We start from the raw sequence: 72089 nt of genomic DNA on the forward strand, positions 1-72089 counted from the left end.
GCGGTGGAGAAACCACGAAGAACCCATGATGAACAGCGAAGAACTCGCGAGCCCTAATGTGGATCTAAGGGGCAGAGAAACAGAGACTTACGGATGCAGATATACTGCGGAGGGTCGCCGCCGTTTCTCTGAACAAGCTCAGGTTGATGCAGCGGCCGGGGTCGAGGAAGACAAAGTGCGCTGCGGCGGCGGTGGAGCTCGAGTAGCAGTAGGGTCGCGAGAGGAAGAAGACGATGGAAAAGGGGAAGAATGAAGAAAGGCGAGTCGTGCCTATTTATAAGGAGAAGACCGATAAGCGGGCGCGAAAGATGAGGAGACCGAAAATTATGGGCATCCAACTTGTTAGGACGCCTCGATTCTCGGGGTGGTTATTAAAGATAAGGATCCATTGAGATATATTGGATAAAATATGAATTAATGACAAATGACGTCATGGCGGGTCATTACAAATCCTGGAGATGACGTCGTGGCGGGTTACAAATTTCCGTTCGACAGAGAGCAGAAGTTTTTCCTAAGGTGTTGAAGATTGACATGAACCAGTTCAAATCAATCTAGGGCCTAATGTTGGGGATATAGTTATTAGTATGACCCGCCCAGGAGGGGCCGGGTTATACTTATGATGATTCATGAAGCTCGTGACGACTCCTGGGGATGGCGGGTTAGCTAAAGGCCCAAGGCCCAAAGGGTGATTTATGGCCTGTAGAGATAACCGCCATATGTATGTAACTTGTGTTATAAGTCAAGAATAACTAGTCACCGAGCCGGACACTGCTTATAAGCCGGCCTGGACTCTGTAGGTCACAGGGCGTCAACCCGTGTACATAAGGGGATGACCCAGCGGCGGCTTCGGGCAAGAAACAATAGATCGAGAGCCAAGCTAGCGTATTTCGCTCCTTGGTCATCGAAACCTAGCAATACCACATCAACTGGACTAGGCTTTACCTTCACCGCAAGGGGCCGAACCAGTATAAAAACCTCTCGTGTCCTTTGTCCCGATTAACCCCTTTAAGCTTCCTAGTTGCGATGGCTCCACGACTAAGTCCTTTCACTAGGACATCTGCCGTGATAATTCCACGGCAGATCTAGAAAGAATTGGTCCAAGAAACTTGATGATGCATTATGGGCTTATAGAACTGCATATAAAAATCCTATGGGTATGTCTCCGTATAAAATGGTTTATGGCAAAGCATGTCACTTACCTCTTGAATTAGAACATAAGGCATATTGGGCTATTAAAGAGCTCAACTATGATTTCAAACTTGTTGGTGAGAAGAGGTTATTTGACATTAGCTCACTTGATGAATGGAGAACCCAGGCTTATGAAAATGCCAAGTTGTTTAAAGAAAAAGTTAAAAGATGGCATGATAAAAGGATACAAAAGTGTGAGTTCAATGTAGGTGATTATGTATTGCTATACAACTCTCGCTTAAGATTTTTTGAAGGCAAACTTCTCTCTAAATGGGAAGGTCCTTACGTTATCGAGGAGGTCTATCGTTCCAGTGCCATAAAAATCAACAACTTCGAAGGCACAAATCCGAAGGTGGTGAACGGTCAAAGAATTAAACATTATATATCACGTAATCCCATAAATGTTGAAACTAATGTTATTGAAACCATAACCCCGGAGGAATACATAAGGGACACTTTCCGGAACGTTTCAGACTCCGAAAAGGAATAGGTACGTGGTACGGTAAGTAAACCGACTCCAAAACAGTTCTAATGGCAATATTTCTTCATTCTGGAATATTTAAGAAAATAGGAAAATAAGAAGCAGACCGGAAAGGACACGAGGCTTCCACGAGGGTGGGCGGCGCGCCCCCTGCCTCATGGGCACCTCGTGCGCCTTCCGGACTCCGTTTTCTTGCACGATACTCTTTTTAGTCGGTAAAAAATCATTATATAATCTCCCGAAGGTTTTGACAATCGTATCACGCAAATATCTCTTGTCTTTGTTTCGAGTTGTTTCTGTTGCAGATTAGAACAATATGTCTTCTCAAGAGTCAGTCGGGGAGAGTCGATTGTCTCATCCGACACTAGGTCCAGAGGCAAACAGCGATGCCTATCACTTTGGGCCCTCAACAGAGGAAGAGATGGAAGCTGACTTGAAAAGGATAGATGCCATGGAGGAGGACCAAGAAGTTACTTCTCGTTTCCAGGCAGGATTCACGATGGGGGAACTACAGAGCTCAGCCATTCCAAACTCGGTCATCCCTTCCAATGTTAGATTTCTTTCTTATGAAAATATGAAAAAGAGTGTTACTTGTTCTCCCGCATCTATGCAACATCCTTGGGTGAAAGGAGCTTTAGCCATCACTGGCATGCTCCGTAAGGAAATAATGAACCTCAAGCAGCAAGTCAATAAGCTCGAGGAAGAGAATCGTATCCTGAGGGGCATCATCGCCAAGAATATCACATCACCATCCCCGAAGAAGGAGACATAATCACACGGGTATGGGCACTCCCCTTGGCAACTGCCAAGCTTGGGGGAGTGCCCCGGTATCGTATCACCATCACTTCTATCTTTACCGTTTTTCTTAGTTCGATCCTTTTGATAATATCTTGATCTAGTAGAATAAAGTTTTAGAATGATCTAGTTGTGAGTTTTGCTATCCTTCTATGTAATTGAGTCCGTGAGCTATATATAATAAAGATTAGTGTTGAGTCGAGGGCTTGATTATTTTGCTATGATCTTGAGGGAATTAAATAAAATAAAAGAGAAGAAATAAAGAGATCATATGGATCTTATGGAGAGTAATGACTTCACATATAAGAGTATGATGAATAAAAGTAGTTGAGAGTTGACAAACATAGTTTTGGTCATCGTTGCAATTAATAAGAAGTAATAAAGAAAGAGAGGTTCACATATAAATATACTATCTTGGACATCTTTTATGATTGTGAGCACTCATTAAAGTATGATATGCTAAAGAGTTGACGTTGGACAAGGAAGACAACATAATGGGTTATGTTTTCTTTCATCTGAGATAAATTATATTGTCATGGATCATCCAACATGTTGAGCTTGCCTTTCCGTCTCTTGATAGCCAATTTCTTTGCATCAAGTAGAGATACTACTTGTGCTTCCAAATATCCCAAAACCCGTTTTTGCCATGAGAGTCCACCATATCTACCTATGGATTGAGTAAGATCCTTCAAGTAAGTTGTCATCGGTGCAAGCAATAAAAATTGCTCTCTAAATATGTATGACATATTAGTGCGGAGAAAACAAGCTTTATACGATCTTGTGATATGGAAGAAATAAAAGCGACGGACTGCATAATAAAGGTCCATATCACAAGTGGCAATATAAAGTGACGTTCTTTTGCATTAAGATTTTGTGCATCCAACCATAAAAGCGCATGACAACCTCTGCTTCCCTCTGCGAAAGGCCTATCTTTTGCTTTTATCTTCTACCTTATATAAGAGTCATGGTGATCTTCACCCTTCCTTTTTACATTTTATCCTTTGGCAAGCACAATGTGTTGAAATATTTATATATATATATATATATATATATATATATATATATATATATATATATATATATATATATATATATATATATATACACACATAAACACTATTCTGATCACGGGATTAGAATAATATTCTGATCACAACCTGACCTGCCCCGCTAGTAGTACGTTGAACTTCCCTGTGAACTAGGTTGAACTTCCGCCAACATTTCCCAAATGGGGCTTCTGATATACCGTTGGAAAGCTATGGACCCCAATATCATGACCCAACTTAAATTTTTGGCAAAATATAAGCGGTTTAAGAGCAGTTTTGAAAACCGTTTTTGCTTCGCACAAAAAACGTGAATCGTATTTTCGATCGCATTTCTAAACCGTTTGTCGGAATGAGGCATATAATATGGCATTGGAAATCTGCTGCAAAACCGCTCCTTCCACATGTTGAAAGTTTTCTCTAATTCCCTATGGTTAAAGAGTAATTTGAAAAAACATAAAATTTCGAAAACCGAACAGCTGAGTTCATTTTTTCGATGTCATTTCTAAACGGCTAATCCAATGGAGGCATATGATATGGCGCTGGAAAGCTTATGAAAATGCGCTACTTTTTCATCTTGAAAGTTTTTTTATAATTTTGGATGGTTTAAGAGTAATTTAGAAAATGGTCCAAGTCCTACCGAGTTCGTATTTTCGAGCTAATTTTTTAACCGTGCGTCCGACTGGAGCAAATGATATTGTGTTGGAAAGCTTGAACAAATGCGAAACTTTTTGGCATGTATGGTTTCTCCCAATTCTTTACGGTTTTAAGTCAGTTTCAAAAATGGCAAAAAACGTATTTTCGCCGTAATTTCTACAAACTTTATCGGAATTGGGAAAATAATATACCGTCGAAAAGCTATGGAAAATGCGAAACTTTTTCCTGTTGATGGTTTTCTCTGATTCTTAGTCGTTTTCAAGTAATTTCGAAAACGGCGGGATCATTCGTTCTGCCTCTAGCGCGAAACAGATTCTTCGAAAATGCACCGCGTGAAGAACCTGAACTTCTCAGCATCTCTACCTGAACTTCACTCTGTTTTCGACGTGCTTTTTTTTGCTCGCAGATCTCCATCCACTACACGTAGTTCTCCATCCACTCCCCGGAATTCAACGAGTGATATACCGATGGAAAGCTGCTGTAAACACGCAACTTTCCCATGTTGATTATTTTCTCATACTCGCGATGGTTTTAAAAGTTTTTCATCTAAAATTCATTCAGTGTAGTAGTTGAACTTTCTGCTGTTTTCACGTTGAACTTCTATGACGTATTTTTCCTTTGTAATTTTCTCATCCATTTTCGCCAGTGCTGCACAAATGATATTCCTTTTGTACAAACCTCTCTCACAATAATTTTTTAACTTTCTTCGACCGGCGACTTGAAATTATAACAACAAAACTTTTAGCCTTTGTTTTTTATTCTTTTTAATACAAAATGCACACCGTGTAATACGTGAACTTCTGGCAGTTATCAATCTGAACTTCTCTAGGTTACGTGAATATATCTGAGTTTTTTTTATGTTTTTAATCTGATTTTCTTAATCCTTTTTTATGAAATTTTGAAGCGCTCTATTACTAAAAGTTGAACTTCTTGTTATTTAATTTCTGAAGTTCTTGTTTCCATTCTTTAATAACGAGAAAAATCTGAGTTTTCTATAATCATCAAACTTCTCCATCTTTTTAATATGGACTTCCTGGTTTTTTCTTAATCTTTTTTATGAAATTTTGAAGCGCTCTATTTTTTCTAAAAGTTGAACTTCTTTTTATTTAATTTTTGAACTTCTTGTTTTCCATTCTTTAATAATGAGGGAAATCTGAGTTTTCTATAATCATCGAACTTCTCCATCTTTCTAATTTGGACTTCCTGGTTTATTTATTTAGTAATGGAGAAAATCCTACTTTTTGATAGACATCGAGCCCCTTCATTAAATTTGAACTTCTAGGTTTATTTTAATAGAACTTCTTCATTATTTCGAATAGAACTTATTGGTCTTATTCGGTTTTGTAATAAATGTCGAACCACTCAGTTTTAAATCTTGTAGTATAGCTCGAACAACTTTTTTTGAAATTGAACTTCATTCTTTTTTTACCTACAAACAAGAAGAATTCGAGTTTTTTTGTATATAATGAAGTACTCAATTTTTTTTAATTTGAGCTTCTTATTTAATAAAACTAATTGCTCCATTTTTAAAATTTGAATTTCTTGTTTTTACTAAGAAACTTGATAAGTCCATTTATTTATCTAATGTTTGTCATGCTCTTGTTTAACAAATTGAACTTCTTGGCTTTTACTTTTCAGGCATGGGATAAATCTTTTTTTAGAACTATTCAATATTTTGAACTTCCCCATTTAATTCTTTAGAATGAGAAAAATCTAAGTTGTTTATTACCTTAGAAGTTCTCTATTTTTTACATTTGAGCTTCATAGTTTTCATATACATCGAACTACTGCATATTTTCAATTTTGAACTTCTTGATTCTATTCTTTAGTAAGAACGAAAATCTGAGGGGGTTTAAACATTGAACTACTCCATTTTTTAATTTGGACTTATTTGTTTTTATTTGTATTAGTAACGGAAAATTCCTAGTTCGAGAATAAAAATCCTAGTTTTTTAATAAGTATTGAGCCATTTCGTTTTTTATATTTGAATTCCTAGGGCTTTTTCAGCAGAGAAAATCCTTTTTTAATAAATTTGTGTTGAGATGTTTTTTGTTTTTTCAATTTGACTTTCTTGGGATTGTAATAAATGTTGAACTTCTCTGTTATTTTAATTTGAACCTCTTGTTTTTTTCTAGAAACAACGGAAATCCACTTTTTCTATAAATTTTTGAACTCCTCTATTTTATTAGTTTGAACTTCTTGGCTTTTTATTTATCAATGGAGAAAAATTCTAGTGTTGTAATAAACATCGAGCTGCCATGTTATTTAAATTTGAACTTCGAGGCATTTTTAAGAAACAAAGAAAATCCATTATCTTTTTTGAACGATAATCCGTACATACAAAAGTCCCAACAAGATAAGTTGCTACAACAAATGAAAACCAACTCATAGTTTTTTGTTCGTAGACAAAATACATTCTCACATGAACATATAATCGATTCATGGTTCCCATTTTTCAGCGCCATTCTTTCTTGTACACTTTCAGAACATTTTGTTGGGGGAATACAATAATTAGCACCATACAACATCCCCTTGAACCCCTACCATATATATCTATGAACGTCACCCATGTTTCATGTTTTTGTGCTCTATGTTCTTCGTCGCACAACACCAAAAAAGCTTTTCACCGCGACATTTTGCTGCAAAATTCATTCAACAGTCATCATCAAATTCTAGAGAAATTACAGAATGTAAAGAAACAACGGGGAGTAAAATGTTCATACACACAGAAACACATCAACACATTTGAGTACAAAAAAGGTCCCCGTCCCGGCCCTATTCTTGGGCGGCAACCTTCTTCCAGCGCCACCGTGATGCACCTCCTCCCTGGCCCCGAGCTCCACCCCCATCTCCACCACTCCGGCAGATCTCTCTGACCTCCAGTCGACCTCGCGGCGGTGGGAGATGATCTTCTTCCACGGGCAGCGGTGGCGGTTGGACATGGTTGGATGCAGCAGCGGGGAAGAATCACGGATGAGAGTCTCCAATGCCACAATAGGAATAAACTTTTTGAACTGCTCGATTTTTTCAATTTGACCTTCTTGATTTTGTAATAAACATTGAACTTTCCCATTTTTTTAAATTTGAACCTCTAGGTTTTTTTGTAGAACAGGGAAATTCCATTTTTCTCTTTCGATAAATTTTATGTGTAAGCTTTGTGTTTTTACTACTTGGGGATGACCATAAAAACACGTGAACATGTACTTTTTCGTACAACCTTTTATTTTTCAGCACATCTTTTTAAGAAATACACCTTTTTACTCTACATGAACTTCAAGTTTTTTAATACATGAACTTCATTAGTATAAAAGTAACATTCTCCATTGGGTCATAAATACGAACACTTGTGGTGCACACAGCATGCTACATAATATGAAATTCTCTTTTCAATTTGAGTGTGAACAACACGCATTTGCACACCAAGCAAGCACATGCATGTATTTTCTGAACAAATTATGTGATGGAAACACCACCAGTTCACACACACACATACAGAGATTCGCTTGAATCAACAAGTACAATTTCAACAATTTTGACAGTTCGAACCATCGGTTGTAGAAGAAGGCACTGACCGCTCCTTTTTTGTCGATGTAGGATGCCAGACGAAGGGTGTGGCGCGAGGATCCAAGCGCTGACGGAGAAAGGATGTTGCTGGTGCAGTGGATGACCGCAGGAACATCTATGGAGGAGCACGGGCAACTGCAGGAAGGCAGAGCCGCCGCTGGCTCTGCGAAAGAAGGTCGGAGCGACATATTCGAGGGAGGGGTGTAGGATGTGGGACCTGAGCCTCAACGGCGCTGGGGGGATGAGCCACGGGCGGTGGACAGCACCGTCGCCCACCGGAAAACCCCGGATCCAGTGGTAGAAGGGATTAGGACCCATGCCTGGATCTGGGAGTAGGGGATGCACCACCGCGGCGCAGGACAAGGTCAGCTGACAGTGGTTGCTAGTGCCGCAGCGGTTGAAGCAGGGGGAAGTAGCCTCCATGGTTGAAGCAGAGGAGAGGCGTCCACCATAGTTGGATCCTGGTGGGGGACGGGGAGGCATGAGATCCTGGTCAGGGGCAGCGCGCGTCACCGGCGCCAGGTAGTTGCGGGAGGGCGGCGGCCTCTAGGTAGGTAGGTGGGAAACGTGGGGGTCGGGTTGGCTGGCGATGGGAGGTGTGACGGGGTCCCGGGGGCGGCGGCCGGCCTGGAGGGGGCGAGGAAGGTCGGGATCGGGTGGGGATTGGGTGGGGATCGTGCGGGAGTGGTCGAGGTGGGTGGACCGGTTCGGTAGTTCGGCAGGATCCTGTGAGCCCTATATAGGGCGCGCCGTGATCCAAATAACTATTCTAATCCTGGGATTAGAATAGTGTTGTCCTATATATATAGCTAATTGGATGTGAGTCTTCATGAACTATTATTGTTGACATTACCCTTGAGGTAAAACGTTTGGAGGCAAAATTATAAGCCCCTATCTTTCTCTGTGTCCAATTAAAACTTCATACCCATGAATATTGCGTGGGTGTCAGCAATTGTGAAAGACTAAAAGATGGTTGAGTATGTGGACTTGTTGAAAAGCTCTTATATTGACTCTTTCCTATGTTATGATAAATTGCAATTGCCTCAATGACTGAGATTAGAGTTTGTTGGTTCTCAATGAAGTTTATGACCCATACTTGAAACTGTGATTGAATTGTTACTTTAGCATAAGAGATCATATGACAATATATATAAATGATTGATGTGTTAAGAATAATCATGATGCCCTCATGTCCGTATTTTATTTTTATCGACACCTCTATCTCTAAACATGTGGACATATTTTTCGATTTCGGCTTTCGCTTCAGGACAAGCGAGGTCTAAGCTTGGGGGAGTTGATACGTCCATTTTGCATCATGCTTTTATATCGATATTGATTGCATTATGGGCTGTTATTACACATTATGTCACAATACTTATGCCTATTCTCTCTTATTTTACAAGGTTTACATGAAGAGGGAGAATGCCGACAGCTGGGATTCTGGGCTGGAAATGGAGCAAATATTAGAGACCTATTTTGCACAGCTCCAAAAGTCCTGAAACTTCACGGAAGCTATTTCCACAATATATAAAAAATACTGAGCGCAAGAAGTTCCAGAGGGGGGCCACACCCTGGCCACGAGGGTGGGGGGCAGGCTCCCTGCCTCGTGGGCCCCCTGGTGGCCCCCCGATGCCCATCTTCTGCTATATGGAGTCTTTCATTGAGGAAAAAACCATAAGCAAGCTTTCGGGACGAGACTCCGCCGCCACGAGGCGGAACCTTGGCGGAACCAATCTAGGGCTCCGGCGGAGCTGTTCTGCCAGGGAAACTTCCCTCCGGGAGTGGGAAATCATCACCATCGTCATCACCAACGATCCTCTCATCGGGAGGGGGTCAATCTCCATCAACATCTTCACCAGCACCATCTCATCTCAAACCCTAGTTCATCTCTTGTATCCAATCTTTGTATCCAAACCTCAGATTGGTACCTGTGGGTTGCTAGTAGTGTTGATTACTCCTTGTACTTGATGCTAGTTGGTTTACTTGGTGGAAGATCATATGTTCAGATCCATTATGCATATTAATACCCCTTTGATTATGAACATGAATATGCTTTGTGAGTAGTTACGTTTGTTCCTGGGGACATGGGAGAAGTCTTGCTATTAGTAGTCATGTGAATTTGGTATTCGTTTGATATTTTCATGAGATGTATGTTGTCATCCCTCTAGTGGTGTCATGTGAACGTCGACTACATGACACTTCACCATTGTTTGGGCCTATAGGGAGGCATTGGGAAGTAATAAGTAGATGATGGGTTGCTAGAGTGACAGAAGCTTAAACCTTAGTTTATGCGTTGCTTCGTAAGGGGCTGATTTGGATCCATATGTTTCATGCTATGGTTAGGTTTACCTTAATACTTCTTTTGTAGTTGCGGATGCTTGCAATAGGAGTTAATCATAAGTGGGATGCTTGTCCAAGTAAGGACAGTACCCAAGCACCGGTCCACCCACATATCAAATTATCAAAGTACCGAACGCGAATCATATGATCGTGATGAAAACTAGCTTGACGATAATTCCCATGTGTCCTCGGGAGCGCTTTACTTCATGTAAGAGTTTGTCCAGGCTTGTCCTTTGCTACCAAAAGGATAGGGCCATCTTGATGCACCTTATTTACTTTTATTACTTGCTACTCGGTACAAATTACCTTATCACAAAACTATCTGTTACCGATAATTTCAGTGCTTGCAGAGAATACCTTACTGAAAACTGCTTATCATTTCCTTCTGCTCCTCGTTGGGTTCGACATTCTTACTTATCGAAAGGACTATGATAGATCCCCTACACTTGTGGGTCATCAGACATCCACCTACGACATACCGTGTCGTTACCCTCTCTAGGTCGTCGTCTCAATGGAGTAAACTTGTCTAAACTCACCAACTTGTAGAAGCAACAGCTATGAAGTTATCGATATAGACCAAAAGACGCTAGTGGTAGTAGTATGCATAACAAATTGTTGTCCTGGAAAAGAAAACATAGAAGCGAGCCTCTAGAACACCCCAATTCTGGATAGACGGAGTTGTGGGAACACAAATCTACCATGCTCTTTGTTGAGGCCGAGGTTAGCCAACCTTGATCGGTAAGAACTGGAGTCAGAGAATTAAGGCACACAACCATGTTGCCTTCTGTGCGGGACAACGCGACTGAGACAAACCTGCTGGAAAATAAACCAACCCCAAAGAATCAGATATACAAATACATCATCTTTCACATAACGGAAGTAGTGGGGATGAACTATTTAGTTATATAGGATGACATGAATAAGCCGCCATCTTAACCATAGCCATGTTCAATACCATTGCTTTGCTCGTGGGCAATGATACTTTCAACTCCACCCATCCCGAATTACTTGTCTTCGATTTGTCTATCTAGACACATTTTTGAAGGAAATATGCCCTAGAGGCAATAATAAAGTTATCATTTATTTCCTTATATCATGATAAATGTTTGTTATTCATGCTATAATTGTATTAACCAGAAACTTAGTACATGTGTGCATACCTAGACAAACAGAGTGTCACTAGTATGCCTCTACTTGACTAGCTCATTGAATCAAAGATGGTTAAGTTTCCTAGCCATAGACATGAGTTGTCATTTGATTAACGGGATCACATCATTAGAGAATTATGTGATTGACTTGACCCATTCCGTTAGCTTAGCACGATGATTGTTTAGTTTGTTGCTACTGCTTTCTTCATGACTTATACATGTTCCTCTGACTATGAGATTATGCAACTCCTGAATACCGTAGGAACACTTTGTGTGTTACCAAACGTCACAACGTAATTGGGTGATTATAAATGTGCTCTACAGGTGTCTCCGATGGTACTTGTTGAGTTGGCATAGATCGAGATTAGGATTTGTCACTCCGGTTGTCGGAGAGGTATCTCTGGGCCCTCTCGGTAATGCACATCACTATAAGCCTTGCAAGCAATGCAATTAATGAGTTAGTTGCAGGATAGTGCATTACAAAACGAGTAAAGAGACTTGCCGGTAACGAGATTGAACTAGGTATTGAGATACCAACGATCGAATCTCGGGAAAGTAACATACCGATGACAAAGGGAACAACATATGTTGTTATGCGGTTTGACCGATAAAGATCTTCGTAGAATATGTAGGAGCCAATATGAACATCTAGGTTCCGCTATTGGTTATTGACCGGAGACGTGTCTCAGTCGTGTCTACATAGTTCTCGAACCCGTAGGGTCCGCACGCTTAACATTCGGTGACGATCAGTATTACGAGTTTATGTGATTTGATGTACCGAAGGTAGTTCAGAGTCCCGGATGAGATCAGGGACATGACGAGGAGTCTCAAAATGGTCGAGACGTAAAGATCTATATATTGGACGACTATATTTGGACATCGGAAAGATTTCGAGTGATTCGGGTATTTTTCGGAGTACCGGGAAGTTACGGGAATACGGGGAAGAAGTATTGGGCCTCATGGGCCAAGTGGTGGAAGAGAGTGTTGCAGAACGTAGTAATTTCAAAATTTTCCTACGAACACGCAAGATCATGGTGATGCATAGCAACGAGAGGAGAGTGTGATCTACGTAACCTTGTAGACCGACAGCGGAAGCGTTATGTCAATGCAGTTGATGTAGTCGTACGTCTTCACGGCCCGACCGATCAAGCACCGAAACTACGGCGCCTCCGAGTTCTAGCACACGTTCAGCTCGATGACGATCCCCGGACTCCAATCCAGCAAAGTGTCGGGGAAGAGTTCCGTCAGCACGACGGCGTGGTGACGATCTTGATGTTCAACTGTCGCAGGGCTTCGCCTAAGCACCACTATAATATTATCGAGGTATATGGTGGAAGGGGGCACCGCACACGGCTAAGAATATGATCATGTGGATCAACTTGTGTGTCTATGGGGTGCCCACTGCCCCCGTATATAAAGGAGTGGAGGAGGGGAGGGCCGGCCCTCTCTATGTCGCGCCCTAGGGGAGTCCTACTCCCACCGGGAGTAGGATTCCCCCTTTCCTAGTCCAACTAGGAGTCCTTCCATGTAGTAGTAGGAGACAAGGAAGGGGAAGAGGGAAGAGAAGGAAGGAGGGGGCGCAGCCCCTTCCCCTAGTCCAATTCGGACTAGGCCTTGGGGGGGGGGGGGGCGCGGCCTGCCTCTCCCTCTCCCCTAAAGCCCAATAAGGCCCATATACTTCTTCTCCCGTATTCCCGTAACTCCCCGGTACTCCGAAAAATACCCGAACCACTCGGAACCTTTCCGATGTCCGAATATAGTCGTCCAATATATCGATCTTTATGTCTCGACCATTTCGAGACTCCTCGTCATGTCCCTGATCTCATCCGGGACTCCGAACTCCTTCGGTACATCAAAACTCATAAACTCATAATATAACTGTCATCAAAACCTTAAGCGTGCGGACCCTACGGGTTCGAGAACAATGTAGACATGACCGAGACACGTCTCCGGTCAATAACCAATAGCGGAACCTGGATGCTCATATTGGCTCCTACATATTCTACGAAGATCTTTATCGGTCAGACCGCATAACAACATACGTTGTTCCCTTTGTCATCGGTATGTTACTTGCCCGAGATTCGATCGTCGGTATCTCAATACCTAGTTCAATCTCGTTACCGGCAAGTCTCTTTACTCATTTCGTAATACATCATCTCGCAACTAACTCATTAGTTGCAATGCTTGCAAGGCTTATGTGATGTGCATTACCGAGAGGGCCCAGAGATACCTCTCCGACAATCGGAGTGACAAATCCTAATCTCAAAATACGCCAACCCAACATGTACCTTTGGAGACACCTGTAGAGCTCCTTTATAATCACCCAGTTACGTTGTGACGTTTGGTAGCACACAAAATGTTCCTCCGGCAAATGGGAGTTGCATAATCTCATAGTCATAGGAACATGTATATGTCATGAAGAAAGCAATAGCAACATACTAAACGATCGGGTGCTAAGCTAATGGAATGGGTCATGTCAATCGCATCATTCTTCTAATGATTTGATCCCGTTAATCAAATAACAACTCTTTTGTTCATGGTTAGGAAACATAACCATCTTCGATTAATGAGCTAGTCAAGTAGAGGCATACTAGTGACACGCTGTTTGTCTATGTATTCACACATGTATTATGTTTCCGGTTAGTACAATTCTAGCATGAATAATAAGCATTTATCATGATATAAGGAAATAAATAATAACTTTATTATTGCCTCTAGGGCATATTTCCTTCAGTCTCCCACTTGCACTAGAGTCAATAATCTAGTTCACATCGCCATGTGATTCAACACTAATAGTTCACATCACCATGTAATTTAACACCCATAGTTCACATTGTCATGTGACCTATACCGAAAGGGTTTACTAGAGTCAGTAATCTAGTTCACATCGTTTATGTGATTAACACCCAAAGAGTACTAAGGTGTGATCATGTTTTGCTTGTGAGATAATTTTAGTCAACGAGTCTGTCACATAGAGATCCGTAAGTATTTTGCGAATTCTATGTCTACAATGCTCTACATGGAGCTACTCTAGCTAATTGCTCCCACTTTCAATATGTATCTAGATCGAGACTTAGAGTCATCCAGATTTGTGTCAAAACTTGCATCGATGTAACTTTTTACGAAGAACCTTTTTGTGACCTCCATAATTGAGAAATATTCCACTAAGGATAATTTTGACCGCTGTCCTGTGATCTACTCTTAGATCACTATTGTACTCCCTTGCTTAACACAGTGTCGGGTATACAATAGATCTGGTACACAACATGGCATACTTTATAGAACCTATGGCTGAGGCATAGGGAATGACTTTCATTCTCTTTCTATCTTCTGCCGTGGTCGGGCTTTGAGTCTTACTCAATTTCACACCTTGTAACACAGCCAAGAACTCTTTCTTTGACCGTTCCAATTTTTGAACTACTTCAAAATATTGTCAAGGTATGTACTCATTGAAAAAAAAACTTATCAAGCGTCTTGATCTATCTCTATAGATCTTGATGCTTAATATGTAAGCAGCTTCACCGAGGTCTTTCTTTGAAAAACTTCTTTCAAAACACTCCTTTATGCTTTGTAGAATAGTTCTACATTATTTCCGATCAACAATATGTCATTCACATATACTTATCAGAAATGTTGTAGTGCTCCCACTCACTTTCTTGTAAATACAGGCTTCACCGCAAGTCTGTATAAAACTATATGCTTTGATCATCTCATCAAAGCGCATATTCCAACTCCGAGGTGCTTGCACCATTCCATAGATGGATCGCTGGAGCTTGCACATTTTGTTAGCACCTTTAGGATTGACAAAACCTTCTGGTTGTATCATATACAACTCTTCTTTAATAAATCCATTAAGGAATGCACTTTTGTTTATTCATTTGCCAGATTTCATAAAATGTGGCAATTGCTAACATGATTCGGACAAACTTAAGCATAGATACGAGTGAGAAACTCTCATCGTAGTCAACACCTTGAACTTGTCGAAAACCTTTTGCGACAATTCTAGCTTTGTAGATAGTAACTCTACTATCAACGTCCGTCTTCCTCTTGAAGATCCATTTAATCTCAATGGCTCGCCGATCATTGGGAAAGTCAATCAAAGTCCATACTTTGTTCTCATACATGGATCTCATCTCAGATTTCATGGCCTCAAGCCCTTTCGCGGAGTCTGGGCTCATCATCGCTTCCTCATAGTTCGTAGGCTCGTCATGGTCAAGTAACATGACCTCCAGAACTGGATTACCGTACCACTCGGGTGCGGGTCTCACTCTGTTTTTTCCTATGAGGTTCGGTAGTAACTTGATCTGAAGTTACATGATCATCATCATTAGCTTCCTCACTAATCGGTCTAGTAGTCACAAGAACAGATTTCTGTGATGAACTACTTTCCAATAAGGGAGCAGGTACAACTACCTCATCAAGTTCTACTTTCCTCCCACTCACTTCTTTCGAGAGAAATTCCTTCTCTAGAAAGGATCCATTCAAAGCAACGAATATCTTGCCTTCGGATTTGTGATAGAAGTATCCTATGAAGACGCACTTCTCCGATTTGGGTTTGAGCTTATCAGGTTGAAACTTTTTCACATAAGCATTGCAACCTCAAACTTTAAGAAATGATAGCTTAGGTTTCTTGCCAAACCATAGTTCATACGGTGTCGTTTCAACGGATTTAGATGGTGCCCTATTTAACGCGAATGTAGTTGTCTCTAATGCATAACCCCAAAACGATAGTGGTAGATCGGTAAGAGACATCATAGATCGCACCATATCTAATAAAGTACGGTTATGACGTTCGGACACACCATTACATTGTGGTGTTCCAGGTGGCGTGAGTAGTGAAACTATTTCACATTGTTTTTAACTGAAGGCCAAACTCGTAACTCAAATACTCCTCTCTACGATCAGATCGTAGAAACTTTATTTTCTTGTTACGATGATTTTTCACTTCACTCTAAAATTCTTTGAACTTTTCAAATGTTCCAGACTTATGTTTCATCAAGTAGATATACTCATATCTGCTCAAATCATCTGTGAAGATCAGAAAATAATGATACTTGTCGCGAGCCTCAATATTCATCGAACCACATACATCAGTATGTATGATTTCCAACAAATCTGTTGCTCGCTCCATTGTTCCGAAGAACAGAGTCTTAGTCATCTTGCCCATGAGGCATGGTTCGCAAGCATCAACTGATTCATAATCAAGTGATTCCAAAAGCCCATCAGCATGGAGTTTCTTCATGCGCTTTACACCAATATGACCTAAATGGTAGTGCCACAAATAAGTTGCACTATCATTATTAAATTTGCATCTTTTGGTTTCAATATTATGATTATGTGTATCACTACGATCGAGATCCAACGAACTATTTTCATTGGGTGTGTAACCATATAAGGTTTTATTCATGTAAACAGAACAACAATTTATTCTCTTACTTAAATGAATAACCATATTACAATAAACATGATCAAATCATATTCATGCTCAACGCAAACACCAAATAACACTTATTTAGGTTCAACACTAATCCCGAAATTATAGGGAGTGTGCGATGATGATCATATCAATCTTGGAACCACTTCCAACACACATCATCAGTTCACCCTTAACTAGTCTCTGTTTATTCTGCAACTCCCGTTTCGAGTTACTAATCTTAGCAACTGAACTAGTATCAAATACTGAGGGGTTGCTATAAACACTAGTAAAGTACACATCAACAACATGTATATCAAATATACTTATGTTCACTTTGCCATCCTTCTTATCCGCCAATCACTTGGGGTAGTTCCGCTTCCAGTGACTAGTCCCTTTGAAGTAGAAGCACTTAGTCTTAGGCTTAGGACCAGACTTGGGCTTCTTCACTTGAGCAGCAACTTGCTTGTTGTTCTTCTTGAAGTTCCCCTTCTTCCCTCTGCCCTTTTCTTGAAACTAGTGGTCTTGTCTACCGTCAACACTTGATGTTTTTCTCGATTTCTACCTTCGTCAATTTCAGCATGACGAAAAGCTTGGGAATCGTTTCCATTATCCCTTGCATATTATAGTTCATCACGAAGTTCTACTAACTTGGTGATGGTGACTAGAGAATTCTGTCAATCACTTCTTATCTGGAAGACTAACTCCCACTTGATTCAAGCGAATGTAGTACCCAGACAATCTGAGCACATGCTCACTAGTTGAGCGATTCTCCTCCATCTTTTAGCTATAGAACTTTTGGAGACTTTATATCTCTCAACTCGGGTATTTGCTTGAAATATTAACTTCAACTCCTGGAACATCTCATATGGTCCATGATGTTCAAAACGTCTTTGAAGTCCCGATTCTAAGCCGTTTAAGCATGGTGCACTAAACTATCAAGTAGTCATCATATTGAGCTAGCCAAACATTCATAACGTCTGCATCTGCTCCTGCAATAGGTCTGTCACCTAGCGGTGCATCAAGGACATATTCTTCTGTGCAGCAATGAGGATAAACCTTAGATCATGGATCCAATCCGCATCATTGCTACTAACATCTTTCAACACAATTTTCTCTAGGAACACATAAAAATAAAACAGGGGAGCTAAACGTGAGCTATTGATCTACAACATAGATATGCTAATACTACCAGGACTAAGTTCATGATAAATTAAAGTTCAATTAATCATATTACTTAAGAACTCCCACTTAGACAGACATCCCTCTAATCCTCTAAGTGATCACGTGATCCAAATCAACTAAATCATGTCCGATCATCACGTGAGATGAAGTAGTTTTATTGGTGAACATCACTATGTTGATCATATCTACTATATGATTCACGCTTGACCTTTCGGTCTCCGTGTTCCGAGGCCATATCTGTATATGCTTGGCTCGTCAAGTATAACCTGAGTATTCTGCGTGTGCAACTGTTTTGCACCCGTTGTATTTGAAAATAGAGCCTATCACACCCGATCATCACGTGGTGTCTCAGCACGAAGAACTTTCGCAATGGTGCATACTCAGGGAGAACATTTCTTGATAATTAGTGAGAGATCATCTTAAAATGCTACCGTCAATCAAAGCAAGATAAGATGCATAAAAATAAACATCACATGCAATCAATATAAGTGATATGATATGGCCATCATCATCTTGTGCTTGTGATCTCCATCTTCGAAGCACCGTCGTGATCACCATCGTCACCGGCACGACACCTTGATCACCATCGTAGCATCATTGTCGTATCGCCAATCTTATGCTTCCACGACTATCGCTACCGCTTAGTGATAAAGTAAAGCATTACAGCGCCATTGCATTGCATACAATAAAGCGACAACCATATGGCTCCTGCCAGTTGCCGATAACTTGGTTACAAAACATGATCATCTCATACAATAAAATTTAGCATCATGTCTTGACCATATCACATCACAACATGCCCTGCAAAAACAAGTTAGACGTCCTCTACTTTGTCGTTGCAAGTTTTACGTGGCTGCTACGGGCTTAAGTAAGAACCAATCTTACCTACGCATCAAAACCACAACGATAGTTTGTCAAGTTGGTGCTGTTTTAACCTTCACAAGGACCGGGCGTGGCCACACTCGGTTCAACTAAAGTTGGAGAAACTGTCACCCGATAGCCACCTTTGTGCAAAGCACGTCGGGAGAACCGGTCTCGCGTAAGCGTACGCGTAATGCCGGTCCGGGCCGCTTCGTCCAACAATACCGCCGAACCAAAGAATGACATGCTGGTAAGCAGTATGACTTATATCGCCCACAACTCACTTGTGTTCTACTCGTGCATATAACATCAACACATAAAACCTAGGCTCGGATGCCACTGTTGCTGAACGTAGTAATTTCCAAATTTTCCTACGAACACGCAAAATCATGGTGATGCATAGCAACGAGAGGAGAGTGTGATCTACGTACCCTTGTAGACCGACAGCGGAAGCGTTATGACAACGCGGTTGATGTAGTCGTACGTCTTCACGGCCCGACCGATCAAGCACCGAAACTACGGCACCTCCGAGTTCTAGCACACGTTCAGCTCGATGACGATCCCCGGACTCCGATCCAGCAAAGTGTCAGGGAAGAGTTCCGTCAGCACGACGGCGTGGTGTCGATCTTGATGTTCAACTGTCGTAGGGCTTCGCCTAAGCACCACTATAATATTATCGAGGTATATGGTGGAAGGGGGCACCGCACACGGCTAATAATATGATCACGTGGATCAACTTGTGTGTCTATGGGGTGCCCCCTGCCCTCGTATATAAAGGAGTGGAGGAGGGGAGGGCCGGCCCTCTCTATGGCGCGCCCTAGGGGAGTCCTACTCCCACCGGGAGTAGGATTCCCCCTTTCCTAGTCCAACTAGGAGTCCTTCCATGTAGTAGGAGTAGGAGACAAGGAAGGGGAAGAGGGAAGAGAAGGAAGGAGGGGGCGCAGCCCCTTCCCCTAGTCCAATTCGGACTAGGCCTTGGGGGGGGGGGCGCGGTCTGCCTCTCCGTCTCCCCTAAAGCCCAATAAGGCCCATATACTTCTTCTCCCGTATTCCCGTAACTCCCCGGTACTCCAAAAAATACCCGAACCACTCGGAACCTTTCCGATGTCCGAATATAGTCGTCCAATATATCGATCTTTACGTCTCGACCATTTCGAGACTCCTCGTCATGACCCCGATCTCATCCAGGACTCCGAACTCCTTCGATACATCAAAACTCATAAACTCATAATATAACTGTCATCGAAACCTTAAGCGTGCGGACCCTACGGGTTCGAGAACAATGTAGACATGACCGAGACACGTCTCTGGTCAATAACCAATAGCGGAACCTGGATGCTCAAATTGGCTCCTACATATTCTACGAAGATCTTTATCGGTCAGACCGCATAACAACATACATTGTTCCCTTTGTCATCGGTATGTTACTTGCCCGAGATTCGATCGTCGGTATCTCAATACCTAGTTCAATCTCGTTACCGACAAGTCTCTTTACTCGTTTCGTAATACATCATCTCGCAACTAACTCATTAGTTGCAATGCTTGCAAGGCTTATGTGATGTGCATTACCGAGAGGGCCCAGAGATACCTCTCCGACAATCGGAGTGACAAATCCTAATCTTGAAATACGCCAACCCAACATGTACCTTTGGAGACACCTGTAGAGCTCCTTTATAATCACCCATTTACGTTGTGATGTTTGGTAGCACACAAAGTGTTCCTCCGGCAAACGGGAGTTGCATAATCTCATAGTCATAGGAACATGTATAAGTCATGAAGAAAGCAATAGCACCATACTAAACGATCAGGTGCTAAGCTAATGGAATGGGTCATGTCAATCACATCATTCTTCTAATGATGTGATCCCGTTAATCAAATAACAACTCTTTTGTTCATGGTTAGGAAACATAACCATCTTCGATTAACGAGCTAGTCAAGTAGAGGCATACTAGTGACACTCTGTTTGTCTATGTATTCACACATGTATTATGTTTCCGGTTAATACAATTCTAGCATGAATAATAAACATTTATCACGATACAAGGAAATAAATAATAACTTTATTATTGCCTCTAGGGCATATTTCCTTCAGAGAGGAGGCAGGGCGCACGGCCCCCCTAGCCCAAACCGAATTGGACTAGGGGGCGTCCCCCCTTTCCCCCTTTCCTCCTTTCCTCCCTCTCCTTCCTTCTCCCTCACCTCCTTCCTTTCCTCCTCCTAGTAGGAGTAGGAAAGGGGAGTCCTACTCCTACTAGGAGGAGGACTCCTCCTCATGGCATGCCCTACAGGGGCCGGCCGGCCTCCCCCCTTGCTCCTGTATATACGGGAGCAGGGGGCACCCTTGGACACACAAGTTGATTGTTCCAAGCCATGTGTGGTGCCCCCCTCCATGATAATCCACCTCGATCATATCATAGCGGTGCTTAGGTGAAGCCCTGCGTCGGTAGCAACATCATCACCGTCATCACGCCGTCGTGCTGACAGAACTCTCCCATGAAGCTCTGCTGGATCAAAGTTCGTGGGACGTCATCGAGCTAAACGTGTGCTGAACTCGGAGGTGCCGTGCGTTCGGTACTTGGATCGGTTGGATCGTGAAGATGTTCGACTACATCAACCGCGTTCTCATAACGCTTCCGCTTATGGTCTACGAGGGTACGTGGACAATACTCTTCCCTCTCGTTGCTATGCATCACCATGATCTTGCATATGCGTAGGATTTTTTTAAATTACTACGTTCCCCAACAGTGGCATCCGAGCCAGGTTTATGTGTAGATGTTATATGCACGAGTAGAACACAAAGGAGTTGCGGGTGTAGGTATATACATATTGCTTGCCGTCACTAGTTGATTCTTGATTCAGCGGCGTTGTTGGATGAAGCGGCTCAAACCGACATTACGCGTACGCTTACACGAGACTGGTTCTACCTATGTGCTTCGCACAGAGGTGGCTAGTGGGTGTCTGTTTCTCCAACTTTAGTTGAATCGGATTCAATGAACAGGGTTCTTTGTGAAGATCAAAAAGCAATCACTATACCGCGTTGTGGTTTTTGATGCGTAGGTAAGAACGGTTCTTGCTCAGCCCGTAGCAGCCACGTAAAACTTGCAACAACAAAGTAGAGGACGTCTAACTTGTTTTTGCAGGACATGTTGTGATGTGATATGGTAAAGACGTGATGAGATATAAATTGTTGTATGAGATGATCATGTTTTGTTAAAGTTATCGGCAACTGGCTGAAGCCTTATGGTTGTCTCTTTATTGCATAAGATGCAAGCGTCATACAATTGCTTTACTTTATCGCTATGCGATAGCAATAGTTGCAAAAGCAATAGTTGGCGAGATGACCATATGACGACACGTTGATAGAGATCAAGATGATGGAGATCATGGTGTCATGCCGGTGACGATAGAGATCATGACGGTACTTTGGAGATGGAGATCAAAGGCGCAAGATGATCACGGCCATATCATGTCACATATTTTGATTGCATGTGATGTTTATCCTTTATGCATCTTATTCTACTTTGATTGGCGGTAGCATTATAAGATGATCTCTCACTAAATTTCAAGGTACAAGTGTTCTCCCTGAGTATGCACCGTTGCCAAAGTTCGTCGTGTCGAGACACCACGTGATGATCGGGTGTGATAAGCTCTACGTTCATATACAACGGGTGTAAGCCAGTTTTGCACACGCAGAAATACTTGGGTTAAACTTGACGAGCCTAGCATATGCAGATATGGCCTCGGAACACTGAGACCGTAAGGTCGAGCGTGAATCATATAGTAGATATGATCAACATAGTGATGTTCACCATTGAAAACTACTCCATCTCACGTGATGATCGGACATGGTTTAGTTGATATGGATCACGTGATCACTTAGATGATTAGAGGGATGTCTATCTAAGTGGGAGTTCTTAAGTAATTTGATTAATTGAACTTTAATTTATCATGAACTTAGTCCTGATAGTATTTGCATAACTATGTTGTAGATCAATAGCTCGCGATGTAGCTCCCCGTTTATTTTTTGATATGTTCGTAGAGAAAAAATAAGTTGAAAGATGTTAGTAGCAATGATGCCGATTGGATCCCTGATCTGAGGATTATCCTCATTGCTGCACAGAAGAATTATGTCCTTGATGCACCGCTAGGTGACAGACCTATTGCAGGAGCATATGCAAACGTTATGAACGTTTGGTGAGATCGATATGACGACTACTTGATAGTTTAGTGCACCATGCTTTACGGCTTAGAATCGGGGCTTCATAGACGTTTTGAACGTCGCGGAGCATATGAGATGTTCCAAGAGTTGAAATTAGTATTTCAGACTCATGCCCATGTCAAAAGGTATGAGACCTTTGACAAGCACTTTGCCTACAAGACGGAGGAGAATAGCTCAGCTAGTGAGCATGTGCTCAGAATGTCTGAGTACTACAATCACTTGAATCAAGTGGGAGTTAATCTTCCAGATAAGATAGTGATTGACAGAGTTCTCTAGTCACTATCACCAAGTTACTGGAACTTCGTGATGAACTATAATATGCAAGAGATAACAGAAATGATTCCCAAGCTCTTCGTGATGCTGAAATCGATGAAGGTAGAAATCAAGAAAAGCATCAAGTGTTGATGGTTGATAAGACCACTAGTTTCAAGAAAAGGGCAAAGGGAAGAAGGGGAACTTCAAGAAGAACGGCAAGCAAGTTGCTGCTCAAGTGAAGAAGCCCAAGTCTAGACCTAAGTCTGAGACTAAGTGCTTCTACTGCAAAGGAACTGGTCACTGGAAGCAGAACTGCCCCAAGTATTTGGTGGATAAGAAGGATGGCAAAGTGAACAAAGGTATATTTGATATACATGTTATTGATGTGTACTTTACTAGTGTTTATAGCAACCCCTCAGTATTTGATACTAGTTCAGTTGCTAAGATTAGTAACTCGGAACGGGAGTTGCAGAATGAACATAGACTGGTTAAGGGTGAAGTGACGATGTGCGTTGGAAGTGGTTCCAAGATTGATATGATCATCATCGCACACTCCCTATACTTTCGATATTAGTGTTGAACCTAAACAAATGTTATTTGGTGTTTGCGTTAAGCATGAATATGATTTGATCATGTTTATTGCAATACGGTTATTCATTTAAAGTCAGAGAATAATTTTTGTTCTGTTTACATGAATAAAACCTTCAATGGTCATACACCCAAGGTGAATGGTTTATTGAATCTCGATCGTAGTGGTACACGTATTCATAATATTAAAGCCAAAAGATGCAAAGTTAATAATGATAGTGCAACTTATTTGTGGCACTGCTGTTTAGGTCATATTGGTGTAAAGCGCATGAAGAAAATCCATGCTGATGGGCTTTTGGAATCACTTGATTATGAATCAAGTTGATGCTTGCGAACCATGCCTCATGGGCAAGATGACTAAAACTCCGTTCTCCGGAACAATGGAGCGAGCAACAGACTTGTTGGAAATAATACATACTGATGTATGCTGTCCAATGAGTGTTGAGGCTCGCGGCAGGTATCGTTATTTTCTGACCTTCACAGATGATTTGAGTAAGATATGGGTATATCTTCTTGATGAAACATAAATCTGAAACATTTGAAAAGTTCAAATAATTTCAGAGTGAAGTGAAAAATCATCGTAATAAGAAAATAAAGTTTCTACGATCTGATCGTGGAGAAGAATATTTGAGTTACGAGTTTGGTCTTCATTTGAAACAATGCAGAATAGTTTTGCAACTCACGCCACCTGGAACACCACAGCATAATGGTGTGTCCGAACATCGTAACTGTACTTTATTAGATATGGTGCAATCTATGATGTCTCTTACTGATTTACCACTATTATTTTGGGTTTATGCATTACAGACAGCTGCATTCACATTAAATAGGGCACTGTCTAAATCCGTTGAGACGACGCCATATGAACTGTGGTTTGGCAAGAAACCAAAGTTGTCGTTTCTTAAAGTTTGGGGTTGCGATGCTTATGTGAAAAAGTTTCATCCTGATAAGCTCAAACCCAAATCGGAGAAATGTGTCTTCATAGGATACCCAAAGGAGATAGTTGGGTACACCTTCTATCACAGATCCGAAGGCAAGACATTCGTTGCTAAGAATGAATCCTTTCTAGAGAAGGAGTTTCTCTCTAAATAAGTGAGTGGGAGGAAAGTAGAACTTGATGAGGTAACTATGCCTGCTCCCTTATTGGAAAGTAGTTCATCACAGAAATCTGTTCCTGTGACTCCTACACCAATTAGCGAGGAAGCTAATGATGATGATCATGTAACTTCAGATCAAGTTACTACCGAACCTCGTAGGTCAACAAGAGTAAGATCCGCACTAGAGTGGTACGGTAATCCCGTTCTGGATGTCATGTTACTTGACCATGACGAACCTATGAACTATGAGGAAGCGATGATGAGCCCAGATTCTGTGAAATGGCTTGAGGCCATGAAATCTGAGATGGGATCCATGTATGAGAACAAAGTATGGAATTTGATTGACTTGCCCGATGATCGGTGAGTCATTAAGAATAAATGGATCTTCAAGAGGAAGACGGGCGCTGATAGTAGTGTTACTATCTACAAAGCTCGAATTGTCGCAAAATGTTTTCGACAAGTTCAAGGTGTTGACTACGATAAGATTTTCTCACTCGTATCAATGCTTAAAAGTCTGTCCGAATCATGTTAGCATTTGCCGCATTTTATGAAATCTAGCAAATGGATGTCAAAACTGTATTCCTTCATGGATTTCTTAAAAGAAGAGTTGTATATGATGCAACCAGAAGGTTTTCTCGATCCTAAAGGTGCTCACAAAGTGAGCAAGCTCCAGCGATCCATCTATGGACTGGTGCAAACATCTCGGAGTTGGAATATATGCTTTGATAAAGTGATCAAAGCATATGGTTTTATACAGACTTGCGGTGAAGCCTGTATTTACAAGAAAGTGAGTGGGAGCACTACATCATTTCTGATAAGTATATGTGAATGACATATTGTTGATCGGAAATAATGTAGAATTTTCTGGAAAACATAAAGGAGTGTTTGAAAAGAGTTTTTCAAAGAAAGACCTCGATGAAGCTGCTTACACATTGAGCATCAAGATATATAGAGATAGATCAAGACGCTTGATAAGTTTTTTCAATGAGTACATACCTTGACAAGATTTTGAAGTAGTTCAAAATGGAACAGTCAAAGAAGGAGTTCTTGCCTGTGTTGCGAGGTGTGATGTTGAGTAAAGACTCAAAACCCGACCACAGCAGAAAATAGAAAGAGAATGAAAAGTCATTCCCTATGCCTCAGCCATAGGTTCTATAAAATATGCTATGATGTTTACCAGTCCTATTGTATACCTTAGAATCATTCTGTCAAGGGAATACAATAGTGATCTAGGAGTAGATCACTGGACAACGGTCAAAATTATCCTTAGTGGACTAATGAAATATTTCTCGGTTATGGAGGTGATAAAAGAGTTTGTCGTAAAGAGTTACGTCGATGCAAGCTTTTTACATCGGTCTAGATGACTCTAAGTCTCGATCTAGATACATATTGAAAGTGGGAGCAATTAGCTAGAGTAGCTCTGTTCAAAGCATTGTAGACATAGAAATTTGCGAAATACATACGGATCTGAATGTTGCAGACCCGTAGGCTAAAATTCTCTCACAAGAAAAACATGATCACTCTTTGGGTGTTAATCACATAGCGATGTGAACTAGATTATTGACTCTAGTAAACCCTTTGGGTATTAGTCACATGGAGATGTGAACTAATCACATGAAGATGTGAACTAGATTATTAACTCTAGTGCAAGTGGAAGACAGAAGGAAATATGTCCTAGAGGCAATAATAAAGTTATTATTTATTTCCTTATATCATGATAAATGTTTATTATTCATGCTAGAATTGTATTAACCGGAAACTTAGTACATGTGTGAATACATAGACAAACAGAGTGTTACTAGTATGCCTCTACTTGACTAGCTCGTTGAATCAAAGATGGTTAAGTTTCCTAGCCATAGACATGAGTTGTCATTTGATTAACGGGATCACATCATTAGAGAATGATGTGATTGACTTGACACATTCCGTTAGCTTAGCACGATGATCGTTTAGTTTGTTGCTACTGCTTTCTTCATGACTTATACATGTTCCTCTGACTATGAGATTATGCAACTCCTGAATACCGGAGGAACACTTTGTGTGCTACCAAACGTCACAATGTAACTAGGTGATTATAAAGGTGCTCTACGAGTGTCTCCGATGGTACTTGTTGAGTTGGCATAGATCGAGATTAAGATTTGTCACTCCGATTGTCGGAGAGGTATCTCTAGGCCCTCTCGGTAATGCAACATCACTATAAGCCTTGCAAGCAATGCAATTAATGAGTTAGTTGCCGGATAGTGCATTACAGAACGAGTAAAGAGACTTGCCGGTAACGAGATTGAACTAGGTATTGAGATACCGATGATCGAATCTCGGGCAAGTAACATACCGATGACAAAGGGAACAACGTATGTTGTTATGCGGTTTGACCGATAAAGATCTTCGTAGAATATGTAGGAGCCAATATGAACATCCAGGTTCCACTATTGGTTATTGACCAGAGACGTGTCTCGGTCATGTCTACATAGTTCTCGAACCCGTAGGGTCTGCACGCTTAACGTTCGGTGACGATCAGTATTATGAGTTTATGTGATTTGATGTACCGAAGGTAGTTCGGAGTCCCGGATGAGATCAGGGACATGACGAGGAGTCTTGAAATGGTCGAGACATAAATCGATATATTGGACGACTATATTCGGACATCAAAAAGGTTCCGAGTGATTCGGGTATTTTTCGGAGTACCGGGGAGTTACGGGAATATGGGGAAGAAGTATTGGGCCTCATGGGCCAAGTGGTGGAAGAGAGGAGGCAGGGCGCGCGGCCCCCCTAGCCCAAACCGAATTGGACTAGGGGGGCGGGCCCCCTTTCCTCCTTTCCTCCATCTCCTTCCTTATCCCTCACCTCCCTCCTTTCCTCCTCCTAGTAGGAGTAGGAAAGGGGAGTCCTACTCCTACTAGGAGGAGGACTCCTCCTCTTGGCGCGCCCTACAGGGGCCGGCCGGCCTCCCCCTTGCTCCTTTATATACGGGGCAGGGGCACCCTAGGACACACAAGTTGATTGTTCCAAGCCGTGTGTGGTGCCCCCTCCACCATAATCCACATCAATCATATCGTAGCGGTGCTTAGGCGAAGCCCTGTGTCGGTAGCAACATCATCATCGTCATCACGCCATCGTGCTGACGGAACTCTCCCGTGAAGCTTTGCTGGATCAAAGTTCGTGGGACATCATCGAGCTGAACGTGTGCTGAACTCGGAGGTGTCGTGCGTTTGGTACTTGGATCGGTCGGATCGTGAAGATGTTCGACTACATCAACCGCGTTCTCATAATGCTTCCGCTTACGGTCTACGAGGGTACGTGGACAATACTCTTCCCTCTTGTTGCTATGCATCACCATGATCTTGCGTGTGCTTAGGATTTTTTTTGAAATTACTACATTCCCCAACAATTTTAGTGTTAGATACATCCGTTTCTAGAATAGTCTAAGACAAGTAATTTGAGACAAAGGTAATACATGTCAATATGTATTGTGGGTTATTGCCATGTAATGGCATTTTTCAACGCTGACCCGTAAATTTGCTCTGGCATCTGTCCGCGGACAGGGAGGGACTAGTCCATGGACATAGATGTGGGAGCCGGCCATCCAACGCTATCCACATACATCGGACCCTTTTTTTATTATGCACGTTCAAATAGCCGCATACATAGTCTACAATTGTTCAAATGCTAAATGCAGCAGTAGTTCTAATTTAAAAAGTTCAAATATTACACTCTAACATTGTTGTCCCCCTTAAACCGCGCACAGATGCTCAATCAGATCTTCCTTTAGTTGCTCGTGAGTTGCTCCAAAGATCATGTGATGCAATTGCTTCAGTAATGATTGCAGGCATCTTAACATGACATGATATTGCCCTTGTAAAGCTTTCGGGCAATTTTTCTATTTCCAATGCATGGAGTCAAGAGATCCGAGCAAACCTAGTCACACTCTTGCTTCTGAGATTGCCAAGATCCTTTTGGTGTCTGTCACAGTTGGTTCTCTCAAGTACTACGGGCCAAACACCTCGACCACGGCAATTGCAAACCTGACCGGATGCCATGGTAGAGACGATCGAAGACATTTTTGCGCATCCGAAAAGCTTGCGAAAATTGTCAGCGAAGAGCGCATCTGGGGCAAAGTAGTTGTCCATCAGTGTCAAATGGCCATGCGCCCGGTTGCGGTTGAGCACTCGATGACCCTTGATCGATCTCTTGAAATTGAGAACATGCCCCTTCGCACGCTCCGCGTCTGCAAGCATCGCCTGCATCATCATCGTCTCATCTATGTAGTCCTTCTCGTCGGACGAGTCGGAGAATCAACATAGTGCTCGCATGTGCACTCCATATCCGGATCCATTGCTTAGTTAGCTAGGGAAATTCACCGAACAGTTGTTGGGCATGGTGAGCATCGTACGAGCGGATGGTACGTAGCCGCGCGGCGGTCGGAGGAAAGGCATGAAACGGCGGCGAAGGAGAAGCGGCGTGGAGTCCGGGTGTATCGTTTGAGGTGATGGACTCGTCGAGTTCCGACAGGGGTGCGGTGTGGCGGCCGGGGTGGTGGAGCGGCGGCGAAGGCAAGAGAGAAAAACTGAAGGAAAGAAATGGTACGATGGAGGCACGAGGTTTTGGAGGGGTTTGGGGTGTCAGAGTCCTACATGGCTGCTGTCCAGACCCCCGCAAGCCCCCCCCCCCTCCCCACTTTGTCTCGGATTTGTCGAAAAATGTGCGTCAGGACCGCTCGATGAACCGATACAAGTTTTTGTGCTGGTTGGCTAAACACGTCTGGACCGTGCAGTCTGAACGGTTACAAGCGATTTAAGGGTCCGTTTTAGAGATGCCCTGACGCCATACATTCTCTAAAGATTCCCTCATAATATCCTCTCTCGAGCATTTGTCTTTTGTGTCCTGCTTTTCATTATAGCAACATATTATTGGATTTTAAGCTTGTCTTTTAGAACTATACCATTGCTGATATCACGTCATTTCCTCTGCATTATCAATGTAGCTACCACAAATTATTTGTGACATTTTATAAGTGAATTTTAAGTACCTATAACAAATTGTTCACGACACTAGCTATGAGTGATTTTGAAGGAGAAGAGAGGGTTCCACAACCATTGTCACATGAAACCAGAGACAACTATGAAGACCATATGGACAAAATCGTCCAACTTGTTTATATTGACAAAAGCCGGGTTCAAAGTCATGATTTTCTTTAACACAGTACAAATGCAGACGCTCATACATACACTCATCTCTATGACCGTATGCACACATATTCTATCACTGTGAGTACTCCCTCTGTTTCTTTTTAGGGATAAGTATATTTTCTATCCCTCAACTTTTTCGATAGTATAGAAATGGTCCCCCAACTGTAAAACCAGTAAATCTTAGTCCCTTAACATTCAGAACCGGATAAGTTTAGTCCCTCAACTTTTTAAACCGGATAAGTTTAGTCCCTCGCACCGCTTCGCGTGGTTTTATGCCGACGTGCAGTGGTTTTGACTGTGCGCGGTGGCTGTCGGCCACGACGCACCCCTTCCGGCCGGGGCAGCACCCAACTTACGGTCATTCAGCTGTACAAAGCTAGACTCGTACCAGCTCGCTCGTGTATAAAGCAACCTCTCCTGGTGCGCTTCTGGCTGCTGAATAATTAGTTAGGCCGTTGATTTTTTTCCCGTTTTCATCCCATTCAGTCAGCAGGGCACGAGCTCCACTATTTTGTGTGGAGGCCGTGCGCGTGGATTCCGGCAGCTGCATGCGTGTCGTTGCATGTCGATGCAAGTGTCAAGCTGCGCGTCAAGTTGTTCGCTGCACAAACTACTCGAGTCCTAGTGTTCACATCAGAGTGCATCTGGGCGTGTGAGTTGAGACCTAACACTGGCGCGGCCGGTGCTTTTGGCCCGAGAGGAATCAACTTGACGTGCATATGTAAGCTAGTTGTCGGCTTTGCTTTTGCTGCGCGCATGCATCGGCATGTAATCGTATCTACTACGAGCGGACCACATCAAGCCAGCGTTCCGAGCCCACTCTCGCCGGAAAGTCGCGTTGCCGCCGTCGAGCAGGCTGGCACCTGGACGATCTCGCCATGGGCAAACTCAGACTGGCATATGTCGCAGCCTGCATGGACGAACGGGCACTGCTGTTCTGCTTGTGGGCCCATGAGGCGGCGGCGTAAGTGGCAACCGGGAGCGTGATGAGACTGGCAGCGCGCAACCTTTCCAGGCTCTCACTTTTTTCTGTAGTGAATACCATAATACCACACCACATTGACAGGAAACCATCTAAAACAGCACGAGGGATTAAACTTATCCGGTTTTAAAAGTAGAGGGACAACGTTTTGCTGGTTTTAGAGTTAAGGGACCATTTCTCTACTTTCAAAAGAGTTAAGGGACAGAAAATATACTTTTCCCTTCTTTTTACTCCGCATATAAGATTTGATCAAAGTCAAACTGCACAAAGTTTGATCAAATTTATATAAAAATATATGAACATCTACAATACTAAAAACTATATAATATGAACATACATTTCGTGGTGCATCTGATAATATTGATTTCATATTGTGAATATTTATATTTTTTTAATATAAAGTTAGTCAAACTTTACAAAGCTTGACTTTGACCAAACCTTACATGTGGACTAAAAAGAAACGGAGGGAGTATCTCCGAGAGCTGGGCCGACACATTATTTTGAAATTGACGAAGTCGCCACTTTGTAGTCGATGAAAACGTCTCCTTTTGCTGAATGCATATCGTCAAAAGACCTAAAATGAATCCAGAAGAATGCGAGCACCAATATCAAGTGGTCGAAGTACTAAAGTAAGTAAAAGAAGTTAAGAAAGTGAAAATGATGTGCAACAAGGAGGCTTGCTGCGGATGTGTATGGTCTAAAGAAACTCAGCACATTTGCTTTGCAAAATAAATACAAAAACCAGCAAAAGCACCACAAGATCTAAATTTAGCTTGTGTAGCGGGACGACCACAATTCCCCGCCACCCCTTCCGATCTCCTAACGCTCCCGCTCCCACCGTCCCCGCGCGCTCTCCCACCACTCGCCACCCCGATCCTCCTCCTCCTCCGCCCCTCCCCTCCTCCGTCCAGGCGCCGGCGGCCGGAGAGATGGGGCCTCCTCCGAAGAAGCTGGTCTACAGCTTCGTGGGGCGCGGCACCACGGTGCTGGCCGACCACGCCGAGGCCTCCGGCAACTTCGCCTCCGTCGCTGCCCAGTGCCTCCAGAAGCTCCCGCCCAACAACAACCGGCTCAGCTACAACTGCGACGGCCACACCTTCAACTACCACATCCACGATGGATTCAGTAATGCCCCACTCCCCAACCCGCCTGATCCGTCGTCTTCCCATCGAGTTGTATGATTCGTGCGTGCGTTCACGTGTTCTCGATCGCTGGTTGCGCTGGCGATCTGGCATTGGCTTGATTGCTGACCTTCTCGGTTTAATAGGTTACATGTCTTCAGCAATGTTCACATTTCTCATGGACATGGTGAATTGGGGGTGGAGAATCAATACAACTTTGTTGGCTTGATGCTTGCTAGGTGAACTGGCTTTGTCAAGATCTAGGCAAATCTAAGTGTGCCTCTACATAATTTGAAACCATCAAGGCATTTCTTTCGCAGAAGGCAACAAATGCCGGAGACCTCCTTTTCTTGTTTGGTACCCCCTCCGTCCCATTTTTGCAAAACAGTCTTACATTGTGAGACGGAGGGAGTACTTTGATCCGAATGGATTTTCATTCTTGTTATGTACTTATGGATAGCATGATGATGGAAAATGTGATACCTGACTTGCTTGCCTTGTCTGATTTGATAAATGTGGTTTTCATGTTTTTGGTTGAGGACATGGTTATCATGATAATGTTGCGATGAGTAGGGTGGTTACTGCCGTGCGGTAATTTTTTTCAGTGTCGTGTCATTGTCTATAACAATTTTAGACACCTTTTTCCTTGACATAGTGTATGGGGTCCTCTTTGAAGCCATTTATATTGGAATCGCACACGAGAAATTAAAATTTCACCAAATTCGCATACATCAGTTTTTCAGAATGACGTGTATCCCTGTAAAGTATTCTGATACTTTAGAAGTATTATCTTCCTGTTGATAACTCACTGCATTCTGTTTTGGCTTTGTTGTTCAATAGTAGAGATAAAATTGTGAGTGTAGGACACTTATGTAAGAGTCAAGCAGATTCAGTCAGTTTTTTATGTAACCGTGCATTTGATTTTCAGCATATTGTGTTGTTGCTACCGAGTCTGCTGGTCGGCAACTTCCAATCGGCTTCATTGAGAGGGTTAAGGAGGATTTCGCCAAGAAATACAGCGGAGGAAAAGCCAAAACTGCTGGTCCCAATAGCCTCAAACGAGAATTTGGGTACTTCCCGTGATATCTGTGCACACATATTTCGAAATTCCAGCAAGTCTCATCTTATCATATAATGTGAATGTGAATACCGAATCATTACAATACATGGGTGCTAGCTACTTTATATGAGCATGCATGGTTCAGAAATAAATAAATATAAACAGTGTGAGTTACTATTACAGTGGATGTCTTTTTCCAGGCCTAAACTTAAAGAACACATGAAGTATTGTGACCTGCATCCTGAGGAAATTGACAAGCTTGCAAAAGTGAAGGCTCAGGTTTCAGAGGTGAAGGGAGTGATGATGCAAAACATTGAAAAGGTGCATGTCAATTCTACTTTCAGTCTGATAGTGATCCCTATCGGGGCATTTATGAAGCTTCGGCGTGTTTACTTTTTTCCTTACAACCTGTACATCAGGTACTAGATCGTGGTGAGAAAATCGAACTGCTTGTCGATAAGACCGAGGATCTCCGCTCACAGGTATCATATACTCATACGCACCTCGATTCGATCTTTTCTTTCCTCTGTCACCATCCTCGGTGCATGACATATCTGGTCATATTTGCCTGCCTGCAGGCACAAGATTTCAAGAAGCAAGGAACAAAGATACGGCAGAAGATGTGGTGGGAGAACATGAAGATAAAGCTCATCGCTTTTGGCATCATTGTCTTGCTGATCCTCTGCATCATCTTGACAGTTTGCCGCGACTTCAAATGCTGGTGATGTGACTGGAGAGTGCACTGCTCACCTCACCCCACTGTTTTAACTACTGCTATAGCCTTCAGTTTGACGTCGCATTGTCGAAGAGAAGAAAGAAATGCAGGAAAGGAAATAAGGGGGAAATTAAAGGGCATGCTGCTACAACATATGTAGAGAGCGCTGTTTCCGAGAAAACAATCACATAGAGAGTGCAATCACCATCAACAGCGTCGTGATGCTAGAATATGTCAGTGTTATTATAGTTTCCGCTGATCGCATTCTTTAATTTAGTTATATATATCTAGGTCCCAAGGCTCGCAATATATAAGAGTCAATGCCCAAATATTTATTTTGCATTGTTGTAATTAGTAATGTTGTGATTCAGATGAGGTACTTTTACTGCAATTCCGTACGGCGATTTGATATTCCTGAAATATGCTTCTGTGTTCATGGCTCTTGAACAAGCTTAGAGCATCTTACCTTTTTTAGGGAGCTGCATTAGAATATCTTAACACTATCCATACACTTCCTTGGTCCAACATACACTGAACTCTCCTTGTGAAATTACTGTCATTTCCCCGCAATCCTAGGTCGACACCACCTTTGGTGCCTGTGTAGGGTCGCTGGAGTGTGGTGGCTCCATGGAGTATGGGATTTTCAAAGTTAATTCAAAAGGCAAATTTATAGGTTTCTGAAAAGGTTGAAATTATATTCTCCAAAAAAAGAAGTTGAAATTTTAACCCACATTTGCATATAGATGTTCTCTACATATCTTTACAGTTATGTTTTAATTTTTAAGATAAAACAAATGTGGTTCTATGATAGTATATCCATTATAGAACCATTTATTTGTTTTCGTTCTGGTCTTACCTACAAATAAAAATATTTCTTCGTAAATGTTTTCAGGCGCCCAAAGAGCACATATATGTATTTGTGAAAAAAAAGAATTTTTAACTCCATTTTTGTTCAAAAAAAGGGCAAAGCTATGGGTTGACCGGGCAGAAATAAATCCACATCGTCCAATTAGACCTAAGATCGTGATCTTCAGCGCAATTGACATTCCAGCATATCCCACCCCCTCCCTCTTCCCCCCGCGCAACATTTGTTATGTATGTTTGCAACATCGCCGCATCATTTTACTCGTGATATGAATAAGAGTATCTACAACCGAACCGCTCATATCCTCCCCAAGCGTCCGGGCCCGGTCACTGCACAGACAAGAGAGAGAAAGAGAAAAGGCACCCGATCACCCTCTCCTCATGTTGTCCTCACATATTTGGGTTTTCCGCAAATCCCCATAAACAATTCATATATGGGGAGGATATGGGGATGTACGGGTGTGTCTGGACAGTTCTCCACGTAGGATGCGGCCCACCCCGGATCACTTTTTCTCTTTCTATATTCTTTCTTCCCTCTCTCTCTCTCTCTCTCTCCACCAATCACATGCCAACCGGATAATTTGGTGACATGGTTGCATGCACGCACAAATGGTGGTCTGAAACAAAACAAATTCGGACACTGACCGGATGCGTCCGCGGACGTTTGAGAGACCAAATTTGCCAATTATGGCTGTAGATACCCTAACAGGGTAAAAGAATGTCACGTCATTTGAAACACACCCAAGCAACACATTCTTATGTGTATGCAACAAATCTCCATTGGCTGAAGCAAAATCCCTGAAAAGAATTGTCGCCAAATGCATCATGTAAACCAATGTTTGTAGCACGTGAAAACAGTTGTATCGTGAAAAGCAAACATTTGTAGCAATATCACAACATGTTGATCGTATGTTTGCAACAAAATGTATATGGGCAACATCGGAAAAGGTGCAAAATCACTAACCTTGCACCGTCAACATTTGGGTCCCTCGTCTCACCGCCTTGAGATTGCAGTGGAAAATCTGGCTTGTCGGAACATCGCTATTGCCAAATCTGGTGAGTAAACTCATTCCCCCTCACCCCTCCATCGCACTTGATTGAGCTAGAGAAAACATCTGGATCCAAGCTCCAACTTGACTTTCGATTTGAGAAATGATGAGAGGAGGGGGAGTCACCTAGCGCCGTCCATGGTGGTCGTGAACTAGCAATATGAGCCACTGGCCTGCAGGGGGATCCCATGGGAGAGGAGGAACTCATGAGAGAGGGGTTGGAGAAAAGAGACATTATCCGGGAGAGAAGAAAAGAGAATGTTGTACAAAAGAAGGAAGTTGTCTGAGGCACTATACCCGCATGACATGCCAGCATGGATGATTGGGTCGGGTGAATAGAATCATTTACCAAAAATATATTGGTAGTATATATATGTACATATACACTGAAATTGTTGTACACATGAAACCGCCAAAAAGAACTTGTACACTGCACATGCAACACATCTACATACATGAGCACCAACATAGAACATACTGTATGTCACATTGATTAACACGTACGCTTCACACTATTCTGATCAAGCTACTGCAGTACTGCACACACACACACAACTTCTATTGAGTTCTCACGAGCTTCACACTATTCTGATCAAGCTACTGCACACTCACAGCTTCTATTGAGTTCTCATGAGCTTCTAGCTAGCAAGCCATCTGCTCCCTGCCGAAGGGTGTGATCTCCTCGAACACGGGCAGCCTCCGGTGGCTCTTCCGGTACGGCGCGGCCCACTGCCTGGCCACCATGTCCAGAAGCTCCGCCATCTCGTCGGCCTCGGCGCCGTCCTCCTCCCCGGCCTCCTTCTCGCCGCCGCCGCCTGTCTCCGCCCTGATCCGCTCCAGCAGCTCCTCCGCCTTCCTGACGACCTTCCCGCCGCCGTGCTCCCTCTCCCTCCCGTCGCGGAACGCGCCGGCGACCACGTCGGCGAGCACCCCCTCGGCGTCCCCCAGCCGGCCCTGCTCCATGAGGCACAGCGCGAGGTTGCAGGCCTTGTTGGCGTCGGGCTCCACCATCTGCGCCTTGCGGTACACGGCCTCGGCCGCCATGAAGTTGCGCTGCTGCATGTAGGCCCAGGCGAGGTTGCCCAGCACCCGGGACGTCTCCTGCTGGACGGAGACGTGGATCTTGCGGCCGTGGGAGCGGGCGCGCTTGGTGGCCTTGTCGGCGGGGAATGCCTGGCCGTGGTAGATCCGGCGGAGCTTGTGCTTGAGCAGCTCGATCTCCTCCTTGGTGCGCCCGCTGGCCTTGTAGAGGTCGAGCAGGATGTTGTCCAGGGACTCCTGCGACTGCTTCCCCAGGCAGAGGTGGCGCAGCGACCGGATGGCGTCCACGGCGTCGTCCAGGTAGCCGCGCTGCTTCATCACCACCGCCATGTCCTTGAGCGCGCTGTCCACCTTGTCCCCCGTCTCGATCGCCTTCCAGAACCACGCGATCGACGCGTCCAGGTCCTTCTCCACTAGCTGATGAACCAATTTATTCGAAATAGTCGTCAATTATAGATCATTTTCCGCTCATGTACAAGTCCATACTTATTTGTTAAACCCTCCAGTCACAGAATTTTGTTACTGTAAGTGTAACTTCAAAATTTTGACTTTGGATAAACAAACTGCGCCTTCTAAATCCTACCGAAGGGAGTGATTATTTCTCGTTACATGGAACCTTGTACTTAGTTTATGATCTGATGAAATCGGCGCGTGCATGCTTGAAGAATGACGAAAAGTGATCACTAGCTAAATGTTAGGACATCTCTTTTGCCGTACTTTTGTTTCAAATGGAACATCACTTCCTTTTGGTCGGATCCATTGCTCCGCCCCATGTATATACGAGGACTGGCTACTAATCATAAACGCAGATTTAAGACAATGCTTGTGCCCATTGCTCTATGTTTGGCCCATGTGGTCGTTTAGAAATGATGTTGTTCTTAAGGATCAACGGGCAGGCGATCTTCTATATGTACGGGTCGTTCTCTTCTCCTCCACCAGAGGCGGCGGACTATTTACCCTCTTTCCCGGTGAGACCACGGGTACCCTCTCCCCCCGTCTGTCATTCCGGCGACGTGAGGGGGCAGTGACCCTTGGTCTTCGGTCCGGTGGTAGTAGGGTTAGGAATAAGTTAGGTTTTGTCTCCAGTCAGGGGTGGTGAGATGTTATGGCGTCATCGGCATGGAATAAAGTCTTGTCATCTCGCCCTCGTTTCGGGAGTGCTTCTTCATATCATTGATTCATGATTTTATAGAATGTGACACCCCCATCTTTATCTTTAGATGAAAAATATGTGTGATTCTATGCTAGCACACTGGATCATTTTCTCTCTGGATCCGCCCTTGGTGTGTGAATCTAGTTCTTCATGTCTGGTTTTTTTTTCACCAATAGGTTTGCCTCGGTGATGCTACAATGCGGATCGGATAACATGGCCGTGCATCTTGATCCTTCATCTCCAGTTCTGACCGGCAAAGGTTGACCAGTCTCGGCCTTGTTTGGGAGTGAGTGAGATTTGTGTCTGGCAGGAACTGGGGCTATAGGCCCTCTCCAGTGTTTTCCTCTCCGATGCAACCATTTGCTCTGTAGATCATGGCCGTTGGCGTTTTTCGGTCTACATCGACCACTGTATGGCCACTACTTCTACAAGACCATGAGTTTAAACAAGTTTGCTCCGTTGAGACGGATGCCAGAGATGACAATGAGCTTTGCTCACAGCATGCTATCGGTGGATACAGGATGAAGAAGTATTTTTTTATTTATAAGGGTACTTTTGTAATGATATATTCTACTACTTAATATATGGCCTTTGCCTTTTCGTACAAAAACTAAAAAGAGAAATTTGTTGTTTTCTCATTTCCTTGAAATGCTTTGCCACTCCACCTTGTGATGTAGATGCTGGAAGAGCTACTCTGGGTGCAGAAACCGTCTTGCGTGACGATTCTGAACTACTCTAAACGAAGCAGTGTGGCCACCAGCCCACCACCAGCATGTACTAAGACGGGGTATATTGAATGAAATCTAACCAACTACTCCGTACTACTTCTACCTCCGTTTATAAATATAAAACGTTTTGGCAATTTAAATTGAACTTTTTTTACAGGTAGCAATTTAAATTGAACTACCAAAACGTCTTATATTTAGGAAGTAGAGGTTGTACTATGTTGCAACTTCTAACTGAATAGTCTAACTATAAGTAGCACTTCAATCCCATTACAGCCAATTAACAAAGTGTTTTCGAGGTGAGATAGATTCGATCCTTCCGGCCCGGAGGCCACCATTCACATCCCTCATCGTCCAGAAAATGAATAGGAGTAGTACATAGCTAGTGCTTGGGTTTACCTGGTAGTGCTTGGCCCGTGCATACGGCCCGCCGCCGGAGGGGATCTTGAGCGCGACGTGCACCGCCGCTGCCGCTGCCGCCATCGCCGGCGCCCCCGTGCTCGGCGCCGGCTGAGCCAATCCGGCCTGAACCATGTCGACCTCCGCCTAGAAGTAGCTAGCTAGATAACTCTTTTTTTTCTCTCTCTTAAAGGAGCTAGCTAGATACCTAATGATTTGCTTCCGTCGATGGCGCTCGCCGCTGATTCCTTTTCCGGCGGGAATCGATACCGTACGGCCGAGTCAGTCACGGTGTCGAGGCTGGCGGGGGAGCTGTCGCTGTAATATATAGCCCAGACGGCCGATCGGATGAATCTGGCCGACCGAACGACGCACCTGGACGGGGATGCATCCAGATTCGGTGGTGAATGGTTCAGTGGACTCGTTGGATGGAGCCTGCTTAGTCGGGCATGTTCATCCGACAGCGTCCAGTAGCTGGCGCCTGATGATGGACAAAATCGGCCCCCTTCTCGTTAGCGTGACGGCACACGTGGCACTCACCAGGTTGGGTTATGGATGGCGCATCTGCACGTCAAAACTATTCCTTCCTTCGATTCATATTAGTTGTTGCTGAATTAATGTATCTAGATATTATTTTAGGATGTATCTAGATATTATTTTAGTGCTAGATACATTCGTTTTGAACGATAATTAATATGGATCGGATGAAGTACAGCTTTTAGGGCACACGTAGATATATTATCTTAAGTCCGCCATGTAATCTAGAGATGACAATAAAAATAATATATTATAGGTTATTTTTCAATGTTATCTTCAATAACAAGATACACATAAATATGTAGTGAGAGATATTACAGCTAAGAGATCATTTCTTAATTAAGAGAAGGCAGTCATTTTCTTCATGTTTCTGTCTCCTCCACTTCTGTATTCAGCTTACGTGGCACTCTTATAATAGTATTATTGTATATACCCTCATTGTGTCAAATTCATGGTTATTTACCAGCCAACCAATATTTTTCTTTGTAAGGAAGCTCGCCTTTTCTTTCTAATTACCAGTTCTTTTGGTAGCTTAAAAAATAAGCCGTCTTCTCCTTAGCTTTTTTCATAAGCCGCCTCTTTTATTCATTAGGACTTCTAAACTAGCACGGAATAAATAATTTAGAAGTCTCATAAAATATTAGGGGTGGCTTATTTTTTAAGCCGGGAAGAGACAACTTATTTTTTAAGCCGCCCAAAAGAACTAGCCCTAAACTGTCGGCTTGACTCACATTTGATCTTTATTTAAACTGTTTCTGAATCTACAACTGCAATACCCCCAAAAAAATGAAGATATTTTTTCTTATAAACTTGATAAAAAAATTATGAAGTTGACTTATGAAAAAAATATGTGCACTATATAATGTTCATAAGGGGCATTTTGCTAGTAGCGTTCCAAACGATGTTACACTTGGGATGCTTAAACTTTATTGTGGACATGGTGACGCCAACGATGAAGAGATATCACTTCTTCAGACGCACCGGGATGAAAAGATGACTACGTTTGAGCACTGCAAATATGAAAAGAAAAACATAATTTTGCGGAGAGGGTGAAAGAAAGGAAGGTAGTCGCATGAATTTGGTGCATTGAATGAGGACGTCTCCTTGTCTATATGCTTGCGACCCACACATTTGTGAACATCATGATAAACGACCATTGAGCCGCTAGAGTCGACCACTAAATTGAGAACTGTATTATCCCCAGTGATTGATTGGCGATTTAATCAAAATTCAACTCCCTAAACGCATTCTTGCATGATAATTAGTAGGATCACCTCTATTGTAGAGGTAGATGTGCTACTCATCTACTCCCTCCGTTTCTAAATATAATTTTTTTAAAGATTTCAATATAGACTACATACGGATGTATATGGACATACTTTAGAGGGTAGATTCACTTATTGTGCTCCGTATGTAGTATTTTGCTCCGTATATAGTTTATATTAAAATCTCTAAAAAGACTTATATTTAGAAACGGAGGGAGTACTACATATTACGCAAGTAGTACTGCTACTAACACAAGCGATAAAACTTTTAGAGAAAGAAAGCTTATAACCCGATTTTATAAATAAAGCGCTTAACAAAGCAGAGGTAACAAATTAGTCTGGGATGTTGTCTTACAACAGGACATACATATCATGAAAGAAAAAGATAAAACGAATGATACAGATTGTCGGAATGAGACAGGGTTGCAAAAATGTCCCAAAGGTAGGAGGAGGATTGCTCTGTTGCTCCTGCTCGAAGCGCCTTCACTTGTGCTCCCATGCCGTAAATGAGGGAGTCCAAGTATTCCATGTCCTTCCCGCTGAACAGTCGCAAATAGACGGTGACTTTTTTAAAAGCATTAGCAGTGTTAGAGCTTTGTTCCTAGTATTGCAGAGGGCCCACATTATCATGGCGAACTCCAGTCAACTGAGGGGCTGTTATTGCCCAAAAATACCTTGAATGAGCTTATGAGCATGGAAGATTTGGCAAAGGACGAGGGTGCTCACCTACACGGTACACGCTAGTGTATCCCATATAAAACTGCAAAAATTGTGCCATCACACAAGAGAATAAAATGTGATACTAATCCTAGGTTGATTACGAATGATGCATAATCTGTCTCTTCCTGAGGCCATGGCGCTTTTGGACTTGGTCGGCAATTGGTAGCTTACCTCAGATCAGTTGCCATAGATAGATTTTGATTTTAATGGGCACTCCGAGATCTCCACGGCTCCATGATTTCAAGCATACTTGGCCCTTGAGAGGGGTATAGGGAGTGATTGAAGAATTGCATGGACCTCTTCAAGGTCGAGGACATGAAGAGTCCTCCCCCTTCCTGGAGGCAAACTCGGTGGAGCCGGGAAAACAGGCATCCATTGGTCAACCTCATGTGGGCCTAGTAAACGATTGAATGGAGGGCACTTGATCAAAAAACCTGCAGGTAAGTATTTTCTAAATAATTGCGATGAAGAACCAATCAATGATTGGCTGGTTAGGAGGTCAGTGATATCCTCAATCCACCAGAGATCAAACCCCGGGTTTGACGGTTTGATGTCTCATTAATGCGGATTATTCTCTCAGTGGGAGGCGAGTATCTCTCGACAGCGAGACACCCGTGGTGACTTCGTCAATATTCAAGCTCCGCAACTTCAACTTGGTTTTCAGCAGGTGTGTGGTGGTGACAGTGTGTGCGTCTATGTTGTAATCGGGGTTTCTGGGGAACATTTTTTGATGATGTGCTCCGCAGAGAAATCCTTAGGATTAGTAATAATTTGAATTTGTTTCATACTTAGGCTCAATCATGGTTAGATAGTTGAAACAATCTAAAAATGCGGAACTAAGAAAAAGTGCAGAACTAATACATCATAAATTATGGAATTCTTAGCAAAGAACAACATATGAATCTGTAAAATTGACTATGTGCTCTACATGCAAGTTGCAGAAATTTGATGAGATCAGGATTCTTTCTAGGAAATGACAAAAAAAGGTTTCGGAAATGTTAGCTGACGATCATTCGCCAGTGGTCCTATCCCAGTGAAAGCTCCCTCTTCAGTCTTCCGTGGTTTCGTTGCACAAACCTTGGCGAAGGAGATAGGAGACACATCATATTTTTAACTCGTTCGCTGTGATACAAAACCCGACGAACATTATCCCATTCAAAACAATACCGCCCACTGCATTGGTTAGTGTCGTGAGACATGGGCTCGAATCCTGGCCCGTCCTTGTTTTTCTCCTTTTTCTAGTAGATGACAAAATATGTTTTTTTTCTTAGGTACAAGCATTTCTTTTCTAAAAAAATGCATGGCAGCTTTTATAATTTTTCAAACTTTCTCACATGGCAAATTTGAACATTTTTTCTAATGTTCACCAGTCAAGTTTGTTTTTGTACAAGATAGTTTAATTATTAATAGCATGCCATTTTTATTATTAAGATGATGGCTTTGTATTATTAAGAGCATGGCAAACTTTTAGAATTTTTTTTACTGTGGCATGGCATTTTGTATTGGTACATGGCAAAAACAAAGAACAAATGTTCTCGCAAACATGGCATTTTTCTGCACAGTGACATGGCATAAAACATCTCATGAACAAAATTCATTAAAAAAAAGTATGTCACTCGCAATTTTTTGAAAACTTTTTGTGGAGTAATTTTGTTTTTTGGGGATGGCAATTATCTAGAGTAAAATTCATTTTAGCTGCTGTTTTTATAATATGGCAAAAGGTTTGGACTTTTTTTGGAAAATAGTGATCAGGCTGGGAAGAGTACTATACTGGCCCAGTTATTGCCTCCTCACTGAGAAAAGGCCGAAATAGTGATCGAACCGCCCAGGGAGAACTATCCGTTCGCTGGTGCCTCCTCCCTGAGAAACGGCTGCCAGTTATTAAGTTTATGTAAAGCACTAGTGCAAATTTCCACATCTCACTAATCTTATATAAAATTGAAGTGTACAAATTTGTTCTAAAAAATGGTGAGCTCACATAGAAAATTTATTATGAATTGAAATCCTACAAAAATTATCAAATTTCAATCCAAACAGACCCCTCAAACTAGATTCAGGAATCACTTGAAGGGTTGGGCGCCCTTTGCTACGTAGTTGGTGTTCTTGAGATTGTGAAGAAAAATATACTCATTTTGTTTTAAAATATAGATCTATTACTTTTTATAAAAGTCCAACCTCTTTAAGTTTGATCAAATTTCTGAAGAATTATATCAAAATTTGTAATATCAAAATTGATGTTATTATATTCATAATGAAATGAATTTTCATAATTTTTTGGCTTAATGTTGGGGTGTTGATATTTTTGGCTCTAAACTTGGTCAAAGTTAAAGAAAATTGACTTTCCAAAAAACTAATACCCCTTCACTTTTTTTTTGTCTAGATGGTAAGAGGGTGCACGGGGTAGATATGTTTTTCTAGCCGGTTGGTGTTGATTGATTTCAAAAATCGTTGGCCCAATCAAAATCGTAAACCAAATTCAAAATTGAATATCTCAATCAAATAAAAAAAGCTTCAAAATTAGGGAATAGGATGAATTAATAAAATAACTAAATGAGAGAGCTTCTTGAGATATTATTGGTCCGGTCAAAATCAGATGACCAAGTTCTAAACTGAAGACCACAATAGTGTATAGTATCAAAGAATTGAACGAGAGCTTTGAGAAATTGTTGACTCAGTCAGGTGACCCAATTTCAGTTAAACACCTTAATTGATTGTGAGGTTTTTTACCCAGATATGCCCCGTGGCCTTTCCCAAAAAAATTATGTCCAGTGGAAGCGGTCAGGGTCTATCGTAGAGGGTCAAACTAGATTTCCAGCTGATTTTGCGAATTGGGGCTATAGTTTTCACAGTACATAAGCTTCAGTTCTCTTCGCCCAGGTCAGTAAGCTACAAATCCTTTCCCAGGCCAAACAATCTTTTTTATAGCATACTACTCCCTCCGTTTGGAATTACTTGTCTCGGAAATGGATGTATCTAACGGAGGGAGTAGATGGCAAGGAGCTAGGAAAGGCAAAGCTGGTAAACAGATGAACTACTATTCAAAACTGCACTCTTAGATACAGTAAAGGTGTCCCAGGAACAACATAACATGCTTGTCAAAATCCCACAGAATGGAAGCAATGGTACCGATACCATTGGCGATTATAGCTAAAAACTGGGAAGCCTAGTCGATGGTTCACAATGAAACAGCGCCAAGGTTCGGTTCCGATTCACAGAACGCGTACCTTCTGTCTCTCTTTTTTGCAACAATACAGCACTATGTGACCTAATAGTTCTGGTTCCCGCGCCCGCGGCCAGGGCCCATCCGACCACGGCCCCGCACGTAGCCCCTGCCGCCTGGGCCACCTGGGCCGCCTGCACCTCGGCCACCGCGCTCGTATCCTGGACCTGTGATGGACAGATTCCATGATTGATTGTTTAAAGGCTTATTATGCAAGAACAAGACAACCGAATCTGATACACAGTGCTGTATTGTTTAAAGACTTACTAAATCTATACAAGCAAGCTTCGAACCTTTTGAATTAATGCCCAGGATAGCGATCATTTAAACTGTATCTTTTCTCTAAAGCACATACAGTTATTGTTTCAATCATGGTTTCAAATACAAGTTCAGGCTTGGAAAATAATCACAGTACACATGCACATGGTCTAAATATATAACTTGAGATAAAACAGCAAGTGTGAAGAAATTATTCTTTGTTTATCAATATGTATAACTCATTTTCCGAATGTGTTTAAAGGGAAATCAGATTAGCACTGAAATCTTATTATTGGTGATTAAAACCCTGTTCTATCGTCACGAATACCATTCACTGAAGTTCTGCCATAATGGAGACATCAGTCAGCAGCAGAAATTATTGTTACTTAGATTTGTACCAAGATGAAGTAAATGCACAAGATAGGTGGGTACCAACAGAAAGTTCAATTCATGCCTAAATAGACTGTATGTTGCTGTGATTTGTACATACCACTGTATCCCCAGTTGCCTCTTCCTCGCCCACCGCCACCACGGCCTCTGTTCTGGTTGTAATTCCAGCCACCATTATCTGACAAGATAAAATGGTGAGAACACATAGTTGTGTATGTATAGTGTAACACCCCAACTTTTTGTAACGATTTTCAGGGAAGACCCAAAAAAGCATCCAAAAAAATCAACTGAAGCAGTCAAACACTAAACTCCACTTCTGTAAGGATTAGATTATCATAAATACTTCGCTGATGGGCAACCTTGAATAACAGTAAACAAAAAAAAATTATGATAGAACTTACCATATCCCCCATATCCACCTTGATCATAACCATAACCCCCTCCATAGCCACCTTGGTTTTGGCCATACCCTCCCTGATTGCCGTAACCTCCCTGGTTGCCATACCCACCTTGGTTGTGGCCGTAACCTCCATGATTGCCATACCCACCTTGGTTGTGGCCGTATCCTCCCTGGTTGCTATATCCACCATAACCTCCTTGGTTATTATCATACCCACCATACCCTCCCCTACCACCCCAGCCCCTTCCTCTCCCTCTGCCTCTTCCACGTACATATGAATCTTCAATGCACATGGAACAAGTTAGCAATCAGTAACATAGACAAACTACATTTAGTGATTGTATGTTCACCTGTTTGACCTTGATTTTGTCTTGGCTGGTGCTGTTGTTGATACCGCTGAACTTGCTGGTACCTTGGTTTAAGTGGCTCTGCATGCAATGGAGCTTGATATCTACAAGATCACATAAAATTGTATATTACAGTACACATGAAATCAAGGTAGAGCATCCTAGATGCTTCAAAACAAATCATGGGAAGGAAAACATGTCAAACATAATACCCGGGTGAATTTGTGTCGAGCTCCTTAGGTGACAAGGAGATTGAGATCATTGAAACATGACGAGTCATCTCCAATCTGCAACAAGATGACATATATAAAAACACTAACAAAGAGGGTGATCCAAGGAATCAGCAAGCAATATAGTTTTGCAATACTTAACGGTACAAGGCCTTCCTCAATGGGTTCCCATACATCAGTAATACTGACTGAACTGATCGTTGTATCTTGATGCAACCCAGGGATCCTTTTCTGTGATTAGATGGAGCTAGTTAATTTTAAGGAGTCCAAATGATGGTATCAAAAGAGAGCTAAGAACAGACCAACCTTTATGATCTCGGTAATAGCCACTGTCTTGCTGATAGCTTGTCCCATGGCCTTCAACACAATTTCTTTCACCCTTTTTTCCTGATTTGAACAACTTATAAGGTTCACTGTATGCATACAGGTACATGTGATACGGGTGAGCTGTAATAGTTAGCTAAGTACAGATGGCACCACATATCACAGTAATAAACTATACACCCAGCAGAAGTGGCGTAGCAGGTCATGGTTGTAGAAGAACGGTGGAATTACCACATTGTTACATGATGCATCCTCCTTGATACAAAGAAGGATTGCATGGATGTGTGGCCCTTATAAGGATCAAGGTTGAGAACTTTAGACTGAGTGGCACGCCCCAACTTTGAAACAATTGTTACAAAATAAACAGACTCCGGGAAGTGGTGCGATATCGCACCTACAACAAAAGAGGGCTGTAACTTGTGGAAATGGCAATGACTAATAGCAAGTAGCATCCATGAAAATGCAAAACAGCAAAGCCTGCTGGCAGCATTACAGAAACAATATCAGTTAGGTGCATGCGAGGACCAGCAGGGAAACCAGTTTGACATTACAAAAGATAAGACAGGGCAGGAAAGCCACTAATGTTCTGGCTTCAATCTCATTTCCTTTTAATGGCAGCAATTGGCTCCACGATGAAGGGCTCACACCAAGAGAATACAAGCCTTTGCCAACATGATTGAATCTGTTGTATATCCAGACTGATGACTCATGTACCTACCAACTAAATTCGATAAGCTCAAGATTATTAAAGATTTCAGTGCATTCAGAGTAAACATCAACAAATGCCAATTTGCACTCGACAAAGGGACGCTGAATTTATTGTATTTTAGATAACAAGAGTATATCATACAGCCTGTAACATCAAAGAGCCCACGGAAGGCCCTTAAATCTTCAGATTAGCTAGAGCTTTGATGTGGCCCTGTCCAATTAGCATACCAAAACTACCACCTGTCATCCAAGATAAGCAAAAAACTACCTCCCTGTCCCTGATCACTCACCCCGGTAGGACAACATAATGCTATGTCCGCATTCCGTAAATCCATTACTCGCTAACTTAGATACTGCAGATATCCTTAACCAGATGGCATTCCTTTTTAAGACGGCATGGAAAATATCACACTGCAGCACCAAATCTCACAGAAAAAAAATGCAAGCAAAACAAGATATCATTGCCGTATATATCAGTGGCCGGCCGATAATCAACAGTCACGTTCGATGCTGTATGGGGTCAGGAAGAATATTCCGCCCAAATTTGCCATTTTAAGACGTGCCGCCACAAGATCTGACCGAGGATACGGCGCCTATTCGAGGCTGCCCCCTTGGGGCCTGAGCCGGTGGCTACGGGGGTGGCGGATGGTGCGGTACCTGGAGGAGGGAGGTGGCGTAGGTGACGTAGTTGCGGATGAGGCCCTGTGTGGTGATACGGATCTCGTTCTCGCTGATGGCGGCGGCCTCCGGCCGCGGCTTCTCGACCCGTTGGTACCGATCCATGGCTGGTATCTCCGGCGGTGCTCCCGGCGGGCTGGCGGCGCGGCGGCGGCGTTGGTGTGTTGCGCTGCTGAAGGGGGGTGGGGAGGGGTAGTGGCGTGCTGGCAGTGAGAAAAACCCTAGAAATAGGGGAGATGGGAGTTAGGGTTTAACGGCATCCGTGGGTGGCGGCCGCACGGATGGATGGGCGATCTCGTGCCCGCAGGTACCTCTAGATTCGCACTTTTTGTTCTCTTTTTGTGACTTCCGAATATTGCTAAGATACTGTACGATCCGTATGAGCGAAATGTTTTTTTTACTGGCGTATGAGCGAAATATTAAGGGCGTCTCTGACCCTCAAATCTCGAAATATTAAAGGCATAGTCAATCCGGACTCTCAAACCTCTCGCAACCATCCGGACCGCGTTGCCTGGATCACGGAAGACATTCAATATAGACCTGTGTCGGTTTGCGGAACAATCCGGACGGTTTTCTTTCGCAAACCGGAGACAAAAGTTGGGGAGGTTTGTGGGAGTCCGAACCGATCATAAGCCCGCTTCTGACCGCCCTGACCCCCCCTCCCCCTCCCCGGCACACACTTTTCGCCCGCCGGCAGCTGCCCGCATTCATGCCGCTGTAGAGCGCACTGCTCCGTATTGAAGGCGGCTCAGGGCGGACACAATCTCTCATTGCATCTGCCATGGAAACGGCGCGTCGACCGAGGACACCGCCGTTGCACGCCCGGCTGAACACGCCTCCTCGCTGCATTCATACACCTCCATTAAACCCGCGTGGAAGCTGAGAAACCCACTTCGGCCACACATCCGTTCATGAGCGGACCGACATTAAACGCAACGCCGGCCGAGCTCCTTCTGTCCGCCCTCTATTTAAACGAGGTCATACGCTGGGCAAGAATCGCGCCCCTCCGCCGCTACCCCATCTCCTCCTTCATCATTTTCTCCACTCTTCGATGGCTTCCGAAAGCATTTCTTCGGGATACAAGCCGGCTGGATGGCCCGTCGAGACCAACGGATACGAGCGAGGCAACTCGCTGCTTTACCTCCCCCGCCTAGCCCAATGAAGCAAGTTGCCGCCCCAAGTCAGCGCGTGGTTTAGCAACTCGCCGCTCCAGACCAGCTCAATGAGGAGTAGCAAGGGGAGCACGACGGCGCGGGCGTCGTCGCTGCCGTCGACGACGTCTCATCGTATCGCGTCTCCCGTGTCTGCGCCCGCGCCTCCCGTGCCTGCGGCCGTGCCATGTAGACAAAGACAGAACCCAGGCGCGCAGAGAGCAACGAGTCGATGCCAGTGCCTTCACGTCTGTCGCCATCATCGAGGAGAAGTAGAACACGAGAGATCACCGCCGCTTGGGTCCCATGAAGGCCGACGCCGAGGCGACGCCGCGTACACAGTCGGTGTCTTGCCCAGTTCTTCTCTTGCGAGGACCTTCGCCGATCCCGCATGGAGTCCATAGAAGCGGAGGCGCCGCCTTCCCCTTCGCTAAAGCATCAGCCGGGGGTTCCACTCCGATGAGCGGTGGGGAAGTGAGCCGTCATTTGCGCTGAAGCATATACCTCCGGGGCTCCCGGCAGTTCGATGATCGGGCTGCCGGACATGAGGAAGACAAAGGGACCCGTGGGAGGCCATTTAGATTAGGTATTATTATACCTCCAGAGCCGGATTAGCACCACTTAGTTGATGTAAATGTAATGAAATCTGCCATGTTTATATGAAAATCCGGCATTTTTATATGAAATCCGGTTGTGTTTGCACGAATTTTGTCCAGATGGTTCAAGTTGTTGTGAAAATGTATGCGGCTACGGTTGGATGGCGTCCTTCCGCATTCTTGTCCGTGGACGGATGCGGGGGGAATTTGCGGGTTGTCGTTGGAGATGCCCTAAGGGCGCGCTTGGTTTGCTCGCATTAAACCTAGCCAAAAAACGGTTGTTTGGTTGTCTAGCACGCATCAGAATCTTGGCCCACACGAAACTTAAAGCACTCCTCAGCGAGGCCCGCTAGGAACGCCCGAATCAGCAGTTTCCAACGAGTCAGGCTCGAGCAATGCAAGGGAAGGGAACACGAGGCTGACCTTCTGTGGCTACGAAGATGGCAGGAGCTCGTGCATGTCTCCGAAAAAGCGGCGGATGATTTTGCGTCACCGCTCGCCGATTCGGTCGACCTATATAGCTAGGGCGATCGCAGCGGCAAAACTCCCGCCACCATTTTCCCTGTCTCGAGCTTTCCTCCGGCGCAGATCCACATCGACGACGAGGTAAGCGGCGCAACTGCTCCGGCCACCGGTTGACGACGGTGACGAATCGACGACACCTCTTCTCCGACGTGTTCAGCGCCTCCTCCGCGGTTGCTCTTTGTATTATAGTTCATTTTTTGGTACCAAGTTGTTTTCTAAAGTGTATTTTGTGTTGCTTTGTTTGAAAAGAAAAAGACCTAGTGAAGAAAATCATCAATATCCCTAAAGACCTAAAAAACTATTTCCCCTCCAAATAACTTATAGTTGCTTGAATAGTTTGCTACATTTCTCGTGTCTAGATAATCCTTCCTAAATAGAAAATGTTCAAAACTTCAATTTATACCTTTCACCGGTTAGGTAATACAGCGAATTATCATGGCTCTTTTATTCTTTGATCATAACTTATATTTCAACGAATTAATTATTTTCTCTCTACTTTCACATTTAACACTACTTAAAAAATATATGCTATTGGACTTAACATTGTGGTGAATTTATTGTTAGGTACTTGACCATAGTTGATGATATATGGGATATATATGCATGGCGTGTTATTCAACATGCTTTCCCAGAAAATAATCTTGGCAACTGACTAACAACAACTACAAGAATTCAGGATGTGGCTACGACATGTTGCTCCGTTCAAGCAGATATTGTTTTTAAAATGAAGCCCCTTGGCGATAGAGACTTAAGAAGATTGTTTATTCACTTCTTCTTCGGTACAATACTCTTAAACACATCAACGCACGAGATTCTTCGATACCCCTTCATAATAAAGGGTAGGATGGTCTTTTTTTAAAATACGTCCCAAACATATATGGCGTGGAAGATACTTTCGGCTGGGCCAACCCATTGATGAAGGTTGTTACTACCTTTTGAGCACTGCGTTGGTTTTCCCCGAAGAGGAAGGGATGATGCAACAAAGTAGTGTAAGTATTTCCCTCAGTTTTTGAGAACCAAGGTATCAATCCAGTAGGAGGCTACTCGCGAGTCCCTTGTACCTGCACAAAACAAATAAATCCTCGCAACCAACGCAAATAGGGGTTGTCAATCCCTATAAGGCCACTTACGAGAGTGAGATCTGATACATATGATAAGATAATATTTTTGGTATTTTTGTGACAAAGATGCAAAGTAAAATAAAGGCAAAGTAAAAAACAAAGGAAATAACTAAGTAGTAGGAGATTAACATGATAAAGATAGAACCGGGGGCCATAGGTTTCACTAGTGATTTCTCTTGAGGGCATAAGTATTCCACGGTGGGCGAACAAATTACTGTTGAACAATTGACATAATTAAGCATAGTTATGAGAATATCTAGGTATGATCATGTATATAGGCATCATGTCCGAGACAAGTAGACTGACTCCTGCCTGCATCTACTACTATTACTCCACTCATCGACCGCTATCCATCATGCATCTAGAGTATTAAGTTAAAAACAGAGTAACGCCTTAAACAAGATGACATGATGTAGATGGATAGACTCATGCAATATGAAGAAAACGCCATCTTATTATCCTCGATGGCAACAATACAATACGTGCCTTGCTGCCCCTACTGTCACTGGGAAAGGACACCGCAAGATTGAACCCAAAGCTAAGCACTTCTCCCATTGCAAGAAAGATCAATCTAGTAGGCCAAACCAAACTGATAATTCGAAGAGACTTGTAAAGATAACCAACCATACATAAAAGAATTCAGAGAAGATTCAAATATTATTCATAGATAGACTTGATCATAAACCCACAATTCATCGGTCTCAACAAACACACCGCAAAAAAAAGATTACATCGAATAGTTCTCCACAAGAGAGGGGGAGAACATTGTATTGAGATCCAAAAAGAGAGAAGAAGCCATCTAGCTACTAACTATGGACCCGTAGGTCTGAAGTAAACTACCCACACTTCATCGGAGGGGCTATGGTGTTGATGTAGAAGCCCTCCGTGATCGATGCCCCCTCCGGTGGAGCTCCGGAACAGGCCCCAAGATGGGATCTCGTGGATACAGAAAGTTACGGTGGTGGAATTAGGGTTTTGGATCCGTATCTGATCATTTGGGGGTACGTAGGTATATATAGGAGGAAGGAGTACGTCGGTGGAGCAACAGGGGGCCCACGAGGGTGGAGGGCGCGCCTGGGGGGGGGGGTAGGCGCGCCCCCTACCTCGTGGCCTCCTGTTTTCTTTCTTGACGTAGGGTTCAAGTCTCCCGGATCATAATCTTCCTAAAAATCATGTTCCCGAAGGTTTCATTCCGTTTGGACTCCGTTTGATATTCCTTTTCTTCGAAACCCTAAAACAGGCAAAAAAACAGCAATTTTGGGCTGGGCCTCCGGCTAATAGGTTAGTCCCAAAAATTATATAAAAGTGGATAATAAAGCCCAATAATGTTCAAAACACTAGATAATATAGCATGTAGCAATCAAAGTTATAGATACGTTGGAGACGTATCAAGCATCCCCAAGCTTAATTCCTGCTCGTCCTCGAGTAGGTAAATGATAAAAACAGAATTTTTGATGTGGAATGCTACTTGGCATAATTTCAATGTAATTCTTCTTAATTGTGGTATGAATATTCAGATTCGAAAGATTCAAGACAAAAGTTTAATATTGACATAGAAATAATAATACTTCAAGCATACTAACTAAGCAATTATGTCTCTTCAAAATAACATGGCCAAAGAATGCCTCTATATGAATGCCTCTGGCGGTGTACCGGGATATCCAATGACTCATGAGTGACATGTATGAAGAAATTATGGACGGTGGCTTTGCCACAAATACGATGTCGACTACATGATCATGCTAAGCAATATGACAATGATGGGGTGTGTCATAATAAACGGAACGGTGGAAAGTTGCATGGCAATATATCTCGGAATGGCTATGGAAATGACACAATAGGTAGGTATGGTGGCTATTTTGAGGAAGGTATATGGCGGGTGTATGATACCGGCGAAAGGTGCATGGTATTAGAGAGGCTAGCAAAGGTGGAAGGGTGAGAGTGCGTATAATCCATGGACTCAACATTAGTCATAAAGAACTCATATACTTATTGCAAAAATCTACAAGTTATCAAAGCAAAGTATTACGCGCATGCTCCTAGGGGTATAGATTGGTAGGAAAAGACCATCGCTCGTTCCTGACCGCCACTCATAAGGAAGACAATCAATAAATAAATCATGCTCCGACTTCATCACATAACGGTTCACCATACGTGCATGCTACGGGAATCACAAACTTTAACACAAGTATTTCTCAAATTCACAACTACTCAACTAGTACAACTTTAATATCACCATATTCATATCTCAAAACAATTATCAAGCATCGAACTTCTCATAGTATTCAACACACTCATAAGAAAGTTTTATTATTAATCTTATATACCAAGCATATTAAGACTTTAAGCAAATTACCATGCTATTAAAGACTCTCAAAATAATCTAAGTGAAGTATGAGAGATCAATAGTTTCTATAAAACAAATCCACCACCGTGCTCTAAAAGATATAAGTGAAGTACTAGACCAAAACTATATAGCTCAAAAGATATAAGCGAAGCACATAGAGTATTCTAACAAATTCCAAATCATATATGGCTCTCTCAAAAGGTGTGTACAGCAAGGATGATTGTGGTAAAATAACAAATAAAGACTCAAATAATACAAGACGCTCCAAGCAAAACACATATCATGTGGCGAATAAAAATATAGCTCCAAGTAAAGTTACCGATAGAAGTAGACGAAAGAGGGGATGCCTTTCGGGGCATCCCCAAGCTTTGGCTTTTAGGTGTACTTAGATTATCTTGGGGGTGCCATGGGCATCCCCAAGCTTAGGCTCTTGCCACTCCTTGTTCCATAATCCATCAAATCTTTACACAAAACTTGAAAACTTCACAACACAAAACTTAAAGTAGAAAATCTCGTGAGCTCCGTTAGCGAAAGAAAATAAAAGACCACTTCAAGGTACTGTAATGAACTCATTCTTTATTTATATTGGTGTTATACCTACTGTATTCCAACTTTTCTATGGTTTATAAACTATTTTACTAGCCATAGATTCATCAAAATAAGCAAACAACACACGAAAAACGGAATCTGTCAAAAACAGAATAGTCTGTAGTAATCTGTAGCTAGCACAAGATCTGGAACCCCAAAAATTCTAAAATAAATTTCTGGACGTGAGGAATTTATCTATTAATCATTTTCAAAAGGAATTAACTAAATATTACTTTCCAAATAAAAATTACAGCAGTTCTCGTGAGCGCTAAAGTTTCTGTTTTTTACAGCAAGTTCAACAAGACTTTCCCCAAGTCTTCCCAACGGTTCTACTTGGCACAAACACTAATTAAACACAAAAAACACAACCAAACAGAGGCTAGATAAATTATTTATTACTAAACAGGAGCAAAAAGCAAGGAATAAAAATAAAATTGGGTTGCCTCCCAACAAGCGTTATCGTTTAACGCCCCTAGCTAGGCATAACAAGCAAGAATAGATCTAGGTATTGCCATCTTTGGTAGGCAATCCATAAGTGGCTCTCATAATAGATTCATAAGGTAATTTAATTTTATTTCTAGGAAAGTGTTCCATGCCTTTCCTTAATGGAAATTGGAATCTAATATTTCCTTCCTTCATATCAATAATTGCACCAATCGTTCTAAGGAAAGGTCTAGCAAGAATAATAGGACATGAAGGATTGCAATCTATGTCAAGAACAATAAAATCTACGGGCACATAATTCCTATTTGCAACAATAAGAACATCATTAATTCTTCCCATAGGTTTCTTAATAGTGGAATCCGCAAGGTGCAAGTTTAAAGAGCAATCATGAAAATCACGGAAACCTAACAAATCACACAAAGTCTTTGGAATCGTGGAAACACTAGCACCAAAATCACATAAAGCATAGCATTCATGATCTTTAATTTTAATAGTTGGTTCCCACTCATCATAAAGTTTTCTAGGGATAGAAACTTCCAATTCAAGTTTTTCTTCATAAGGTTGCATCAAGGCATCAACGATATGTTTAGTAAACGCTTTATTTTGACTATAAGCATGAGGAGAATTTAGCATGGATTGCAACAAGAAAATACAATCAATCAAAGATCAATTTTCATAGTTAAATTACTTGAAATCCATAATAGTGGGTTTAGCAACATCTAGCGTTTTAATTTCTTCAATCCCACTTTTATCAAATTTAGCATCAAGATCAACAAATTCCGAATTATTGGAACGCCTTCTAGGTAAAGGTGGATCATATTCAGTCCCATCATTATCAAGATTCATATTGCAAAACAAAGATTTAATAGGGGACACATCAATAACTTTTAGATCTTCATCATAATTTTCATAGCAACTAGAAGAGCACGCTCTTATAAAGGCACCTTTCTTAGCACGCATCCTAGCGTTTCTTTCTTTGCACTCATCAATGGAAATTCTCATGGCTTTGAGAGACTCATTGATATCATGCTTAGGTGGAATAGATCTAAGTTTCAAAAAATCAACATCAAGAGAAATTCTATCAACGTTCTTAGCCAAATCATCAATCTTAAGCAATTTTTCTTCAATCATAGCATTAAAATTCTTTTGCGAAGTAATAAATTCTTTAATATTAGATTCAAAATCAGAGGGCATCTTATTATAATTTCCATAAGAATTGTTGTAGGAATTACCATAATTATTAGAGGGATTACTAGGATAAGGCCTAGGGTTGAAATTTCCTCTATACGCGTTGTTACCAAAATTGTTCCTACCAACAAAATTCACATCCATAGATTCATTATTATTCTCAATCAAAGTAGACAAGGGCATATCATTAGGATCAGAAGAAACACTCTTATTAGCAAATAATTTCATAAGTTCATCCATCTTTCCACTCAAAACATTAATTTCTTCTATCGCATGCACCTTTTTATTAGTAGATCTTTCAGTATGCCATTGAGAATAATTAACCATAATATTATCTAGGAGTTTAGTAGCTTCTCCTAAAGTGATTTCCATAAAAGTGCCTCCCGCGGCCGAATCTAAAAGATTTCCTAGAAGCAAAATTCAATCCGGCATAAAAATTCTGAACAATCATCCACAAATTTAAACCATGAGTAGGGCAATTACGTATCATTAATTTCATTCTCTCCCAAGCTTGTGCAACATGTTCATGACCAAGTTGCTTAAAATTCACAATATCGTTTCTAAGAGAGATGATCTTAGCGGGAGGAAAATACTTAGAGATAAAAGCATCTTTGCACTTATTCCATGAATCAATACTATTTTTAGGCAAAGACGAAAACCAAGCTTTAGCACGATCTCTAAGCGAAAAAGGAAATAGTTTCAATTTAAGAATATCATTATCCACATCTTTCTTCTTTTGCATGTCACACAAATCAACGAAGCTATTTAGATGGGTAGCGGCATCTTCACTAGGAAGGCCGGAAAACAGATCTTTCATGACAAGATTCAGCAAAGCGGTATTAATTTCACAAGATTCAGCATCGGTAAGAGGAGCAATCGGAGTGCTAATAAAATCATTGTTGTTGGTATTGGTGAAGTCACACAATTTAGTATTATCTTGAGCCATCGTGACAAGCAAGCAAACTAACACACAAGCAAACAAAAAGCAAGCGAGCAAAAAGAGGCAAATAGAGAAAGAGAGGGAGGATAGAGAAAGAGAGGGAGGATAGAGAGAGAGAGAGAGGGCGAATAAAACGGCAAGGGTGAAGTGGGGGAGAGGAAAACGAGAGGCAAATGGCAAATAATGTAATGCGGGAGATAAGGGTAGGTGATGGGTACTTGGTATGTTGACTTTTGCATAGACCTCCCCGGCAATGGTGCTAGAAATCCTTCTTGCTACCTCTTGAGCACTGCGTTGGTTTTCCCCGAAGAGGAAGGGATGATGCAGCAAAGTAGCGTAAGTATTTCCCTCAGTTTTTGAGAACCAAGGTATCAATCCAGTAGGAGGCTACGCGCAAGTCCCTCGTACCTGCACAAAACAAATAAATCCTCACAACCAATGCAAATAGGGGTTGTCAATCCCTATAAGGCCACTTACGAGAGTGAGATCTGATAGATATGATAAGATAATATTTTTGGTATTTTTGTGATAAAGATGCAAAGTAAAATAAAGGCAAAGTAAATAACAAAGTAGTAGGAGATTAATATGATAAAGATAGACCCGGGGGCCATAGGTTTCACTAGTGGCTTCTCTCGAGAGCATAAGTATTCTACGGTGGGTGAAAAAATTACTGTTGAGCAATTGACAGAATTGAGCATTGTTATGAGAATATCTAGGTATGATCATGTATATATGCATCACGTCCGAGACAAGTAGACTGACTCCTGCCTGCATGTACTACTATTACTCCACTCATCGACCGCTATCCAGCATGCATCTAGAGTATTAAGTTAAAAACAGAGTAACGCCTTAAGCAAGATGACATGATGTAGAGGGATAGACTCATGCAATATGAAGAAAACCCCATCTTGTTATCCTTGATGGCAACAATACAATACGTGCCTTGCTGCCCCTACTGTCACTAGGAAAGGACTCCGCAAGATTGAACCCAAAGCTAAGCACTTCTCCCATTGCAAGAAAGATCGAGGCCAAACCAAACTGATAATTCGAAGAGACTTGCAAAGATAACCAATCATACATAAAAGAATTCAGAGAAGATTCAAATATTATTCATAGATAGACTTGATCATAAACCCACAATTCATCGGTCTCAACAAACACACCGCAAAAAGAAGATTACATCAAATAGTTCTCCTCAAGAGAGGGGGAGAACATTGTATTGAGATCCAAAAAGAGAGAAGAAGCCATCTAGCTACTAACTATGGACCCGTAGGTCTGAAGTAAACTACTCACACTTCATCGGATGGGCTATGGTGTTGATGTAGAAGCCCTCCGTGATCGATGCCCCCTCCAACGGAGCTCTGAAACAGGCCCCAAGATGGGATCTTGTGGATACAGAAATTTATGGCGGTGGAATTAGGGTTTTGGCTCCGTATCTGATCATTTGGGGGTACGTAGGTATATATAGGAGGAAGGAGTACGTCGGTGGAGCAACAGGGGGCCCATGAGGGTGGAGGGCGCACCTGGGGGGTAGGCGCGCCCCCTACCTCGTGGCCTCCTGTTTTCTTTCTTGACGTAGGGTTCAAGTCTCTCGGATCATAATCTTCCTAAAAATCACGTTCCCGAAGGTTTCATTCCGTTTGGACTCCGTTTGATATTCCTTTTCTTCGAAACCCTAAAACAGGCAAAAAACAACAATTCTGGGCTGGGCCTCCGGTTAATAGGTTAGTCCCAAAAATAATATAAAAGTGGATAATAAAGCCCAATAATGTTCAAAACAGTAGATAATATATCATGGAGCAATCAAAAATTATAGATGCGTTGGAGACGTATCAGTTGCGCGATGCGAGATCTAAAAAATCACAAAATACATGACCTAGCTAAGAATCGAACCGCAAATCTCATACACATATGAAGTGTAAGTGCATCTAGTGCCCTTAGTGATTTTGGTGTATTGAAGACTTATAGGTTAAGGGACTAATGTGTTTATGAGTGTACACAAGTGCATAAGTCTATGAGGAGTTTGATATTTACAGATAAAGTCGACCCCTAAAAATGAAGTTCTTCAACTGAAGACTTTGGCTTTCTGAAGACTTTCTGAAGACTTTGATAGTGAAGAAATTGGTGCAATCCTAAAGACCTGGTATTCATACGAGGAACATGAAGCATGAAGACTTTTGTTTTCGTAGTTTCATTTTCTCTTTCTTGAGTCATAGGAAACACCGTACTGTTAAAGGGGGTCGAGGAAATACTAAGGAAAAGTTTCCATGTGATGCTCAACTCAAATCCCACCTACCAATCCCTTCGAGTGAAGCCATTGGAAATCTCATACAGTTCAGTCAAATTTCTTCAGTGACAGAGACGAAGTTCTTCTGGTCTCTGAGGAATTTGTTCTGACTGAGGAGTTAGGAATTCGCCAGTGCGGATTACCTACACAGTGAGGAACATGATAGCCCTGAGGAATTTGATACTCAAAATTCTGACCGTTGTTGTGCTATGCGCCAGCTGTCCCAAAATATCTACCCACTTAACGGTCGTATCATTGAAGGGTATTTATGTCTTATCATGTCGGGCTGCTCCCTAGGCTATAAATAGCCGCCCCCTACAACCACTAGCTGGTTGGCTGCTCCGAGAGAAACTGACACTTGTCATTTGAGAGCATCCCATCCTCTGAGGACTTTGAGTGAAAATCATCAAGTGAGGAAAACCCAAACCCAAACACCTACAAACCCAAAGTGATTGAGCATCACTAAAGAGATTGATCATGCCTGGATCTGACGCTTGTTACCTTTGAAGACTATGCATCTTCCAGACGGTTAGGCATCATGGTCTAGAGTATCCAAGAGGAAATTGTGGATCGCCGAGTGACCAAGTCTATGAAGGTTTGGAAGTCACCTGAAGACTTACCACGAGTAATTGGCTGAGGTCTGTGTGACCTTAGCTCAAGGGGAAGACGGTGAGGACTGAGTGTTCTGAACTGCGTGTTCAAAACTGGGTGTCCGGGACCGTGTGTCCTCTGGTTTAAATACCTAGCCGCCCTAACGAGACGTACAACTGTCACAGCAGTTGGAACTGGTCTACCAAATCATGGTCTTCACCAAGCTACCTGGTTCCATTTCCTCAACCCTTCCATTTCCTCTTTTATGTGTTGAGTGCTTGTTCATATCTGTTTGAAGACTTTGACTAAAGACTTTCTCAATTTCCTCAGTTCAATTTCTTCAGTCTGTTTGTGTTATCCTGCGTTATCCTGTGTTTACGCTTTCTGTACTCTGTACTTGTTTTCATTTCATCATGGAGACCATGCTCATGCACTCCTATGTTTACTTTTGAGTACTTATTCCGCTACAAGTAGTTCTTCACTCAGGAATTTCCTCACCCACAAATTCCCCAGTGAAGAATTCATAAATATCACCTATTCACCCCCTCTAGTCGATATAACGCACTTTCAATTGGTGTCAAAGCAAGGTACTCCCTTGTTCTGTGTGATTTTGGTTTAACCACCTGGAGTTTTAGTTATGTTGACCGCAGGTATGATCAAGGTTTCTGCTGGGTGTCCTACCTTCGATGGGACGGACTACCCCTACTGGAAGAATAAGATGTGCATGCATCTTGAGGCAATTGATAACGATCTCTGGTACGTTGTGGAGAATGATGTTCCCTCTATCACTCCCACCATCAATGCTGCTAATGTGAAGAGATTCAAGCAACTCGACTCTCAAGCGAAGAATTGAAGGAAATATGCCCTAGAGGCAATAATAAAGTTATTATTTATTTCCTTATATCATGATAAATGTTTATTATTCATGCTAGAATTGTATTAACCGGAAACATAATACATGTGTGAATACATAGACAAACAGAGTGTCACTAGTATGCCTCTACTTGACTAGCTCGTTAATCAAAGATGGTTATGTTTCCTAACCATGGACAAAGAGTTGTTATTTGATTAACGGGATCACATCATTAGGTGAATGATCTGATTGACATGACCCATTCCATTAGCTTAGCACCCGATCGTTTAGTATGTTGCTATTGCTTTCTGCATGACTTATACATGTTCCTATGACTATGAGATTATGCAACTCCCGTTTGCCGGAGGAACACTTTGTGTGCTACCAAACGTCACAACGTAAATGGGTGATTATAAAGGTGCTCTATAGGTGTCTCCAAAGGTACATGTTGGGTTGGCGTATTTCGAGATTAGGATTTGTCACTTCGAATGTCGGAGAGGTATCTTTGGGCCCTCTCGGTAATGCACATCACATAAGCCTTGCAAGCATTACAACTAATGAGTTAGTTGCGAGATGATGTATTACGAAACGAGTAAAGAGACTTGCCGGTAACGATATTGAACTAGGTATTGAGATACCGACGATCGAATCTCGGGCAAGTAACATATCGATGACAAAGGGAACAACGTATGTTGTTATGCGGTCTGACCGATAAAGATCTTCGTAGAATAGGTGGGAGCCAATATGAGCATCCAGGTTCCGCTATTGGTTATTGACTGGAGACGTGTCTCAGTCATGTCTACATTGTTCTCGAACCCGTAGGGTCCGCACGCTTAAGGTTTCGATGATAGTTATATTATGAGTTTATGAGTTTTGATGTACCGAAGTTAGTTCGGAGTCCCGGATATGATCACGGACATAACGAGGAGTCTCGAAATGGTTGAGACATAAAGATTGATATATTGGACGGCTATATTCGGACACCGGAAGTGTTCCGGGGAAGTTTCGGATAAAACCGGAGCACCGGGGGGTTACCGGAACCCCCCCCGGGGGTTAATGGGCCTCATGGGCCTAAAGTGGAGAAGAGGAGGGGCTGCCAGGGCAGGCCGCGCGCCCCCTCTCCCCTAGTCCGAATTGGACAAGGAGGGAGGGGCGGCGCCCCCCTCTCCTCTCTCCCTTCCTTCCCCCTCTCCTACTTGGACAAGGAAAGGGAGGGGAGTCCTACTCCCGGTAGGAGTAGGACTCCTCCTGCGCGCCTCCTACTAGGGCCGGCCGCACCCCCCTAGGATCCTTTATATACGGAGGCAAGAGGCACCCCATAGACACAAGTTGATCCACGTGATCTTTCTCTTAGCCGTGTGCGGTGCCCCCTTCCACCATAATCCTCGATAATATTGTAGCGGTGCTTAGGCGAAGCCCTGCGACGGTAGAACATCAAGATCGTCACCACGCCGTCGTGCTGACGGAACTCTTCCCTGACACTTTGCTGGATTGGAGTCCGGGGATCGTCATCGAGCTGAACGTGTGCTAAAACTCGGAGGTGCCATAGTTTCGGTGCTTGATCAGTCGGGCCGTGAAGACGTACGACTACATCAACCGCGTTGTGCTAACGCTTCCACTGTCGGTCTACAAGGGTACGTAGATCACACTCTCCCCTCTCGTTGCTATGCATCACCATGATCTTGCGTGTGCGTAGGAAATTTTTTGAAATTACTATGTTCCCCAACAGTGGCATCCGAGCCTAGGTTTTATATGTTGATGTTATATGCACGAGTAGAACACAAATGAGTTGTGGGAGATACAAGTCATACTGCTTACCAGCATGTCATACTTTGGTTCGGCGGTATTGTTGGACGAAGCGGCCCGGACCAACATTACGCGTACGCTTACGCGAGACCGGTTCTCCCAACGTGCTTTGCACAGAGGTGGCTTGCGGGTGACAGTTTCTTCAACTTTAGTTGAACCGAGTGTGGCTACGCCCGGTCCTTGCGAAGGTTAAAACAGCACCAACTTGACAAACTATCGTTGTGGTTTTGATGCGTAGGTAAGATTGGTTCTTGCTTAAGCCCGTAGCAACCACGTAAAACTTGCAACAACAAAGTAGAGGACGTCTAACTTGTTTTTGCAGGGCATGTTGTGATGTGATATGGTCAAGACATGATGCTAAATTTTATTGTATGAGATGATCATGTTTTGTAACCGAGTTATCGGCAACTGGCAGGAGCCATATGGTTGTCACTTTATTGTATGCAATGCAATCGCGCTGTAATGCTTTACTTTATCACTAAGCGGTAGCGATAGTCGTGGAAGCATAAGATTGGCGAGACGACAATGATGCTACGATGGAGATCAAGGTGTCGCGCCGGTGACGATGGTGATCATGATGGTGCTTCAAAGATGGAGATCACAAGCACAAGATGATGATGGCCATATCATATCACTTATGTTGATTGCATGTGATGTTTATCTTTTATGCATCTTATCTTGCTTTGATTGACGGTAGCATTATAAGATGATCTCTCACTAATTATCAAGAAGTGTTCTCCCTGAGTATGCACCATTGCGAAAGTTCTTCGTGCTGAGACACCACGTGATGATCGGGTGTGATAGGCTCTACGTTCAAATACAACGGGTGCCAAACAGTTGCACACGCGGAATACTCAGGTTATACTTGACGAGCCAAGCATATACAGATATGGCCTCGGAACACGGAGACCGAAAGGTCGAGCATGAATCATATAGTAGATATGATCAACATAGTGATGTTCACCAATGAAACTACTCCATCTCACGTGATGATCGGACATGGTTTAGTTGATTTGGATCACGTAATCACTTAGAGGATTAGAGGGATGTCTATCTAAGTGGGAGTTCTTTAAGTAAATTAATTGAACTTAAATTTATCATGAAACTTAGTACCTGATAGTATCTTGCTTGTTTATGCTTGATTGTAGATAGATGGCTCGTGCTGTTGTTCCATTGAATTTTAATGCGTTCCTTGAGAAAGCAAAGTTGAAAGATGATGGTAGCAATTACACGGACTGGGTCCGTAACTTGAGGATTATCCTCATTGCTGCACAGAAGAATTACGTCCTGGAAGCACCGCTGGGTGCCAGGCCTGCTGCTGGAGCAACACCAGATGTTATGAACGTCTGGCAGAGCAAAGCTGATGACTACTCGATAGTTCAGTGTGCCATGCTTTACGGCTTAGAATTGGGACTTCAACGACGTTTTGAACGTCATGGAGCATATGAGATGTTCCAGGAGTTGAAGTTAATATTTCAAGAAAATGCCCGGATTGAGAGATATGAAGTCTCCAATAAGTTCTATAGCTGCAAGATGGAGGAGAACAGTTCTGTCAATGAGCACATACTCAAAATGTCTGGGTATAATAATCACTTGATTCAATTGGGAGTTAATCTTCCAGATGATTGCGTCATTGACAGAATTCTCCAATCACTGCCACCAAGCTACAAGAGCTTCGTGATGAACTATAATATGCAAGGGATGAATAAGACTATTCCCGAGCTCTTCGCAATGCTGAAAGCTGCGGAAGTAGAAATCAAGAAGGAGCATCAAGTGTTGATGGTCAACAAGACCACTAGTTTCAAGAAAAAGGGCAAAGGGAAGAAGAAGGGGAACTTCAAAAAGAACAGCAAGCAAGTTGCTACTCAAGAGAAGAAACCCAAACCTGGACCTAAGCCTGAAACTGAGTGCTTCTACTGCGAGCAGACTGGTCACTGGAAGCGGAACCGCCCCAAGTATTTGGCGGATAAGAAGGATGGCAAGGTGAACAAAGGTATATGTGATATACATGTTATTGATGTGTACCTTACTAATGCTCGTAGTAGCACCTGGGTATTTGATACTGGTTCTGTTGTTAATATTTGCAACTCGAAACAGGGACTACGGATTAAGCGAAGATTGGCTAAGGACGAGGTGACGATGCGCGTGGGAAACGGTTCCAAAGTCGATGTGATCGCAGTCGGCACGCTACCTCTACATCTACCTTCGGGATTAATATTAGACCTAAATAATTGTTATTTGGTGCCAGCGTTGAGCATGAACATTATATCTGGATCTTATTTGATGCGAGACGGTTATTCATTTAAATATGAGAATAATGGTTGTTCTATTTATATGAGTAATATCTTTTATGGTCATGCACCCTTAAAGAGTGGTCTATTCTTATTGAATCTCGATAGTAGTGACACACATATTCATAGTGTTGAAGCCAAAAGATGCAGAGTTGATAATGATGGTGCAACTTATTTGTGGCACTGCCGTTTAGGTCATATCGGTATAAAGCGCATGAAGAAACTCCATACTGATGGGCTTTTGGAACCACTTGATTATGAATCACTTGGTACTTGCGAACCGTGCCTTATGGGTAAGATGACAAAAACACCGTTCTCCGGTACTATGGAGAGAGCAACAGATTTATTGGAAATCATACATACAGATGTATGTGGTCCGATTAATATTGAGGCTCGTGGCGGATATCGTTATTTTCTCACCTTGACAGATGACTTAAGCAGATATGGGTATATCTACTTAATGAAACATAAGTCTGAAACGTTTGAAAAGTTCAAAGAATTTCAGAGTGAAGTTGAAAATCATCGTAACAAGAAAATAAAATTCTATCTGATCGTGGAGGAGAATATTTGAGTTACGAGTTTGGTGTACATTTGAAACAATGTGGAATAGTTTTGCAACTCACGCCACCCGGAACACCATAGCGTAATGGTGTGTCCAAATGTCGTAATCGTACTTTACTAGATATGGTGCGATCTATGATGTCTCTTACTGATTTACCGCTATCATTTTGGGGATATGCTCTAGAGATGGCCGCATTCACGTTAAATAGGGCACCATGAAAATCCGTTGAGACGACGCCTTATGAACTGTGGTTTGGCAAGAAACCAAAGTTGTCGTTTCTGAAAGTTTGGGGCTGCGATGCTTATGTGAAAAAGCTTCAACCTGATAAGCTCGAACCCAAATCGGAGAAATGTGTCTTCATAGGATATCCAAAGGAAACTATTGGATACACCTTCTATCACAGATCCGAAGGCAAGACTTTTGTTGCTAAATTCGGAAACTTTCTGGAGAAGGAGTTTCTCTCGAAAGAAGTGAGTGGGAGGAAAGTAGAACTTGACGAGGTAACTGTACCTACTCCCTTATTGGAAAGTAGTACATCATAGAAACCTGTTTCTGTGACACCTATACTAGTTAGTGAGGAAGCTAATGATGATGATCATGAAACTTCAAAACAAGATACTACTGAACCTCGTAGATCAACCAGAGTGAGATCCGCGCCAGAGTGGTACGGTAATCCTGTTCTGGAAGTCATGCTACTAGATCATGATGAACCTACGAATTATGAAGAAGCGATGGTGAGCCCAGATTCCGCAAAATGGCTTGAAGCCATGAAATCTGAGATGGGATCCATGTATGAGAACAAAGTATGGACTTTGGTTGACTTGCCCAATGATCGGCAAGCTATTGAGAATAAATGGATCTTCAAGAAGAAGACTGATGCTGACGGTAATATTACTGTCTACAAAGCTCGACTTGTCGCAAAAGGTTTTCGGCAAGCTCAAGGGATTGACTACGATGAGACCTTCTCACCCGTAGCGATGCGTAAGTCTGTCCGAATCATGTTAGCAATTGCCGCATTTTATGATTATGAAATCTGGCAGATGGATGTCAAAACTGCATTCCTGAATGGATTTCTGGAAGAAGAGTTGTATATGATGCAACCAGAAGGTTTTGTCGATCCGAAGGGAGCTAACAAAGTGTGCAAGCTCCAGTGATCCATATATGGACTGGTGCAAGCCTCTCAGAGTTGGAATAAACGCTTTGATAGTGTGATCAAAGCATTTGGTTTTATACAGACTTTTGGAGAAGCCTGTATTTACAAGAAAGTGAGTGGGAGCTCTGTAGCATTTCTGATATTATATGTGGATGACATATTACTAATTGGAAATGATATAGAATTTCTGGATGGCATAAAGGGATACTTGAATAAGAGTTTTTCAATGAAAGATCTCAATGAAGCTGCTTACATATCAGGCATTAAGATCTATAGAGATAGATCAAGACGCTTGATTGGACTTTCACAAAGCACATACCTTGACAAAGTTTTGAAGAATTTCAAGATGGATCAAGCAAAGAAAGAGTTCTTGCCTGTATTACAAGGTGTGAAGTTGAGTAAGACTCAATGCCCGACCACTGCAGAAGATAGAGAGAAAATGAAAGATGTTCCCTATGCTTCAGCCATAGGCTCTATCATGTATGCAATGCTGTGTACCAGACCTGATGTGTGCCTTGCTATAAGTCTAGCAGGGAGGTACCAAAGTGATCCAGGAGTGGATCACTGGACAGCGGTCAAGAACATCCTGAAATACCTGAAAAGGACTAAGGATATGTTTCTCATATATGGAGGTGACAAAGAGCTCATCATAAAAGGTTACGTTGATGCAAGCTTTGACACCGATCCGGACAATTCTAAATCGCAAACCGGATACGTGTTTACATTAAACGGTGGAGCTGTCAATTGGTGCAGTTCTAAACAAAGCGTTGTGGTGGGATCTACATGTGAAGCGGAGTACATAGCTGCTTCGGAAGCAGCAAATGAAGGAGTCTGGATGAAGGAGTTCATATCCGATCTAGGTGTCATACCTAGTGCATTGGGTCCAATGAAAATCTTTTGTGACAATACTGGTGCAATTGCCTTGGCAAAGGAATCCAGATTTCACAAGAGAACCAGGCACACCAAGAGACGCTTCAATTCCATCCGGGATCTAGTCCAGGTGGGAGACATAGAGATTTGCAAGATACATACGGATCTGAATGTTGCAGACCCGTTGACTAAGCCTCTTCCACGAGCAAAACATGATCAGCATGAAGGCTCCATGGGTGTTAGAATCATTACTGTGTAATCTAGATTATTGACTCTAGTGCAAGTGGGAGACTGAAGGAAATATGCCCTAGAGGCAATAATAAAGTTATTATTTATTTCCTTATATCATGATAAATGTTTATTATTCATGCTAGAATTGTATTAACCGGAAACATAATACATGTGTGAATACATAGACAAACAGAGTGTCACTAGTATGCCTCTACTTGACTAGCTCGTTAATCAAAGATGGTTATGTTTCCTAACCATGGACAAAGAGTTGTTATTTGATTAACGAGATCACATCATTAGGTGAATGATCTGATTGACATGACCCATTCCATTAGCTTAGCACCCGATCGTTTAGTATGTTGCTATTGCTTTCTTCATGACTTATACATGTTCCTATGACTATGAGATTATGCAACTCCCGTTTGCCGGAGGAACAATTTGTGTGCTACCAAACGTCACAACGTAAATGGGTGATTATAAAGGTGCTCTACAGGTGTCTCCAAAGGTACATGTTGGGTTGGCGTATTACGAGATTAGGATTTGTCACTCCGAATGTCGGAGAGGTATCCCTGGGCCCTCTCGGTAATGCACATCACATAAGCCTTGCAAGCATTACAACTAATGAGTTAGTTGCAAGATGATGTATTACGAAACGAGTAAAGAGACTTGCTGGTAACAAGATTGAACTAGGTATTGAGATACCGATGATCGAATCTCGGGCAAGTAACATACTGATGACAAAGGGAACAACGTATGTTGTTATGCGGTCTGACCGATAAAGATCTTCGTAGAATACGTGGGAGCCAATATGAGCATCCAGGTTCCGCTATTGGTTATTGACTGGAGACGTGTCTCGGTCATGTCTACATTGTTCTCGAACCCGTAGGGTCCGCACGCTTAAGGTTTCGATGATAGTTATATTATGAGTTTATGAGTTTTGATGTACCGAAGTTAGTTCGGAGTCCCGGATATGATCACGGACATAACGAGGAGTCTCGAAATGGTCGAGACATAAAGATTGATATATTGGACAGCTATATTCGGACACCGGAAGTGTTCCGGGGAAGTTTCGGATAAAACCGGAGCACCGGGGGGTTACCGGAACCCCCCGGGGGGTTACCGGAACACCCCGGGGGGTTAATGGGCCTCATGGGCCTAAAGTGGAGAAGAGGAGGGGCTGCCAGGGCAGGCCGCGCGCCCCCTCTCCCCCTAGTCCGAATTGGACAAGGAGGGAGGGGCGACGCCCCCCTCTCCTCTCTCCCTTCCTTCCCCCTCTCCTACTTGGACAAGGAAAGGGAGGGGAGTCCTACTCCCGGTAGGAGTAGGACTCCTCCTGCGTGCCTCCTACTAGGGCCGGCCGCACCCCCCCTTGGATCCTTTATATACGGAGGCAAGAGGCACCCCATAGACACAAGTTGATCCACGTGATCTTTCTCTTAGCCGTGTGCGGTGCCCACTTCCACCATAATCCTCGATAATATTGTAGCGGTGCTTAGGCGAAGCCCTGCGACGGTAGAACATCAAGATCGTCACCACGCCATCGTGCTGACGGAACTCTTCCCCGGCACTTTGCTGGATCGGAGTCCGGGGATCGTCATCGAGCTGAACGTGTGCTAAAACTCGGAGGTGCCGTAGTTTCGGTGCTTGATCGGTCGGGCCGTGAAGACTTACGACTACATCAACCGCGTTGTGCTAACGCTTCCGCTGTCGGTCTACAAGGGTACATAGATCACACTCTCCCCTCTCGTTGCTATGCATCACCATGATCTTGCGTGTGCGTAGGAATTTTTTTGAAATTACTACGTTCCCCAACAAGAATATCATATGTGGCCATCTGAGCAAAGAGCAGTATGGCAGAGTGAGTGCTCTGGAGACAATCAAGCTTATCTGGGACAGGCTGTCCAAGGTCAATGAGGGAGTCTCAACATAGCGTGACTCTCAAGTTGACGTTCCTCGAAATCTCTTCAACTGCTTCAAAAGACTCGGCAATGAAAATGTTCAGCAAACCTTCAATCACCTCACTGACATCTCAAATGAGCTTCAAGCACTTGGTGCCGCTGATATCACCGACCATGAGGTGGTGAAGAAATTGCTGAGATCGCTTGATTCCTCATTTGATACCTTGACATTGATGATACAAGAACGTGGAGACTACAAGTCACTTGATCCCGCTGATATCCTAGAGAGACTAAACACTCATGAGTTCCAGCTTGTTGAGAAGACAGATCTCTATGGACCAAGTTATGGTAGATCACGGGCTCTGAAGGCCAAGGCAGTATCCAAATCTGATGGTGAAGATTCTAACAGCAGCCTTGGTGACCCTGAAGAACTGTGCCAGGAGCTAGCAATGTTCATGAGGAAGTTCCAAAAGTTTTCAAGACGTGGTCGTTTTGGTAAATCCTCAAGAGGTGGTGACTTGAGATCAGATTCCTCATCCCATGATTACAAGAAGAGACTCTGCCATAAATGCAAAAAACCTGGACACTACATTCAAGATTGTCCTCAGTGGGAAAAGGAGTCGAAGAAGAAGAAGAAGTACATGGATTACAGTTCTGATGATTCAAAGAAGAAGAAGAAATCTTCAAAGTCCTCTTCATCAAGACCCTTAAGGTCCTCATCTCACAAGAAGAGCAGCTCCAAGAAGGCTCGAGCATTCATTGGCAAGGAAATGGATTCTGAGGCTGAATCTGAGGAAAATGAGGAAGAGGAGGAATCTGAGCAGTCAGACTCTGGCGTGGCGAGCCTAGCCCTCGCTACCGCGTTCGTCAGCAAGTCCATCTTCAACTCTGAAGAAAAGGACCTCCACAACACTACTGATGACGGCGATGAGGACTACGCTCCCACCTATTGCTTCATGGAAAAAGGCTCAAAGGTACTCAAATATCCCTCATCTGAGTCTAGTGAGAATGAATCTGATGAAAACCTCAAACCCAACTATTCTAAACTTGCTAAGATTGCTGTGAAACTGCAAAAAGCTCTTGAAAAGGTTCAAAATATGCTAGATAAAAGCGATGATATGTTAGGCGAGGAAATGGATCACACTAAAATCTTGACTGAAAATCTTTAGAGACTTCAGTCCAAGTTTGACAATCTTCAAAATCATAACACTCTCCTATCTGATCATGAGAAGCTTTCTTATGAATTTCTTCAAAGAAAGCAAGATCTTGAGAAGCTAAGAGTGAGTTATGAAGATCTTCAGAAGGAGCGTGATTCATTACTTGCTCAACAGATCAACGCTACTCAGGATGAATTTGTTCCTCCATGTTTGAAGTGCATTGAATGTGAAACTGCTAATTCTTCACCTGAATGCTCAAATACTTCCATTGCTGCAAATTCTTCAACTGCCTCTGTTATCACTAATTCCTCATCTGAGGACATTGCTAGTATCACTGATGATGCAGGGCTGATGGAATTGTATATGACAGGCATGTACAAAAGCCTCAAAGGGCATCAGGCTCTTTGTGACGTGCTTAAAAAGCAGATCCTCAACAGGAACCCTAGGGAAGAGGGTATTGCCTTTGAGAGGAAAATCACTGTTGATGGGACCTACTGGAAACCTAAGAAGTATCCCAAAACCTCATGGGTTGCTGCAAAGGGACCTTTAGTGGATCCATCTACTTTATCTGGCTTTACATGTGAATTTTCATATTCTTCTGATGATCCATTGACTCTAACTATAAACTGTTCAAAAATCAGAATGGTGAAGTATTTGCTAGATATGTTGGCACTAACTGCAGGAACGGTCCTCCTATGAAGAAAATCTGGGTTCCCAAAAGGTGCCTTGAAAATCTTCAGGTGAATGTCATCATGACACCACATGTGAAGAGTAGGAACCCTAGATCAAATTCTTCATATGGACCAAATTCTTCATATGGATCCAAGTCCTCATACGGACCAAACTCCTCACATGGATCAAATTCCTCAAAAGGATCAAAGTCCTCATATGAACATCATCATGCTAACCCGTCTGTTTCGCAGGGAAGATCTAAGGATTATGGATATGTGCATTATTCATCAAATCATTATGCCCATAAGTCCTCGAAGAATTTCTCTGCCAACTCTTATGCTTATCCTAACCCCTCTTATGTGAAACAAAGTGGATTGGCGTCAATGCCACCTTTCTCTTATGGAGCTCGTAGAATGATGAACTCTTTGCCACCCCTTCAGATGTGGGTGGTGAAGAAAAAGAACTAATCTCTTATGCAGGGTCAGGTCTCCAGACAAACTTAATTGTCCTAAGAATTTGCTGGAGACCTGAATATGCTTGAAAGGACGCAAGCTAATCATGAAGAAATGAATTTTCATTTCTCACGTCCTCATATTGTTTTATCTGTTCTAT

At 42.7% G+C, this 72089-nt stretch overlaps 3 protein-coding genes across 4 annotated transcripts; 1 reads left to right on the forward strand and 2 right to left on the reverse strand.

Annotated features, from left to right (window-relative positions):
• Positions 1-31888: 31888 nt before the first annotated feature.
• LOC119288548 (putative vesicle-associated membrane protein 726) lies at positions 31889-34311 on the forward strand. The gene is made up of 5 exons (XM_037568148.1): positions 31889-32127; positions 33052-33193; positions 33384-33504; positions 33603-33665; positions 33762-34311. The coding sequence occupies exons 1-5, from the start codon at positions 31932-31934 to the stop codon at positions 33906-33908; spliced, it is 669 nt and encodes a 222-aa protein (XP_037424045.1). The 5' UTR covers positions 31889-31931; the 3' UTR covers positions 33909-34311.
• A 1937-nt stretch (positions 34312-36248) lies between these two features.
• On the reverse strand, positions 36249-39436 carry LOC119288550 (protein SULFUR DEFICIENCY-INDUCED 2-like). Its single transcript, XM_037568149.1, has 2 exons — positions 39130-39436; positions 36249-37269 (listed from the first exon to the last, which is right to left on the reverse strand). The coding sequence occupies exons 1-2, from the start codon at positions 39262-39264 to the stop codon at positions 36454-36456; spliced, it is 951 nt and encodes a 316-aa protein (XP_037424046.1). The 5' UTR covers positions 39265-39436; the 3' UTR covers positions 36249-36453.
• A 5231-nt stretch (positions 39437-44667) lies between these two features.
• LOC119284651 (ATP-dependent RNA helicase A-like) lies at positions 44668-48426 on the reverse strand. Of its 2 annotated transcripts, none has more exons than XM_037563802.1 (8): positions 48186-48426; positions 46803-46883; positions 46639-46727; positions 46479-46553; positions 46279-46370; positions 45921-46199; positions 45620-45697; positions 44668-45038 (listed from the first exon to the last, which is right to left on the reverse strand). In XM_037563802.1, the coding sequence occupies exons 1-8, from the start codon at positions 48309-48311 to the stop codon at positions 44917-44919; spliced, it is 942 nt and encodes a 313-aa protein (XP_037419699.1). In that variant the 5' UTR covers positions 48312-48426; the 3' UTR covers positions 44668-44916. The 2 variants fall into 2 exon arrangements, with proteins under 2 accessions (XP_037419699.1, XP_037419698.1); XM_037563801.1 differs by having other exon boundaries at positions 46270-46370; positions 48186-48425.
• Between the last annotated feature and the right edge of the window lie 23663 nt (positions 48427-72089).

The sequence above is a fragment of the Triticum dicoccoides genome, chromosome 4A, assembly GCF_002162155.2.
Source record: "Triticum dicoccoides isolate Atlit2015 ecotype Zavitan chromosome 4A, WEW_v2.0, whole genome shotgun sequence".
In the NCBI taxonomy this organism is placed as follows: domain Eukaryota; kingdom Viridiplantae; phylum Streptophyta; class Magnoliopsida; order Poales; family Poaceae; genus Triticum; species Triticum dicoccoides.

Bases quoted from the DNA above. Each gene is read 5' to 3' on its own strand.
- LOC119288550 (XM_037568149.1), bottom strand. From the start codon at position 39,264: ATGGTTCAGGCCGGATTGGCTCAGCCGGCGCCGAGCACGGGGGCGCCG. The intron at 37,270-39,129 runs GTAAACCCAAGC...TTGGTTCATCAG, and splicing joins CACGGGCCAAGCACTACCAG to CTAGTGGAGAAGGACCTGGA.
- LOC119288548 (XM_037568148.1), top strand. From the start codon at position 31,932: ATGGGGCCTCCTCCGAAGAAGCTGGTCTACAGCTTCGTGGGGCGCGGC. The intron at 32,128-33,051 runs GTAATGCCCCAC...TTTGATTTTCAG, and splicing joins CCACATCCACGATGGATTCA to CATATTGTGTTGTTGCTACC. The intron at 33,194-33,383 runs GTACTTCCCGTG...GTCTTTTTCCAG, and splicing joins AGCCTCAAACGAGAATTTGG to GCCTAAACTTAAAGAACACA.
- LOC119284651 (XM_037563801.1), bottom strand. From the start codon at position 48,311: ATGGATCGGTACCAACGGGTCGAGAAGCCGCGGCCGGAGGCCGCCGCC. The intron at 46,554-46,638 runs GTTAAGTATTGC...ATCTTGTTGCAG, and splicing joins ATTGAGGAAGGCCTTGTACC to ATTGGAGATGACTCGTCATG. The intron at 46,200-46,269 runs GTGAACATACAA...TGTGCATTGAAG, and splicing joins ACAAAATCAAGGTCAAACAG to ATTCATATGTACGTGGAAGA.